Below are 72,089 nucleotides of genomic sequence, written 5' to 3'. Positions count from 1 at the left end.
CTCACAGTAACCCACTGCGAGGCCGGAGGAGCTGCACTGCACTCCACAACAAAAAAGAGAGGAGGAAGTGGCTTTGCTTGCTTCTTAATGCAGCCGAGGCAAAGCAGTCAGCCAAAAAGACGGTGAATAATAAATTCCAAAAGACGCATTAACAATGTGGAAGCGCTGCAGCGGAGAAAGAGAAGCAGGCTCAGAGTCAGTCACTCTCAAAAGAAAGTGGTTTGACGCAATTATAAATACATTTATATCTGATTATTTCCACTTCATTTATCTGATCTTTTTATATTTTTAGATTCCTTTCTCTGATGTCTTGCCCTTTCTCTCCCTCCTTACTGTACCCTAGCTCTCCTATGTCCCCCATTTTTCCTGTCACCCCAACGCAGATGGTGTTGCAGTGAGTCCTCTTTCAAATTGAAGGTTGTGGGTTCGATTCCCACATGCCGATGGGCAATACTAAACACTTTACCCCACGTTACTCCTGATGGCTGTGCGTGAATGGGTTTGAAAGATGAGTGACAGGAAAGGCGCCGCACATCGATGCGCTGTATGGAAGTGTGAATGAACGGGTGAATGACTGAAAACTGTAGTGTAAAGCAACTTTGAGTAGACTAAGAAAGTACTATATAAATACTGGGGTTGGGTACCGTTCATAATTGAACCGATACGGTATCGGTAGCGGTAGCAGGACCAGGTCAACAACAACTACAAGACCTCGCTCTTCCACAACAAAGAAAAAAACGCACAATGCACAACTTTTTAAAAATAAAATAAAAAACAAGTTATGAAACAAACAACTCTAGACTGAAAAAGAACTAGCAGTTCTTTAAGAATACCAACATGTCCACTTTCTAGGGTAAGAGCTGGGCCCGCTCAACACTCGCTGCCGTGCTAGTAGTAGCAGTGCTTGTAGTAGCACTGCTAACGTTGGTAACAGATGCAGCAGTCATCACTTTCCAAGTAAAGTTCCATCCATCCATCCATTATCTACCGCTTTATCCTCCACCAGTGCAGCTTACAAAAAAAAAAAATCCTGTGTTTGACCAGGTGCTTCATCAGGTTTGGGTTGTCTCAGGTTTTATTAAAAGTGAACCAATACTCAGTAGTACTGATGCGAATCGGTACCAAGTACAAGAAGAACTGGCTTTCTGTACCCAACCCTAATAAATATAGAGTATTTAACCGATCGAGGCAGATGCTGCACATGTTTGAGTCTGGTTCTGTCAAAAGGGAGTTCTTTTTTTTTTTTATGCCTACAGTATTTGCTCATTGTGTGAACTGTTAGGTTTGCTGCCTTAGTAAAGCATGTTGTGATTTACTTGTTTTACATGTACAGTCTCTACCCCTTTTTTGTAACGCCTGTTTGTTCATTTTCAGCAATTTTGGCAACAAAGAAGAAACCAGATAGAAAACATCTGCTGGTGGTAACGCACACAGAGAAAAAAGAAGGAGAAGAAAAAAGAAAAGCCAGTGGTACAACACGATTAACTGGCTCCATATTTTTCAATCAAGCTTTTCTAGAGCTTCTCTTGTCTGGGTTTAACACACTGCTCAATTCCTTTAACCACATATCAAAGGTAGAGGTTTTCTTATTGCACTGTCCATGCTTGTATGTGGAGGTGGGGAAAATATGATGAGTGCTCACATGCAGCAGTAACCTAGGAACCATGCATTTATCACTGAATGAGTCCAGTACAAAAAAAAAGAAGTGTGGTTTCTGGGTTTTATTTCCATGTTCGGTGTTAAGTCATTTCAGTCCATTAAATTTATGCTCGTATGGAAATGTCAGCCAGTTTGACACTGGATCATCTGTTGAGGAACTGCTGCACTCTTATTAAAGTCGAGCTTATTGGCAGTAACTCCATAAATCCTTTCAATTAATCTCTCAGCTGGAAACAAATGAAATGGAAAATGAAAAGCGCTGCACTTAAACGCCGACAGAACTTAAGCTAAGAGCACTAAAGGGGAAATGACAGAACTTAGGACCTCTCTCTCTTTGTGTGTTTGTGTGGCCTTCTAAAGTTGGCATATCCAGACTTTACTGTGCCACAGCTGAAATTACGCCTCAGAAACTTCTCTCCGTTGAAGTCGAATGCGAGAGACCGCCGTGTCTCGAAATACTGCCACCACAAAGCCGCGGGGCAGGAGGGGACTCACTGCCTCAGATTTACAGCGCAGACACACACACACACACACACACACATAGGGTGTGTGTTTTTTTTGCCTCAAAATGGCGAGAGTGAAATTAAAAGGCAGGAGTTTTTCGTGTAATTGCACATGGATGTGCCCACTGCCCACGGTTCTGACCCCAGCTCTTTGCACTTTAATGACGGGGTTGAGAGCTCGAACAAGGCAAACTCCAGCAAAGTAATGGCTACGCTGATGCTGGCCAAATAGATTTTTGTAATGTGCTTATAGTACTAAAGCACCGTGCAGGCTCTTATCTTTATCCTATCCGGCCATTCTCATTTAACCATTAGTTCTGTGCTTTGAATGAGAGGCTATTAAGTTATCAGTAAAATAAACTGCATTATAATGAATTATGTATGTCCTTTATACATGGAGCCATTCTGCTTCCACATTGCATTATGGTTAATAATTCATATTTTGATATGTTTATGCCCAGAGTGGAGTTAAACGCTCCTAGATCTTCAGCGCAAGCATTTTTGGAAGCAAAAAATGCTCTTTGACAGCTGTAAATAATGGTCGTCATGGTCACCGTAACAAAACAGGAAGACTGTTAAACTATAGATTGTGATATCCACAAGTGTAAAGCCCTGCTTCAGCCGTGTGGTGTTTTCACTAAAACAAAGGATATGAATTCTTCTTCCAACCGCCCAGCAGTGTCACTCACACACACACACACATATATAAACTGTATACTGTAAAAGCTCCAGGGCTGCAGTCGAGCTGTGGAAACTTTCCCTGTGGGATGGTTTTAGCAGCTGTGGGTCCAGTCACTGTGAAGGGGAAGGAAGGTTTGTATTGTACTCTATACTTTCAAATGACGGGGTTTGAAGGGAGCTCAGATCGCAGCGTTGTGATGGCGAGGGTTCACGCGCACGTGTACGGTGATGTCAGGGAGATGAAAAAAACAACAACGCATGTATGAAATTTAATCTCAGAGATGGCAAAGGGAAAATTCAGCCTTTGACTTAAACCAAAGAGGGGTGGTCCTGCGTAAAAGTGAAAAACCCTCCAGCCATGCTCGTCTTCAGTCGTCTATGAATACACACAGACTCGCTCTGACCACATATTATAGGTTTGGACTTGCTGATGGTTTCATTTTTTGGCCCAAAGTTTATGTAAATGCAGATGCGAAGCCCCCACATCGCTGAAGCTCGGAGGGAAAAAAAACCCAAGGTTTTTTCCGACCATGTTTTGGGTCTGTTAATCCCCGCTCCATTATTGCTCCCAGATTTGCTGCATGGTCCACAGTCTGACATTCTTCCCATTGCTGCTGGCACAGTGTGACCTGCAGGAAATGACTTTGAGAATTGTGACTTTTAACAATGCTAATGGAACACAGCCAGATCCCAGCTGTTTATTTAACCACACAGCAACATTCATCTGGGTTAATAACCACAGAGACACTGGAGGAGATGTGCCGTTTAATGATTCGGTCAATAATGCAGTACGCTATGTGCTCCGTTTGAGGGAGGGAAAAAAATGATCGCAAGCCACTGCAGTGAATGTGTGCGGCAGTAGAAAGCAAAGCAATGAGATTCTTCACGTTTGAGTCATATTCCAGTGGAATATGATGCGCTACATTTGCTCCTGACTCAGTCGTGCTTTGGTGTAGAAGTTCTGGATTGTGTTTGGAGATGAGGTTTATTGTTTTAGTCCCATGGTGCACTTTTTTACCTCCAATCCCCACAGTTTAGACTGAACTTTGTCACATCTATTTTAAACAAAAGTCATCATCAGTCTCTCAGACGCCGCCAGTCCTTCTTCTTCTTCTCCTTCTTCTTGCTGCCAGCCCTGCCCATCCTTCCTGGATATGAGGTCATGTCATGACAGAAAGACCTGAACAAAGGATGGACTACGGTCATTTCAGCATAAAACTCATACAGTTGTAATGTATGAGCTCGCTCTTCCTCTCTCTGTCCCACCCAGTGAGCTTTAGAACTTGTGTTCACATTTGCTAAAAAGGTGTCAGAGGTTTTATGAAATTCTTCTTTTGCCCCTTTTTCTTTATTGGATTTTATTGTTTCTTTTCTTAGTTGTAGTTTAGACTGCTTTAAAGGTCCAGTGTGCAAAAATCTGATGAAATTATTATCATTAAAAACAGGGTATCCGCGGGGTCTTAAAAAGTCTTAAATCCAATCATTTGAATATAAGGACTTAAAATGTCTAAAATTCTCCTAAAATCTCGGAAAAAGTCTTAAATACAATTTTGAAAGGTCTTAAAAATCTATTATCGTTAAAAAGAAAGTCTTAAAAAGTCTTAAATTTGACTGAAATAATTAACTCAATGATCTGTCAGGAGCTGGGTCAGCTCTGCCTCCACCTACCTTTTAAATAAAATATAATTAAAGAGAGTCTCTGCTGTTAAGTTTTTTCACAAATATATCATTCAAATGCATGTATAACCTCTCAGGTCTTCACAACTGCAACATCATCTTGGTTGATTTATGTATTTTTGTAACATAACTGAGACAAAATCCAGTGAAGACGAATTGTTGCCACATATCTTTGAAAGTTTCCACTCAATTCCTGGATTTCCTCTGCCTTCACTAATTGAGCTGCAGCTTCACTCTCTGTTCTCTCTCCCTGTGTCCGGGTTAAATCAGGGAGGGAGAAGAAAGAGAGGAGGGAGAGAGAGGGATAGGGAGGGAGGGTGTGACTGACTTCCAGCCAAGTCCAGTCCACTGAAGTCTCCAGTTTAGATTCAGCACAAAAAAAAAGAAGAAAGAAAGATGAGGAGCTGCAGATCTGTTCCAGTGAACTGCGAGGAGCGAGGAGGAATAAAAGCTTTTAACCACAGTGGTTTTCAAACCCGGAAAATGGACGAGTCAGCAGTGAAACGCAGCGTCAGTGTGAGCTGAAGTTCAAAAAGTCTGTGAGCATCTGAAGGTAAGACGTGTGTGGAGCGTCTGTTTTCTTCTTTAGACTTTAGACACTGGGTGAAATCCACTGTTTATTTGCATGGTTAGGATTTTCTTTAAAAAAAAAGAGAGAGAAAAAAAAGAAGAAGATTGAGTTGCATGTTTTGTACTTTTCATGTTTGGAAAACAGTCCAAGGATACAGTGTAAACAAACAAAAAATATGATGCATGCATCACAGCTTCCTGCACTTTATGGACATAGAAAAAAAAGTATCTATTTGAATTCATACAAGTTGGGGTTTTACTGGATAATGATGTTGCTGATCAGAAGTTAGTTATGCAGAGCTTATCTGTGGTGCAGCTGAATGAAGACTCATGGTTGCTTACTGTGATGAAATAGAAAGCTTCAGCCTCATGTTCCCTGGGAGTGCCAGTCAACTTTATCATGTTTCCACATGTGCAGCAACTCTGTATACATGTATATGTATGCTTTTATGTCTCCTGGATCTCTGAGAGTTGTATTAAAAAAAAACATGTTGTTGTCGAGTTCCAAGAACAGCTCCATGCTCCACTCCACCACACTTACTGCACATAGCTGACCGTTTATTTATTTACATGCACTCACAAGCATAACTCGTGCAACAAGGAACTTTAGCTTTTTTAGCCCATAACTCTGAATCCAAACTGTTCCTCCTTTTGCTTTTCTTCCCCTTTTCCATTTTTTAGTGTACATTGAGGGAAAGAAATGCTCACCTCAGCACACTTCTGGTGGAAAAAACATGATGTGATATTCTGGAACTGAGCTAGCTATCAATATGTTATGCCAAATGGTTTGGACATACAAATCTAACAAGAACGGTCTTCATCTGTTTTAATAAGTCTGAGTCCTCATCTCCTCCAACTTCCTTGTCCAAATCTGAGTCAGTGCTTCAATCCCAGTCGAGTCAGGACAAATCCTGGACTGGAGCTCTACTACGATGCTCTAACCAGCACAAGGAAGAGCTCATGCATCTTAGACAACGCTGCAGCTGTTAGCTGATGTTAAATTATTCATGTGCTCAATCTCTTATCCCATCTTTACATTTGTATTTTACCTGCTGTGAACCAACGTGTGAGTCTTAAGTAATGTTTGAATTGCACCGTTTCAAATAATGACAATAATCCTCGCCCTCCTCAGATCTTCCTCTGCGGCTGAACACACCCGATGACCCGTTCACCTCTGACCTTCAGTGTCAGCAGCCCCCGGTGCCTCCAAGATGATCAACCCTCGGATTTACCTCCACTACAACTACACAGGGAAGCTGGAGCACCGGCCCAGCGTGGGCACGAACCCCGGCATTGTGGACACCAAGACCGTTGTGTTCCTGATTGTGTGCAGCTTCATCGTCCTGGAGAACCTCACCGTGTTGGTTGCTATATGGAGGAACCACCGCTTCCACAACCGCATGTACTACTTCATCGGCAACCTGGCGCTGTGCGACATGCTGGCTGGAGTGGCTTACCTGGTCAACCTGCTGCTGTCGGGGGAAAAGACGCTGCAGCTGTCGCCTGCTCTGTGGTTTGTCAGAGAGGGCAGCATGTTCGTGGCACTCGGTGCGTCCATTTTTAGTCTCTTGGCGATTGCTATCGAGAGACACCTGACGATGATCAAAATGAGGCCCTATGATGCCAACAAGAACTACAGAGTGTTTCTGCTCATAGGGACCTGCTGGCTGATTGCCATAGGTCTTGGAGCGTTGCCTATTCTTGGCTGGAACTGCCTGGACAACCTCCCAGACTGCTCCACTGTGCTCCCTCTCTACACCAAGAAATATGTGGCCTTCTGCATCACGGTTTTCATGCTCTTGCTCTTAGCCATGTCGGTGCTTTACGCCCGCATCTACATCCTGGTGAAGTCCAGCAGCCGAAAGGTGAGCAAGCACAGCAACTCGGAGCACGCCATGTCCCTGCTGCGCACGGTCATCATCGTAGTCGGCGTCTTCATCGCCTGCTGGACGCCCATCTTCGTCCTGCTCCTGGTGGACGTGGCGTGCAAGCTGCGCTGCCCCATCCTCTACAAAGCCGACTGGTTCATTGGAGTGGCCGTGCTCAACTCCGCCATGAACCCCATAATCTACACGCTGGCGAGTCGGGAAATGAGACGGGCCTTCCTGGGTCTCGTGTGCGGCGTCTGCTACAGGAGGAAGGCTGTGAACGGCAGTGGGCACAAGCAGTCGCTGGAGCCCAGCCGCAGCAGGAGCAAGTCCTGGAGCAGCCAGAACAACCAGAACCAGAACCAGCAGAGCATCAGGCAGACGGGACTGCAGAGGGAGCAGGAGATGGACACGGCCCACGGCGAGGTGTCCGTGGTGGCAGGAGGGGCCACGCAGGGTTTTCATGAGGGTGAAAGAATGAAAGAGGGGAGCAAGTGATGTACGGAGAGAAGGTGAGCGTGGTGCTAATATGTCCTCAAGAGCCTGTGTGGAGGTCACATGATGACTGAATTAAGGGATTTTCCTGAATGAAATGTGGACTTCAGGCCGACAGCTGCAGGACAGCAGTTTCTCCTTTGTGCTTCATATTCTTATATCTGCGTCAACCATAATCGGAAAGCTCATTACATCTCATTTGCACGTGACATTAGATGGATGTATGAGGCTAGTGTGTTCAGTTTGGCCTCTTTGACCTGTAGTTCCTCCTGTACCTTTGGCACATCGGGCCACAAGTTTCCATCTCCTTTTTCACTTTTGGCACTCAGAATCCGGCACATCGGGGCCCTAAGTTCCTTGCGGCTTTCACTAGGGTCCGGCACTGTAGGATCTTGTCCACTGCCATCTTCCTTACACCGATATGCGTCACTAAAGTGTGATGAACTTGGTGTTTTGAGTTGTGGTGTCTGAGGTCACGAAAAGTAAACATTTTGGAGATGTTTTGCAGGACAATGATGGTAAAACATTGACCTCTGCAACTCATAAAAAGTGTAATGAAAAATGATTGTATATATGTTATAGTGGTAAATCAACTGAAGTTATTTATTATTCTGTCATTTTGTATTAACCCAGTAATGCTATAGAATGGTGCGCAGTTACAGCAAAGTGCTTTGTAAATACTGTATTTGAGATGCAGGACTGTCAGTGACATCAGCAGCATCACAATGCTCTTCATACAGCGGTCGCAGCTTTTTCGCTAAGGCAGGGCTCCATCTGCTGGTTAATGATGGTGGTCAGCAGATATTTTAACACTATGCTGCATGTTCAATATGAAAACCACACAGTACTTAATACGCTTTGAGTTTGTATATCTGATGATTCCACATGTGGGGAAAGTGTCAACTTTGAAAGCATGACGCATGTGAATGCTGCATGTGAACTGAAGTGTAGACCTGATTCACCAAGAGTCAGAAAGTAGAAATGTTATATAAGGATGATTAATTTTTTTATTTTTTTTTGCCTAGTTTTGTTTGTTGAATCTTCCCCATGTCGTGAAAATAAGATGATTACACAAATTACAAATACACCGATAGTTCTCTGATTTCCAGTGGTGTCTATGCAGAGATATAATTTTTGTATTTTCAGTTTAAAAAGACATTGATTTCATTTATTTTAGACACCTGAATATCTATGTAGTGACTATAAAGCCTGAGCGTGTAAAAACAAGTCATCTTGAAGTCCATTTAACCATTAGAAGTCGGTGCATTTAGGCTGTTTTTTTGCATAATAAAATGTACATACAGAGGCTTTAAGAATATGCAACATAAAGTGTATTATATGCTTTTTTTTCCCCAGCACAACATATAGCTAATCTGATGAAATTTTTTTTCCCATATCCACCAACTATATAATAACACCCGACCAAAAAAAGCACGCAATTGTTTTAAAATCGGACTGAATTTGTTAAATTTAGAAATACGCCATAGTTCAAAGTTCACTTGGCTCGTTTTTATGAACCAAAAGAAAACAAAGAACTGTCTGTTTTGTGACTTCTGCACAATTATCGCTTATTACTCCCATTTAAAAAAAATAAGTGATAATATATATATCACTTATAAGTGAAAAATAAGTGATATATAATTAATCATGAACTGTCCAGGGTGTACCCCGCCTATCGCCCAATGTCTGCTGAGATAGGCACAGCACCCCCCGTGACCCTCTGGTGGAGGATAAAGCGGTAGATAATGGATGGATGGATGGATAATTAATCATAACTTTGACTCAACATCACATAAGACCATAAAACCTATACACACACCCACAGGATGTCCTTATAAGGAGTTGTGTATTATTCCTGCAGCAATTTACCAAGGGTGTGATGTAAAATGATAAACTGACAAACTCTTAACAGATGAAAATTACTATTATGAGAAAACTAAGATTATATAACAAATAATAGAGTAAAGTGCATGGCCAACTTAAAATGACGAACTCACCATCATTATCTAAAAACTACCATGTGGACATGAACAGTTTAATTTATCAATGAAAATCACATCTTCAAAAATCAGAAATATGAGTTAAACTATGTTTTAAGCTCCTACAAGCTAACTGTAATTCCTTTTGATGGGGATTGCGATATGACCTGCGATATCAGTGGTATCAGCTCGTTATTCTCATTTTCTTTCAAAAGACACATTTAAAAGTAGAATAAGACGTGTATCAGTCAAGACAGCAGTGATATTTTGACCCGTTTTTGGTATTAATTAATGAGTTTTTCAGCCCTAACCTGAGGTGAATATTGTGCTTGTGATGGAAAAATCAACTGTAACATCAGGATAATTCGAATTCCTCATAGTGAACCACTGATTCATGAGAATCTCTTGTACAAAAACATTTTGAATTATCAGTGGATTATCCAGAATAAGATAAGATTAAAATACTGTTTGTGAACTTTCATTCGCCCACATGTTGCTGAGCAGAAACTTAAAAACTAAAAAACAATGGAATTAAGTGATAAAACGTAATAAAAGTGTCGTTACTGAATATACCAGAACCCTTCTACACATTCACGGTTCTATTGCCAACAGTCATACAGAATAATGATAAACCCATACAACCAAAAGATTAAATCTGTAAACATCATTTGGACTTTGTTTCTCTTTGTTTTTATTTCACTTCTGTACCTGTCCCAAAATAGTGAATTTCTGTGTGATTCCCTCTGACAAAGATTTCTACTTAGAATCTGGAAAAATGATACATTTATAATATAGAATAGAGAGGGAGGGAGATAAAGAGACACACACACACAGAGAGAGAGAGAAAACAGTAGTCTCAAGCAGCAACACTCAGCAGGGCAAAAAACACAACCTCTAGTGAACAGGCATGCCCCATTGAAGATCAGCTATTGCACTTTGAAGAGAGAGAGTGAGAAAGAGAAATAAAATCACCATTTTGTACAAATAAAAGGCACATTTTCATCAACACAAATCCCGGTGTGTTTGGTTGTACAGTTTCTTCCAGTGTCGCACAGCAAAAATCATCAGGTGTGGAGTTGTTCCTGCTGCTGCTGCTTTGTTCAAACCGCTCTACGGATTCAAGTCGCTCACATTAGCTTGTGTTTTTGAAGGATTCAGCGCAATAGTTTCTTCTTCCGAGAGATTTGAGATTAGATTTGATGAAATTGTGTCTCAAAACGATCAAAGAAATGAAAAAAATCGATGGTGTGTAACTATCACAAAGAGAGAGAGAGATCTCCTCCGTGATTCTTTGCACCTGTCGGACTCTCTCTCTGCTCTCCCCTCAAAAGAACCCTAGGTAACAGTTGACATTACATTACAGCAACAATATGGTAATACTTTTTGCATTATTATGTTGATACCATTTTATTTTTATAGTAATGGCCAAATAATAACTCATGGAACTTGAGGAAAGTGTGTGGGGGATAAGATTGAAGATGAATTTCACTTTATAATGTCATTAGCACTTTTATTTCTAAGAGTGTATGGTATTTCTCATGTAACTGGGATTTTATTGTGGAAATAACATGGTATTACTGCAATATAATCTCCTTATTCCCATACAAACATTGTGTTACTAAGCTGGAAACTGCATTAGAAATAAGACCATAATATTTAACTCTACTCTACTAACATGTTGTCACTGTAGTGTAATGTAAAGGTTTACCAACAACCTGAGAAGCAAACAGGGTCATGGGGTCACTTAGAATCACGCAAAGTCCCAATTGTCTTTATCCAGAATTGGTGGATATTTGTTTGTATACGTGTTTGTTGTGAGATGCATGTAACCGCACACTCCACTCACCTCTTGCAGCAAAAATACACAGGCACGTTTATATTACATTGCATCTGTCTCTGTCAAAAACCCATTGAACACATGTTGATTTTGGTTCAGTGCATATCAAATACAATGCCCCCCAGTCTTTTGGTATCCATCAGAGTAACTGACATATAACTGTAACTGTGGAGTATTTCTAGGCCTTGGGCCAAACCATTTTGATCGACCACTCTACAAAAACAGTCAATAAAGACCGAGAACTGTCGTGAGGAATGATTGTGTACAGTGGAAAGCAAAAAAAAAAAGAGAAATTAACTGTGACGTTTCGTCATGACGTGCTTCTGTGGCGACATCTAGTGGCGGTGGTGCAGTCATGTCATAGGACGCAGACCCATAGAGAATAATAGTAGAACATTCTGCATTAGTGTGCACTCAACATTTGTCTAATTCAGCCTCATTAGGTAAAAAGTGTAAATTACATTTAAACACATTCTTTTTTCTCTTTTTTGGTACAACTGACACATGTGATTTAACTCATCTAACCTTCTGATTGTGCTATTCACTTGTGATCGTTAAAACAATAAATTATATTCATAGCCTTTTAAAGGTACTATATGTACATTTGTTTTTAGGTTTGTTTGTTTTAGTTTTTTTTGGTTGCCTATAACAGACTGTGAAAGGACTCTTTTTGTGGAAAAATCCAAAATTTGACACTAGGTCTACAGTATTTTTTACTATGCTGAAACATAGACTACATATAAGAAATGGACAGTCTTTTAAATGCAGAATTAACTCCTCTTTTGAAGCCTTGAAATTTGCGATTTGACTGATGCTGTATCAGTTTTTTAAAAACGGTTCACAGACGACATCCTCGCAGCTGTCAGTCACACTCATAATATTATGTGTCATACTTTACTGTCCAGTTTCCTCTAAATGGGAACAACAATTTACAAAATGTGGTGCGTTCTACTGAAGAAGACCTGAAACTACTGATTTATTCATCAGGAAAATTATAAATCAAATGAGAAGTCTGCTCATTTTTCCCCATAGAGAGTTGGCAGTTGGCACTGCTAATTTTCTAATAACTCTTCAAACCTGAACACTACTTCCATTTTTGTATGCAGCCTATGTGTTGAAATATTACAGGAGCAATTCATCGTCCAGTTAGCGCCTCTAACATTGAAAGCAACTGTGATGAGTGAAGCGGGTTAACTCGCTTGCTAGTCGAATATAGCCTTTACTATAGTGACAGTGTTACATTCATGACCTCATTTATCAACCTGATCAATCACCTTGTGTCTGTCGTGTCAAAAAGCCGGCCTTCACAGTCACCGGTAACAAAGGTCATTACGTATAGTACCTTTAAAAGTTCACAAAAAGCAGAAAAATGTCAATTCAGATTGTGAGAATATCCATTGCATGACTCATGCCCCAAAACAAATCAATGGCTATACACCTACAAAAAAAAGTCCAGAGAAAAACCAATTAAGAAATAATCCAAAGTTGAAAAGCATAAATATTTTTTGTTTTTTTTACAGTGTCAGCATACACACGAGCACCTCTTTCAAATAAAGGGGCATCAAGGTCTACGAACAATGTCCACAAGAACAGTTAATTTTAAGTCATGCGACTGTGACACAAGAAAATACTTTATCAAAAAAGAAAGAAAAAAAAAGGTTTATCTTTAAAGCCATTGACAGCACGATGTGACAGATGTCTGTTTGTGACCGACTACTGCGAAACAAAACAAACCTTCTTTTTAAATCCCTCGATAAAAAGCAGTTTTCATATAGTGACTAATTCAGTGAGACGTCACACACTTAGATAAGATTAAAGGACATTTTTCCCTAAAGTTATTCATAATAAACTGCATTTATTGTCCAAACTTCATCTTTTGTTTCCCCTCCCGACATCTTAGCCAACGGTCCCGGTAAAAATGTGTTTGTGCTTGACAGACAAAACTAAAATTTCGGGTTTTTTATTCTAAAATACTCTTGTTATGACCTCTTTGAGGTTTGATTTGCACTTGGTCTAAACTACAAGAACGACTGTCTTTTTTTTTCTCCTTTTTTTCTTTTTTAAACATCAAATCAAGATAGTATGTCCAAATGCACCTATGTCTTCTCAAAAATATAGCATTTCAGTCATCACAACAAAATAACAGTTCTATAAATAATTTCTTTTATCTTAAACAGATCTTGCGTTTTTCCAGCCCCCCCCACCACAAACTCTATCGGCGGATAGATCCTTTAAGCAACTTCTGTTCATGATTCATCTTCAAGTTTCAGGATGTAAGGAGAGACTGTTCGGAGCTTCCTGTTCACCGTCGGCCTTTCACATCGAGCATCACTGTTTTCTTCCAACTGGCTGCAGGAGACACAGTTCACTCCCGGCTGACACAATCGGCAGATTGTTGTCTCGGTGATGTCCGATAAGGTGGCTAATGCTGTCAAATACGTGATCTTTTGTCCGTACCTTTGAGGAGAGAAAGAGATGTTACACTTGCTGTATTCCCACACCTTCTCCCAAACACACTCACACACATCCTTGGATACCGTCTTACCGTGCCCTCAGGGTCCACCAGTAGCAGGTGTTTGGCAAGTCCATTGTGCATGCCTGTCAGTACATAGGACCCTGGGTTGGTCGTGCTCTTGCGCACCAGGAAGTCCCCGTCTTCTTTCAGCAACTTTTCGGCCTCGCGGCGGCTCATTTTGCCATGGTACCACATATGTCCCTCCAGCTCCTCCTGCGCCCGGAAGGCCAGCGAACGCACGAGAAGAGGGCTGGAGTTGTCCACGGATGCTGTTTTGTGAAGACCAGACATTTGGACCAGGACTGGACCCTGGCCTGGCGGATGGGACTGAGACTGAATTGCATCCTCAAAGGGCTCTGGTAATGGCAGGCGCAGTGACAAACACCAAATAATCAAACAAGGAGGAATATTCTCCAGCACAGTGTATAGGATTTGTATAAGTATGGTAATCTATTAATTCAATGTGGGTATAAATACAGAAGTACAGCATTTTTATCAATTTAGCTTGTGAATAGTGATGTAATTTCTTCAAAACTGTATTAAGATGATTTTCTGTAGATTTTTTAATATCTATTTGTGCTATAGAGCAATCACCCATTGGTACTTGACCCCACGGAGTGGAACTGAAGTATTGTTTTCATTGGCTCTGTCTGTTTGTGCTTCCGCACTTGCACTTGCCAATATGACCAACAGAGGCCGACGGAGGCTTGTTGCGTGAATGGGGTGAAGTCTGCCATCTCTGATTGCCTTGTTTCTTGTCTTGCTTGCCAAGGATGTCACATTATTCCATTGTTCAACAAGTGCCAGTAACTTAGCGAGAAACGCGGCAAAGCACCAGGAACAGTGGACAAGAAGTAAAATGGTTTGCGTAAATAATGCTGTTTAGAAAGTTCTCCAGTTTTGGCTGAACAGATCCAACTACACCTGACATGTCATATTTCTAGACAAATATATCAGTAAGAAGTAATAAAATCACTAGATTATACTATTACGATTTACATTACTAAATTCAGAGTTTTGCCTTTATTTACTTAAATTAAATACTAACAGGGATGTTAGTATCATGAATTTGAATTGAATTTCAGTGTTTTGCGTCATGGCTTCTTCATACATACAGTCGTTATCGCATATATTTTAATAGCAGCAAGCGCTAACGTTGGAAAGAAGGGAACGAACAAAGTGGTGCACTGACATTAACACGAGCCTCCTTTTGTCTGCGCTGTGGCATAATGTTATTATAATGTCATGCTGAACTCACTAAGGAAACCTCTATAATTAAGATCCATGAAAGCAAACATGAAATATGATTCTGAAGTCAAGACACATACTGTTCTGGAATGGATTGCTTAAATTTTTACTTTGCCATAAGTCCACAGTTGGTACAGTCTATACTATGTTGTGTATTTCTTCTTATTTTTTGGCATTTTATGGCAGTTTAATCCTTCTTTATAAATGTACAGTATGTGAAAACTGATATATCAGGGCAATAGTTACTTACTCATGTCAAACAGGTCCTTCTGTGGGCTCTCTTTGGCTGCAGCTGCCATACCCTTTGTCACATGTTCTGCTTCTGCCTGAAGGGCTGCGAGTACCTGGGCATCGATCTGCTGAGTGTTCACGTACATGGGCATCTCTGCTGTTTTTGGCACTGAGCCTTTACTCTCAGGTAGACTGTTTATATCAAACGAGCCTGGACATTCAGAGAAACAAACACACTCACAGTGATGCAATGATAAAACACTGTGTTCTACAGTATATATTTAAATGGTAGAAAGGATGTTTTTACTTACCCTGTTGTAAGAATATGGGCTTTCTTTCATCTCCCCAGTTTTCTCCACAGTGCCGCCCTTGGTAATATGTCTGATCTACAGACCCTGGACCCATCTTTTCACACAGAGACACACAGAAATAAACACCAAGAAATGAGTTGCTATACCAATAATGACATGTGAAGCAGAAAGTGAGACACTTTGGACTAAACAAGCTGACTGTAGAGTGTAGAGGAGGCTTGATGTGGTTTGTTTGTGGTCTGAGAGAACATAAACCCACCAACCAATCAACCGCAGCTCAATGGGATGGCAAATATGTGGTTATAAAATAAGTATTTGGGTGTAAATATGTTGTTAAATCAATCAGCTAACAGCTGAAAGGTCCATAAGATGCATTATAATAGTGACAGTGAAGGAATATACAGATTTTAATACTTTATGTATACCATAAAGGTGATATAACTTTGCAAATAGTATATGTTATATATTGTATGATTTCTTTGTTATATGAAGCAAAGAAACCAGAAAATACTTTAATTAGTGAAAAAAACACACATTTTCATCAGATTATGCCAATTATGCCTATGCTCAGTTTATTTTTTTGGAGTTCTTTGTGACACCAGGCACAAAAGACTGTCTGCTTGAAAAATCAGTTGTACCTGGCATCCATCAGTTGCTGCGTTGTGATTGGTCAGCCTGGTGTCAATGAAGCCTCCAGGTGGTGGCATCTTGCCGGGGATGTTGTTATAGTAAGGATGTTCTGCTGACTCCTCCTCTTCTTCTGTCCACGGCAGCTCCTCCATATTTAATACCCTTGAGACATAAACACGGTTTGATCGTGAAATTCCACCGTGAAGTCAAAGTGTTTCGCTTTTTTTACGAACGCGTCGCGAATGCCTCACCTGTCGTGTGTGGAGGACGGCTTGCTCGAGGGACACTGCAGGTACTGCTGAAAGCGGAGGTCAAAGGCCTGACCGATGGTACTGATGACGTCCTGGGCCAGACCGTCAGAGCACTCCAGAATGTGACATGCTGACGAAAGAGTCACAGCAACAGATTTGAATCATGCATGTGAGATATGAAATACGCCATAGAAGAAGAAAAAGCATTAAAGGACTCGTACCTCTTCTGTTAACAGGGTCCTTTGCTACATAGGCAACATAATCTGTCGTGTCCTAAGTGGAAAAAGTGAAAGCTTTTTTAACTGGTGCAATAAATACCAGTACTTTTAAGTATTAGCAAATAGTCCCCCCCCCCCCACAAAACACAGTTACTTACGGGGTCTCCTCCTGATGCAAAGGAGATGGACTGCATGTGATGGTTGGCAATGATCTGTGCAAAGTAAAATTGCAGAGAATGTGTAAATGAACCGAACTGTCTATATTCTACACATATTTCAGCAAAGAGCTGGAATGAAGTAGTTGAGACACGGTAGCAGTTAATCTGACCCTTTAACACCGAGTGTATCGCAGATGTTACGTTTGCGCAAGTGCAATTTGCATGACCGGAATTACGGGAAGGTTTGTGTTATCGAAAAAATTCCAACAGTTTCTGAAAGCTGAGAAGTTGCACATCAAAGCCAATGTGTGGTTATTATTGTAATTTCACCCACACTGTTGCATTGAGCCGGAGAATCAGCGTCTTTGTCACCAGAGAGGAAAGAATTGGAAAAATGCCTGTACATTTTGGCCTCAAAAACTCAAACAAATGTTATTTTAAATTTGTTTTATACTGTTCAAATTTAACACACAAAATCTGGTGTTCATGTACAACAGTGCTTTTTGTTTTTCTTCATTTTAAATTGTTAACCTGCATGTTAAAATATTGTATTAAGTTGTAAATAACTGCCAAGTTATTGTGTAAAAATGGGGAAAAGCACTCACAGGACATTTTGTGGCCTTTTTATGGTTAAAAATAAGAAAAAAAAGGTCCAGACAGACATACTGAGGCTTAGGTCTTACAGGCCTAAAGTGTAGAATGTGGTGGCTGTGATGTTTGTGACAGACCTCTTACACATTTAGAGCCATTTTCATTCACTTCTAGTTGTTTAAATAAACAAACATTCAAACCACTGTCACCTCGAATCTCTGTTTCTCAGTGCAACAATGTTTAGATCTCATGTTCCCCCGGCTACACTGCCAGGCTGCACACAGGAAGTGATTTGTTTTATGTCTAAACAGACGGAGGGAACAGTGACATTGAGCTAGTAAAGAGAGACGGCAGCAAAACAGGATGTTTCAGAATTTAATTCTCCTGCTCATATTTTCAGCGGAAGGAAGACGGCATACGTATAATATTACATCAATTCTGCTAACAAAGACCAAACAGAGCTGCATTCAAAGCACTTTAAAACACTTTAAATATAGCATCATACATGTTCTACATCTGTTGATTGTACGGTAAAGTGTTGCACACTCACCTGTTTGCAGTCAGGCGTCATCAGGTTGAGGCTACTGGTGGAAATGTTGAGGTTGATGGACATGCCAGCGAACTGCAGGTTGCTCTTGCCCAGGATACTGGACAGGGCTTTGGATGGTGGCTGAGAAGATCAGAGGACACACCATTGACATTTAAACGTAAACCCAATCCTAACCCTAAAACCAGGTCTTAACCCTGATAAGGCCTTTTAAAGATGTTGACAAAATGCCCTCTCAAGGTCAAAATGGCCCTACAAATATATGGTTATTTTTCTAAATTTTTCTGACCTTTTAAAAAAAAAAAAAAAAAAAAAAAGTAGAAGAAATCACAGATACAACATAATTAAACTGTTCAAACTTTATGAACAAAACTATACAAGGCTTAAGTAATACAGCATACAGATGAAATGCTACAGCTCTAGATGAGGCTCAAGATATAATACATTCCTGCTTCCTTCATTCTGTTATTTATTGAATTATAGTTTCATCACTAATGAATGACAAAAGAGGTACATATCGAGTTGTACTGATCAGATATGTTATGTTTTGGACAGGTTGTGAATAGTGATTTTAAATGAAGAGATGAGGCAAAAAAAAAGGGCCATATATAAAAATAGAAATAAACAATCAAATCCATTCAGAGTTGTCAGTACAAAGCTGAAGTTGCCAGAGTGTTTGCCAAATCAGCATTATCTTCCATCTCTCATCTATTCTGAAAACTAGTCGGCACTGATTTAGTCTAATATGTTCTTTCCTGACATTTGAACAAGCTCTAGAGAGCAGAGTAATGCTTCATTTCACACCCCACATTAAGACAATCTCCTCACACGCTGTGGACACACACCACGTACGCGCACACTCATGCATGCGCACGCACACACACACACAGTAGCTCAGTATCCTGATCACAGATATTGTGCACTACATGAGTCACTAAGCACTGTGCGCGGTCTGCAATACATCGTAGGCTTGAGCTACGCCCACGCACATACAGTCCTCTACCTCTCCATCTCTCTCCATTCTGTTCAGCTTCTCCAACTACAATCTCTCTCTCTCGCTCATCATTTCCTCCTCTCTCTGTCAGTTTTTCCCTCCTTTAACATGAAGGAAGGATGAGAGGAGGGGGGGAGAGAAAGAGAAAAAAGAGCTCACTGAGGCGATGCTATATATAGAACACGTAAGAAGGATAAATTAATATCTAATGTTGTTTCTCCTTTACATTTCACTGACATTCATTTTCTCAACTCTCTCAAAGTGGCAATCACTTGCATCTTCATATCCCTCCCACTCTTCCCACCCATGTACCTTTCTCTTCCGCAGAGCTCCTTTGGTCCCTGGAACAGCCTCACACACCAGGCTGATGGCTTCCCTAGAGGAAGACGACGAGAGGATGATGAAGCCAAGATGGTGATCACAGACGGCCAAAGAATCACTGCTATTTTGGCAACAAGTGAGACTCTTTGATATGAAATGTATTCTGTTGTCTTGGCAGAAAAAACAGAGTGTCCAGTTATAACTGTGAGGCACTGAGAGGATATAAATGTTTATTTCTGCAACATGCTCACATCGTAAAAACACTGATATTCAACAGGTGAGACGTCGATCATGTTATCTGTTGTAATTAAATGTTGTAATTTCTGCTGCTAGAACTCTCCTCTCTCTCAGTTAAGACAACAACAAAAAAAAACAAAATAGTTTGATGGCATCAGGGAGCAGCATGAGCTACGACTCACTTCCTGATTAAGTGACTGATCCTCTCTGCCATTTCCCATTAGTCTCTCTGTTTTGTTGAGATTCTGCATCTGGTTACTACAGATGCTGAATCTCAACTCCATAGAACTTGCATCCCTCTTTAACTTTCTCTGCCCTGTCCCCCATTTTTCCTTTCACCCCAACCAGTCGAGGCAGATGGATAGCAGATTTCTTCCTGTTAAAAAGGATTTTTTTCTCTCCACTGGTGCCTATAGTGTTTGCTCATTGTGTGAACCGTTTGGTTTCTCTTCTCTCTATAATATCGTAAAGGTTCCTGCCTTCCTATGTACAGTGCCTTGAGATAACGTATTATTGTTATTTGGCGCTATACAAATACAATTGAATTGAATTGAGCAGCAGGTCAATAGCTTTTTCTGTTGCATGTGTTCCAAACACTTAGGTCCTGTAATCGTTGGAAAGAAAAAACACACTTAAATGTTTTTGTTCCCTGATTCAATTCCCTTTTTCCCCCCACTATATTGTAGTATTTGCCGGAGAAGCGGATATGCGGCTCTGCAGTGAAGAGTCCAGAGTACAGAGGAGGATTTAGAGCACTTAGAAGTTTATTTATGGCACTTTTCAAAGACAAACCCTATATCAAACATAGCAGCTGCTCCTCAAAGCGTACGACGTCATTAAAAAACCGCTGGTTTTAAAGAGTGTTGGAAACAATGTGGCTAATCTAAGTACACTAAATAGATAACATTAGTCTCCTCCTTTTTTGATATATTAATGCACAAATTAACTCGCTGTTTTACATGTCATTAGTTTTGCAGGTATTTGCTTTAAAAATATTGACCCGATGAGGTAAAAGTTTGATGCTCATAAAAAATAATGACAATTCATCCTGTGAATTACATTAAGTGTCATTAACTGTTGTAAATCAAATGGTGGGAAAAAAAATAGTTCTTTTTACAGTGGAGTGACATCCAAATCTGTCTTTCGGATAAGTGATTTAATCTGCCGCAGCTTAAAGATAGATTTGATGTGACAACAAAGATATCAGTTTCTTTAATGACGGATACAGAAACGTTAATGTTGCACCCTTTGGTTAAATAACGGACAGCAGGAGGTCGTTTTAGAGAAGCAGAAATCTAATAAAAGCAACGGAATGGGACAGATTCTCTCCGTGTCTCTTCCTCTCCGTCCCCAACAAAATGAGGCAGGAGGACAGACAGAGAGAGAGACAGAGACACTGTGTCAGACATGAAACAAACCGATTCACTATTTGCCTTTGCATCACTGCACATTGGTCAATGATTTTAAAGGCACATGCAGACACACTGGTAATTTAAAGCAAACTACATGGTGTCCACCATGTGTCTCCTGCAGTAAAGAAGTTACTAACAGCATGTCGCTGATTAGACAATTATACAATTTTTATTTAATTGCAATAGTCAACGTTTAATACTTGTATTATTATACATTTTATTCTTTTCTTACAGTATTTATGACTGCTGATTTCTTGCTGCCAGATACATTCTTGACCTGTTTATGTGCGAAAGAGTAACAAAGACTGTTTAATTCAATAATTTGTAATAACAGATTTGTGTTATATAAAATAGCATTTTGTGTAGTAATAGGTAAATGATTTATATGTTTGATGCAGATAAATGAACCAAAAGCTCATTTCCCAATAGTCATATTTATGTATTTGACTGTCAATGTAACATTACTGACACAAAGAAATGTAAGAGTATACAGTTGGCATTAGTGGCTCAAGCCATTCTTTGTTTTCCTAGTTTTCTTTTGTAAATGATTTAGAAACTGTAAATTGTTGTGGGTTTGTTTTACAGCAAAGGTGTTTAATTGCACAGTTAGTAAAATAAACAAGTGTGTACATACCTTGTTATTTGTGATCTTGTGGTGAAATCCAGTGATCTCATTGACCGAAGAACCTCTATACAGCCCATGTACTAGAATAGAACAGAACAGAACACCTTTATTGTCATTGTACAAAACAATACAATTAGTGGTGGATACTTCCTATAACTGGTGCACTAAAAAGGTTCCAACACAGGAAACACACAATATTAAATAAACCTATAATAAATGAGAGAACAAAAAAACACCTGATGAATTTGACGTTTGAACTAAATAAACAAATAATAACTGCAGCTACTGCACATACTTTAATGGTGACCAGGTTCCTTCGACTGAGTAGTACAATTTTTACTCCTGCCTTGGAAACTGGTCACTTTTTCCCCAGATTATGTTGCTTTTGAGTGGGTCATCCTTTCACCAAGGTCAAACAGCGTGGTGCAGTAGTTAGCATTGCCTAACAGCAAGAAGGTCAACAGTTCACATCCTGGTTGAACCAGTTTTCATGTTCTCCCTGTGTGTGCATGTGGGTTTTCTCCGGGTATTCCGGTTTAAATACATACAGATTAGGTTAATCACACACTCTAAATTGACTGAAGGTGCGAGTGTGAGAGTTTGCTGCTCATACACATTTAAATAAAGGCGTAAAAACCTGTATATTCATAAAGTTGCTCCATTATTTTGTTACACTAGTGCAGTGCCCTTAGGAAGTATGTATTCCTATAGTGGGAGCTGAAGAAGATTTTTCAGTTATGGTAATGCTGCGTGGCTGACAGTCACGAAACAGCTAGCTATGCTAATGCTAATCGAAAATTTAAAATTTTTTAGTTGCACCTAATGAGGTTGCACAATGTTTGGATTATGTTAGCCCTACGCTAATGCTAATCGTAGCTAGCATGCTTCCTGGTGTAGCATGATAAATCAGCGGAAATTAAAATTTGAAAATCACAGATGCACACCATCAGGCCATGCTCAACCCATATCCAAAAAAATTAGGGCGATCAGCAAGATATGCCCTTCACAGACACAACTTGCATTATAGATAGATAATCTTAAAAATAGAGAAGCATCAAGCGGGAGATCATGAAGTCAAGGTTTGACAAAAATTAAAAAAATTTAAAAAAAGTAAATACTTTTTCATCAAATAATGATTTGTAAACATTGTGTGTGACTGTGTGACATGAGATGACTGTAGTCCTCCAATCCCCATAAACCATCTTCAGTACAGGCCACCTACTCACATTACAACACCTCCTCTAATTAATATTGCACAGACTGGGAACATTTTGTGCTGATGAGTTCTTATCATTATGAGAATCACATGCATAATCCCGTTGTAAACAAAACAGACATCCAGACACACAGCCACGCTCCCTTTCCACTCCTTTACAGAAATGCGAATGGAAGTTATTAAAATCATAACTCCGGCGTAATGTGGCTCCTGCTCACCAGTGAGTGTTTCTGCAAGCACCCAGCAAACACATACCACTTTGTCAAAATGCCAAAAAAAAAAAAAAAAAACACATTTAACGTCCTCTATTTTTAGAAGAGGGAGTATAAAGTGCACGATTCAGCGGGGTCAAAACAATTCTAAACTGAGCAGAGTACATGAATTACACAGTAAAACTGAAATATGAGGACTTTCAGAAGAGAAAATACATATTTAGATGCACCCCCAAATAAACCGCACAACAAAATGTGTTATTGGATGACAGGGGAAGCATTGTGCACAGTTTATAAACTAGATATCGCGATCAACAGGGTACAGCAATTTATTTATCTTTATGTATAAAGATTTATGGTAACACTTTACTAACATGCATATAGGTAGCAGACTAGCCCTTTATGAGGAAATATTAAGCACGTATTAACACTTTCTGTTGGAAAAATCTTAATTCATCTCATAATAGAGGTAGAATAAGGTTATGTAGAATAAGGTGTTAATACGTGCTTAATGATTACTAATAAAGGGCTAGTATGCTACTTATATCTGTTAGTAAGCACCTAGTTAATGGTGAATATGTGTTCCCTAATCTAAAGTGTTACCAGCGTTATTTATTTAAAAATGTTTATAGAATATTATGTGGGTAATATGAGAAAATCTACACCACTACAAAAAATTGTAATTAAGGATCACAAGTGTAATGCATGGATGGATTGTGTTGTTCATATTGTGTAGTTTCCAACTCAACAATCTACTGCACTGGATCCTTTACCCGAACAGTGAGGTCTTTTCTTGGTGGAGACCAGCGAGGAGCTAAAATGAGAGCTAATGCTTGCACTTTACATTCAGCAGCTTTCCAGAAATACAACTACAAATAAATGCAACTGTTGCACTGCTGGTGTCTGCCGGATATAAATAGCAGGAGAGGTTCATATAATATAAAATGATATTATGTCAGCTAGTGCGTGTTTAAACAAGGGCTGAAAAAACAATTGATGACAGTCAGCGTCGCTTCTATTATTGAAGTTATTCCTAGTTTAGCAGTGAATACATTATAAAATTCCATAAACTCTAACATCCATACCTCTTCAAATATAGAGGTTTTCCTAAAAGACAACAATGCCAAATTCCAGTTCTACAGTTATGCCACAGTGCTGTTTTGGTCGTTCAAAATCTTGTGTGAATTAGTCATTTCTGGCATAATCAAATGGCTGCCATGAGCTCAAAGTGCGAGTATAAACAGTGTCACTGTCGATCAATGTCCCGTTACAGTGATGGCGCATGATGTGCGAGGAGTGACCACATGACGCTAATTGAAAGTGCTGTGAGCAGAACACCATTTTGAACTCAATACACACAGGACACAAACCACAGGAAAAGCTGTGTGTGTGTTTGTGTGTGTGTGGATGTGGGGGGGACAGACTGCACCCATTTCCCCTCTCACAGCTTTCAGCGGCATTGACTGGACAAATAAGCGCTCGTGGACTTAATTCAGTTAAAGCAATGTCACATTGGTCACAGATAGTGTGGCCTCTGTTCGGGCGAGTTGAAGTTAGTGTCATATGATGGCAATCAAACAAAAAAAAACAAAAAAACCTGGAATCACTGTTGAGCGCACACCAAAACTCAGTGTTGCTTCTTTTATCAAAGTGCAGAACATTAAAAGAGGAGAAGATTACATCAGTAAATGCTCAGTTTACTGCTACTTTGTGGTTTAAGTGAAAATGGTTTGCTCCGTTTTTCTTCATTCAATTCACACCAGGTCTTCAGCATCATCGCTCCTCATGCTAGTGACTCATTGCCGGCATGATGACATTCACAGCTCTTGTAGTTCTACGCCAACTTGTGCTCCTTCAAATGATGTATGATGGCTCAACGGCACTGATGTGAGACACGGATGTGATGAGGACAAGCACGCGCCGTATGTCTTCCATAATTTCACTATTGCCGAGCCAAAACTACCCATAGAGCTCGTTCGGATGTACAGAAATAACACGTCACCATGGTTACAAAAGCATAACGCTGTGGCTACACTCACACAAAACCGACCCCATAAATGGGAATGTTTACAGCATGTTTAAAATGACACTGATGATTACTGGCTTTGTTTTGATAGCTTGCGTTTTTATTCTCCTTTTTTCCCCCACAATGCTGACCTTCTCTGTTTTCTAAATTATTCAATGTCTGTTTTCTGGTCGCTCCTCCTTCACCCAGCCTTCTGCTGTAGCCAGCCTACATACACCCACTCAAGGGCATGTTGTGATGAGCAAATAAAAGCTAAATTATCTCTTCCTTATACACCACTTGCAGGTAGCTGAGCTTGAGTCATTTAAACAAAACGAGATACAAGGTAAAGGACAAGATGGGGGGGAATAAAAGGAGAGGACAAATACATAAATGAGGCAGGGAAGTAGAGACCACCAACCTTGACAATGTAAGTCACTCCTGGACCAGAGATCTTGTCACTCGAGTGTAGCCATCCTCTGGAGGGTTTGCTGACCAGTCCTCCACCTCCACCAGGATTCCAGTCCTCTCCAGCAGGCTGAAACTCATCCAGCCTGCTCTTTTTACTCATGCTGATGGCTGACTCCAGCTGCGAGCAGGGGGTTGAATGAGAGGCTGAGCTGCACAGTGAGCCGCCCACACCAGAGGCTGCTGCCGCCACTGCTGCTGTTGTTGTTGCTGCACTGGGGCTCGAGCCGCTGGAGCCGCCTGGGCCAGATCCCCCACCCCCCTGCAGCTTAGACACAGTCAGGTCCTTGACAGCCGAGGGCAAACACTTGATGCCCAGCAGGCTGCCTGAGTTGCTGAATTTCAGGCTGGACACCTTGTTGATGAGGGTACAGAGGGTGGTGCCTCCATCTTCCAGGTGGTCAGACCCATGGCTGGCAGGGGTGCTGGAAGCAGTGGTGGTGGAGGCAGGCTGGACCTCAGTCGGTGGCGTGTAAGATGTCTCGGCTGCAGGCTGGGGGGTAGCCGAGACCTTGGGATTCATGGACAGGCCGTGGAGAAGCTCATCTACAGATGTTACTGACTCATTCCTGAAGCGGTTGTATTTGGTACGGTGAAGCATACCCTTCTCTCTCTTGCTCTCTCCCCTCTCTCCACCAACCGACGCGCACAGCCTGCCTCTTTCACAAGTGTGCTGGCAGACGTGGCTGAGCCGCGCTGATTACCCTCTCCTGTAACATAGCAGCAGCGGCTGAGGCAGCAAACGCCTTTTAGCAATCACAGGCCACCTGACTGTAATTTTCTCAACAGAGGTTACAGTGGCAGTTGTGTTGGACTGCTGCTGCTGCTGCTGCTGCTGCTGCTGATGATGATGATGATGATGATGCTGCTGCTGCTGCTGTCACCAAAGTCCAATCTGCTCTCAGTAAAATCCAGAGCTGCAATCCAATCCGCAAATGACAGATATACAGACACAATCCATGAGAACACAACACTTAAGCAGAGGAAGAAAGAATGGAGAGATTAAAAAAAAGAAAAGAAAAAGAAAGATTGGCAGTGTTATGATGCAGCTTGTGTTTCCAGTGGTGATGCTGATACAGCTACTGATTTGTAGCCTCAAAAATTCAAAAACAAAAGTAAGAGAAGAGAGAGAAAGATCTATCTTGTCGCTGATTGCAAATACTGTGAAGGAAAAGAAAATACTCTCTACTGACTGCTGCCTGCCTGCTTGCCGGCTCAGAGCTAAAGCATGACTCACTGATCTGAGAAAACCTTCTCAACAAAAGGCTTGCTGAACACTGCAAATCACTTCCTGTTGGAGGGAGAGGGAAAAAAAAAACTCCCACTTACAGCACACTAGAACCAATCAATTTTTAAATTCCCCCGTCAGATATTAATTTGCTGTAACTATTTCGCGCTTAGTTGTTTTTCTGAGAAAGTGAAATGAAATAGGAATAGTAGCACGAGTATTAGACGCTGACAAAATAATGACTTGTAATGATTTCCATGAATTCGTGCAAAAAAATACAATTTTTTCTCCTAAAATGGACGGACGAAACGATAAAAGTTGTGGCAAAAAGGACAAAATAAGGATAAATTAAAGCTAACAATTATCAGCCACAATCACAAAAATCCTCTCTTTAAAAAAAGCAGACTATATTAATTCAAGAATATAATCTATGTTTCTGTGTATCACAAAGAAACTGAGAGAAGCAACACGGTGAACATCACTAATATACAATCTATGTTCATTTATAATAACTGCAGAGAACAGGCACCACTACAGGTTCTTTATGTTTATATTACTTCATCGCCACAAAATATATCTTATCCTATCTCCTTTTTCTAAATAAACCTTACACATTAGATTCCTCTAGCTCTAAATTCTCTATCAAACATAATTCAGTTCCACTAAAAAAAAAGACACAGATGCAGATTCACAGCTCTTCTTAAACATCCAATAATTCACCCCCCCCCGTTAAACTGCGTTAATGAAATCAGCTAAAAGACGACACCGTATGTTTCTCTGGGCAGATGAGTCAATGAATCGAGCGAGAGGATGAGAGAACGAGCCCAGTCGCAGCAGCAGCAGCCGCAGCAGCAATGAAGCATCTTTGTCTCCCTGGTAGCAGAAAGCAGACAGCCAGACACCATTCATGTAAAATGTCCTCAGCATATAAGCACAGCTGAAAGACTCAGACTCATTCATAAGCAGCTTCCACTCTCTCTCTGCTGCAGATTTCGCACTGCAGTCCCTCCCAACATCTCTCTCTATCCTGCCTGGTAAATATAGAAGGAACAAAAAAAAAAAGAAAAGACAGCACGTCTTCCTTCTCCCCCTCAGAAACAGAAGGAAAACACAAAAGCAAAGGAAGAAGAAAAGGCAGCAGGCCCTCGTAGAGATGAAAAAAGGGGGCAAAAAGATGAAGGAGAAGAAGAGCAGGATTTAAAAAAATAAATCATGCAATATTTAGTCTTTTATGTGAATGAAATAGCAGGCTGGCATACCAATGTTTCTGTGAATGGAAGAAAGGCCTTTCTGCCTCTGCAAGGCAATCCCTAGGGATGGCATGGTCTTGTCCAATGAGGAGCCAGCTGGATGACTCATTCAGGGGAGGCTTGCAGAATAGTGGAAGAGACCATTTGAAACGCAGGTGTACATTTGTTTTCTCTTAAATGCCCGACCATAATACGACCTACATGAAGAGATTTGACATGTTTATGCGATGACAGACAGACCGTGTTCAGATGACTGGATGAAAAACTGAAAAATGATCCACAGCAAAAGAAACACAAGAGAACAGACCACCCCCGTGATTTTGACTGTCACCATTAACAGCTTCTTCTCTTTCTTTTTTCTTTCTTTTTTTACCGTCACATTCATGTAACCAGTTACCACCTACACATTTAATTAAAATACATATGAATAACAAATATATGTCACTATAATTTATATGGATATAATTCAACAACAAAAAATGTAGCATACTACATTTCTCATCATTTATTTACTTATATTTACTAATATCAATCCTACAAGGAACAAATTTGCTTTGTCACTTTGTGAATTCCTGCTCTGCGATCTTCATCTCCTGAACTAAAACAAAGGTTTATTTTACACAGGTTCTCACAATCTCTAGTTAATTTTTGCTGTGTTTTTTGTATTTGTATCAGTTTGTGTCTTTATACTGATTTGCAGTAGGACAATACAACATTAAAACTAAACAATACAACTCGCGGACTCGCAGACTCCTCTGTTAAATATTGAGATTTCCCTGGTAATTGTTGGAGATTAACCCACGTTTTAAGATTGTTAAGTTGTTGTTTTTTAACTGATCTACAGTTCGGCTTGATTCTTGTGTCGGGCGTCTCTTCCTGTGACGGTATTGCCACAGCGTGCTTGGAACCTAAAGAAAGTATCAGGTACTATGCTAGTGGAAACGCAAAATAACAGTGCCATGCTGAGGAAACACTCCATAAGTGACTATACAGAAAAACAAGCCCAAAGTCGCTTATAATAACCAGACTTGGCAACTATGCCCAAGATCGAGTATACTTTACACAAAACTTGCCAGTCATAAATAGCTGCCGTGTGCCAATTATTATGACTGGCTACTTTAAAGTAAAAGTAAGCAAAAGTAAAACGAAGTAAAACGAAACTCAAGGGACAGGAAATGACATCAGCCACAGAGGCTACTGGGAGCTAACAGCAGTTAGCATTTGGAAAAGTGATAATTTACAGGCTCTAGCAGGCACATTGCCGTCGTATATAACATGTATCCACTGGACAGATAAATCCTCTGAGGCTGGAAGTTTGTGTAGGACTCTGTGCTGCACTGTGGAGCCAAGAATAGAATTTTTCTCAGACTTCCGGTTTTTGGATACCGTTGCCCTCGCCAGCACTCTTGTGTGTTTTACGGACAAAGCGGAGCTCCACGAGACAACCATTCCAGGAATTTAGCGCATTGTGACGTCCCAGTGAGCATGGAAGTTAGCATCGCGTGATTTATCTCCTGTACTTAGACTGAGGAGGACCACAAAAACATGAGTGAGTCATCTTTTTCACACTTTGTCTACTGATAGGGCCTCCAGAGTCCCAAATATAAGGATTTAAATGATTAAAAAGTTGATTTTGCATAATAAGGGACCTTTAACAATGTTGGACGGACTATTTTTGTTCTGCATCGTGAGGTTCTCACACCAAACCATGATACAGAACGTTTTAAATGAACCTGATAAACGAACCATCAGCCTTTTAAACATATTCTGTCCGTGCAGAAAGTAAAGCCTTTGCAGGGCCTTTTTTGCTGACAATCACTGTTTCCAGGTATTTATAGCTGTCTGAACATAATATGAATATTTTCCTGTCTTCATAATTGGAGAGAAACCATTCTCTTCCTCATTTGACATAATATTGAACACTGTTTTTGAGAGTGCCATCTATCTAAACTCCAAAAAATCATCTCTTTGCACTGTTGTGAAACTGTGAAAGTGAGGGGAGTCTGCAGATAGGTAAAAACCAGAGGGGAAGATGAATTGGGCTGTGTAACCTTTCTTCACAGAAGTACGTTGTGTGTGTGTGTAGTCATGGGGACAGAGGCACACAAAGCCCTCTATACTCACACATTGTGGTGCTCTCTGTAAGCAGGTGTCCAGTAAAGGCGGAGCTCCTGAGGCACCACTGAGGGCCCACCCACCGTTTCCTCACCACTGTGGAAAGAAACACGCGGAGGCTGAGCTGGAAATAAACAGTGGGAATGTGTGGAATATCTACCTCCACTAAAAATGGAGGATAGTCGTTGTATGCTGTGACGAGGCCACACTGGTGTCGGCTCACACAGCCTCCAGTGAAATAATAAATAAGCGACACACACCTGCCTGCTCGTGATAAAGATTTAAAGGCACAATTGGACAATTATTCTGGAATCATCGTCTCCAAAGCTTCTTGTGAAAACGCCGCCAAAAACTTTGTTTCATTACAACCGAGTGTGATTTAATATCAGTTTTCTTTGCCACTTTTAGACATACATTAAATGCAAATGAGAGCTAGAGAGAGAGACAGAGGAAAGAGCATCCATTGGCAAGGAAGGCAGCAGACACTTCTCCACTTGACTACCGTTGCCAGGTTACCAAAAACATTTTTATAAAGCAAGCTATTTTAAGACTAGCTACAAGCAACATATCTAATGCTACAGAAAGGGCAGAATGGGGAAACTGGTAAAAATTTTACCATTTTTAGCGGAAGCTCCAGAGATTTGACGAATTATTTAAGTTTGCAACGTCTGAGGAATTGGCTTTGATGTTTCAAAATAAAACATGTACATTACAAATGAGAATACGCGTTATGTAACTTTGTTAAATGACATAATTGCGAATCCAAACCAAATGTATTATTAAAGCTGTTTTAATAATGCATTTCCATTTTCTCGGCGTAGGGCTTGAGTGAAATTGCGATTTAATTATTCTCATTTTCATTTGAATAACATGTTTAAAAAGATTACTGTGTGACATTTGTGCAGATCTGTAAAAAGGTGTTTCCTTCAGTCTGTAGAATATGATGTGTATAGTTCAGGACAAATCTGAATCTGAAATGGTAATTTGACACAAATATTGCGCCTCCTGCGATTTGAAAACTTTGACCAGATTCTGGTGAATTGTTCAGCCTTAATCTGGAGTTTATTGATGGGACAATATTATTATCACAGGATCATCAGGATTAAAAACATTTACATTAAATTAAAAACTACTTTAACTGGACTTAAAAAATGTCTGTATGTTTTTTTATGATTGGATGTGCAGTATGTATTTGTATCAGGATGCTAGAATTTCCCCAAGTGGATGAATAAGGTTTAGGTATCTGATCTAATCTAATCTACAGGAAGGAGAACACTGCAGCAGTGATGCAACACAGGTGATGCCAGCTGCCATCAAACAAAGACGAAGAAGAAGAGAAAGAAGCACCTACATCTTCAGAAAAGCAAGTTATTTTGACCCTCTCTTTCTCACTTTACAACACACAGCTACACTGACCAGGACATGCAGAAATTAAAATAATTAATTCATATTTTCATTATTTAGCACTAGTAAATAGCATTAGCACTAGTAAATAATCCCAAAGCAAAGCAATTGATACAATTTAAATCTGCCTCATTGGTTTATGCTCACTAAACCATAACAGAACTTTTTACTTTTTTAAAAGAAGACAATAATCTGTTTTATTAGACAATAATATGTGTCGTCAACAAATAAAATACTAAACTGAGGTACAATGACGAACATATAGGTGAGCAACAATTCACTAATATCTCACTTGATGTCATGCCCGAAATAAACGATTCATTCATTCATTCATTCATTCATTCATGTAAAACTACTGGAAACTGTCGTCATATTTAATCTATGTACGTTAAACTCGACGTATATATGTCCCATGGAAGTGTTTTCGTCTCCATTCTTTGAGTTTTTACTTTCGTGAAGGTGAAAATATGTCTGAAAGTTACACAAATAAACCGTAAAACTCACCTCGCTCTGTTTTCATCCTGGAGTGTGGTGTGAATTGACTCATTGTTGCCCCTTGTGGCTATCGGAGGAAAAACACCACTGAGTGTTTTCTGAATCCGGCCTCGGGGGGGCAGTAATGAGCACAAAACAGTGAGGTGAAGAAAACAATTTTTTCCCTCCACACTATTTTCAAACTGCATTTTGGCTTCACGAAAGAAAAGAAAGAAAGGATGACGTTTAAAATATGTGATAAGTATGTTTTAATGCTAAGCATCAGCATTCAAATTTAAAAATAAACAATACAATACAAATACAGCGGCAAAACTAGCTTTAAATAAATTCTCAATCTCACTAAGACACATAACTTACTATGGTTATTGTGTTCAAACTGAAAATTGTTTTTCCATTTTATTGTGAGTCATCTGTCTAGTCTTCTAAAGATCCAGTGTGTCACACTTAGGTTTATTGGACAACACTGACTATTCACTTTGAAATTCTAATAATTTGTTGTCCTGACAAATTTTTTAATTTTGTTTAACGCAAGAGCCTTAAATTAAATGAATTTATTAACACCGTGGCCCTTTAAAAGTCCTTTGGTAACATTGCAGTAGCTGATTTGTTTGTCATTGTCCTTTCAGAGCCACACATCCTCTTCAGAAGACCTTTGTGATCCACGACTATCACTAACAACCGTAAGATTCCTCCTGTGATTTTTTGTTTGTTTTGTTTTTCTAGTACAGTTTCTTGCTTTTCTATTATTTTCTTCTCTGTCTTTGGTGTATTTGCATCCAAAAGAATCAAAGTTGCTATTTCAATCTCGAGAAAACACAAGAGTGCAAACTTTCACCAAGGCCGTTTAGTTTCCCACACTGTCAATACACGCAACATCATTTACACCAGAAAGGGCAGTTACAAAATAAAGGCATTTCTGCTATAGTAAAGGAAAACAACAAACTCTCACAAAATATATCACACATTTACTGGTTCTGTGTACAGACCCCCTCAAAAACCCAGTCATTTCTTCCTTTGGCCAAAAACGAGATCATTTCACCCCATTTTATGCAGCAATCTTGTAAAAATGTGCAAAAGTGATTTTCATGTTACTCATGTCAAGAAAAACAAATGAGATTTTGCAATGGATGGATAAATGGAATATATACTGTCGATGCTTTTCTTTCTCTTAAAATAATTATATATATATATATATATATATATATATAGATATGTATACGGCCCTTTGGAAAAGTATGAATTTACATAATATTTAGATAACTTTGCTGCTGTAACACTGAACTCATGACTTCACTTGTAATGCTGTCTTTGGGCACCAGAGGGTGCTATGGATCCAGTTGTGGTAGATGGCTCCTTGACAAACATGAAAAACAATTCCTGCAGAGAAAGGTTTTTTTATATGATTACAGTACATTTATGATACGATTCCTCTGTTGTTTGACCCATATCTGACCTATATTCTCAAGTATGTGTTTATTACATTTTTTTTCCATACTCTGAGAGAAGGTTAATAATTCAAGTTTTTGTGCCATTTCAGTTTGATCCTGAGTTAACATATGAACATTATATTGTAGTGTTTATATATATATATATATATATATATGTATATACATATACATATATATATACATATACATATAATCAATATAGGCAGCAGTAAGACTGTTCATTTAAATTCTGTTTCAAGGTTTTAATGTGAAAGAATAACTGCAGACAAACTGAAGTCCTTTTGGATGTTGCGGGTCAAAGTTCAAACATAAGAGCTATAATGCTAAAAAAAAGACTTTCCACAGTGGCCCAACTCCATCCCTGGAATTGAGTCCTTCAAATTCAAGATTAAAGACACTTGTATAATTTCAAGTGAAAAAAAAACTGCAACTGAGCTGCGAACAACAAACTAAACGGAGGCTTTGGAAGGCAGAGATTGTGCAAACATCTTGAATAACTCGCATCTGAACACCTTATTTACTGCAGGTCCATTCCTCACGTTTTGTCCTTCCATAGCAGCACTGCTTTCAGGACCTTAATTTACATCCAAAATAAATAGAAATAAATAAATCTTTGGTAGAAAGGCGGCCTACGTGACCTCAGATTTGAGGCAACCAGTGAGCTTCATCTCCTTCAAGTGTCAGCGCCGTCTTATCATCACGACCAAGTGACGTCTCTGCTTCATGGTCCATCAAACTCCTTTATCAAAGTGACACCAGGACATCGTTTTTATATTCTATAGCTCTTTATGGTCATAGCAGTGTCAGAAATGTGCTCCACTTTGGGTTTCAGGACCACGTCCATGCTGAGATCCAGCAACAAGTGAGACTCATGACATCTTCAGAGAGCTCAGTGGCCATCACAGCTTTCCTGTTGAGGGGGAGAGCAGAATTGTCCCAGAGTATTCCTTCAGTCTGTTTATCAGGCTAAAGCCTAGTTTAACATATCAATCTATTTTAATTAAAGCTAAACTTTAACATGCAAGAAGTACAACTCGCTGCCCACAAGCAATTTAATGCTTGGAGGTAAATATCACAAGACTCTTAACAGTAATTCTTATAGAACACACGTATGTTGTTATGGTTAGAGGAATTAGGTCAAAAGATCATGTGCTACAGACATGTTATAGTTAAATGCAATGAAGTTAAGAAAAAAGCTGCAGGACCTATTGAATTAGCTCTGGGTCCATTATTTGCAAACTGTGGAAAAACATTAGGAAAAGGAAAAGACGACTGAGCACTAAAACTGTTCATTTCATGGAAATGTCTCAACCGACCTGCAGTAGATTTGTGTTTCCACTTATTTGCCAGTTAAATCTGGACTTTGCATTTTTCTAGTGAGAGTTTAAGTTCTAACTGCTTAACTAAAGCCAAACATGCAAAGCAGGTGAACACTGGTGCGTGTGAGCCGAGTCAATCCAGGATAACTGCGTAACATGGTTTCAGCGGCGCTCTCATGCAAGAGCACAGACCTACCCAGGCTTTTTCCCATCTTTTGAGCAGTTGCTCGTGCTCTGTGAGTGCACCTCTCCACTGGTTCAGATCCCTGGACGGAACGCTCTCCTCATCTGTCAAATAATGACATCTTTGTGGATACAAGCCAGTCAAATATCCCCATCTTGGCAATCTACTATTCTGCGATCCCTGCATGCATGCATCACTGTAGTGAACACCAGGGTTATTATGACGAAAGTCTAAAATTAAAACTAGCAGTGAAAAAAATCATTTAATTGAAAAAATAATTTAATCAACTATAGAATAATAATAGAAATAAAAACAACTTCATTCTGGAATACAGACCATTTGATGTTTTACTCTTGATTTACTTGCAGGTGTTAAAGGTTGAAGAATGAAATAAAAGGACTTGATAATAAGTCAAGGCTTTCTCTTAATACCTGAAGAACTAAGACTAAAACTAAACTGAAACTGGTCACTTCCTCCAATTAAAAACTAAACTAAAACTAATAAATAGTAATGAAAATGTCAAAACAATAACAACCTTGGTGTACACTGTACATTGTGACATCACCAGTTACCTCCAATAGGGAGGTGGAGGTCAACCGCAGACATGTCATTTCCTGCGCTGGCCTCAGCGACACAGTGGTAACGGGCGTCCTTTATCAACGGCCCTCCTTTGACCCAGCTGCTCACTAGTACCTCATTCTGACCCACGGGCCGACGGTACTCCATGATAGGAGTGTCCAGAGTGTGGCCGTTTTCTAGCCAGTGAATATGGACATCACTGGGACCTGAGGGACAGAATCGGACTGCATGTTCACATAGTCACTAATAATCACATAGATCAGGGCTCTCGAGTACCACGGAGTATCTAGTGTGGCCAGTAGGGGGCGATGGTCAAGTGAAAAATAGCAACAATTCAGTAGCAGGGTGGGAATATGAGCTTGAAATTATTATTATATATATATATATATATATATATATATGTATATATATATATATATATATATATATACATATATATATATATATTTATATATATATATATATATATATATATATATATATATATATATATATATATATATACATAGATATATAACAGAGGGATTATAGATTTTTTTCACAGATCTGCACAAATATCAGACAATAATCCCTCTGTTATATATATATATATATAATTCCTTGTGCAGATCTGTGAAAAAAATCTCTTCAGCCTGTAGAATAAGATGTGTATAAATGATAATTAATCTAAAATGATATTTTGACACATTTTCACACCTCCTGTGATTTGAAAACTGCAGTGGGCTTCATCAATGTACTTATGATGCAAAAGTAAGCTATTACTAAAAATGACATTAAGAAATAACTATTATAGTGGCAGCCCATGGTCAAGCTGAAAGGGAACTTAGCTTGTAACCAAAGGGTTGCCAGTTTGAGTCCCCACCAGGTCAAAAAATGGCACCCCTCAGTGGCTTCCAACTACTCCTAATTCTAGGAAGGTTACTAGTTGAGGATGATGTGCAGACAAGGAATTTCCCCTGTGGGATTAATAAAGGATTAATTCACTTATTTTAACTCAATATTAAGTAGTGGGCCACATTAAATGAGCTTGTTCTTGGGGCATTTTCCCGTCAGTTTGGTCTTCAGCAAGTGCATTCTTTTCAAATTAAAGCTGAAAGTGTGCAGTTAAAGCACATCTTGTTTGTTTCATTTCAAATCCATTATAGTGGTCTATAGAGCCAAAAAGATGAGAATTGTGTCGATGTCCCAATATTAATGGACCTGACTGTAGATGGACTATGAATTATACATTTTGCGCCATAGTTTTTACATTTCATATTATTAATGTAAATCTGAAAAATGTAAACATTTTCAGGTTCATTCTCAAGTACGGTCAACAATGATATTTTCAGGACATGCACAAGGATCACACTCTTAAAGCCGCATGCAGCACAGTCGTCCACACCGTTTAAAAATACCGCTCAGGAAATGACTGAAGTAAAAAAAAAAAAACAAAGTTGAAAACATTTGACAAGATTTATTTAGCCTGCCTACCAAAAGCCACAGCCCCAAAAACGTCCCCAGGATTTATGTTCATCTTCAAAGGTGGTCTTTTTTTCCATATTTACAAATATACTGTATTTACACTTGTTTACAAGGACACAATTTCAACGTGGGAGATGAAAGGCGGCCGCGCCTTCATAATTTGTTTTGTGGAGAGTCCAATTAGTCTAGATTTACGCTATGTTTCACGTCAGACTGATTGTGTATAAAAGCTCACCTTTCATTTCTTTCAACAGTGAGATAATCATATCACATGGCTTTAAAATAAAAAATAAAAAAATGAGAAGAAATCCATTCCTGATACAGGGTATCTTTGTAGACACCTGAAATGGAGATTAAATCATCCCTGTGAGTCAGATGCCTTTAAGCAAAGGGCAGGCTTGTTTGGTGCAAATCCGGAAAGGCACACGAAAAACAAACAAATGTTTGGAGAAGTGGTTGCATGCAAATGAGACGGAATGAGTGAAAAATAAGGCAGAGAGAGAGAGAGAAAGGGGAGTGTTAAAACAAAAAATGGAAAGAGAGAAAAGATCCAAACTACAGACAGTTTGGTTTTGCGGTGTGAGTCATTGTCACCACTCACCCAAAGCGAGGCAGAAGAGCATGAAGGCCTCCTGGGCATGAACCCCCCAGGCCTGGTCCTTCAGCAGGGGAGGCAAAAGCCTGACCTCTGCCTCCAGAGCCTCCATACTGTGGAGCTTGGCAGAGGAGGAGGAGGAGGAGGAGTAGGAGGAGGAAGAAGAGGAGGAGGAAGAAGGGAGTGCATAGGGAGGGCTACGTCCAGATGTTGACAGGGAAGATGAAGTGTCGACAGAGGAGGAGGAGGAGGCTGTGAGGGAGGGAGGAGTGGAAAACAAGAGTATTGAGGAAAGTAGGAAATGTAAATCTAAAAAGGAGGAGGACATGCAGAAAAGACAAGAGGGAGACGCAACAATGAGGGGCTGGGATTAAAAAAAGAAATCTGCTGCAATAAATAAACTAAACACAATAGGAGAGAACATGCATGATGATAAAAAGATTTGACTTCTTAAATAATTCTAAAAGTGAGCAGTAGGTTGAATTACAAATAATAATAGTAATTCATTAATAAAAAAATTCAGATTGTTTCCAGGGTTTTTTTGTTTGTTTTTTAGAAACAGAACTGGTATCAACAAGCATCCTGTGCATCTTTACGTCATCACAATCCACATGAGGGAACATGAACAGTAGAGGTTAAAACACAGGACCATCAGAGTTGTATCCATGTAGGAATGTCAAAAAAAATAAATACTAAAGAGACTCAACATTGTCACACACAGGATGAGACTAGAAAAACGACAGTGGTTTCATTTATTCCATTATTTTTCTCTCTCTTTTTTTCTTCATCTTCTGATGTTTAAAGCCCACATACCCGGCGCTGCACACAGCAGCACAGTTGGACACAGGCACGGCTACGACGTACCGAGAAAATCTTCCCTGAGAAAACACTGCAACTGTGAAGCATTTGCCCATTAAGTCCATTAGCCTACACGTTTGCTTTGAAAAATAGACGCAAAAAGCTGTAAAGTTGCTGTACAAAAAAAAAAAAAAAACGTGATTCCAATTTGGAAAACATCGCAGTGACTTACCAATTTGGTAAAAAAGAATGTTTCCAATTTGGAATTTAAAAAAAATATTAGCTTCACTTGCTGGATTAAGCTGCAGCTTCTATGAATACAGTTTTACCTCATTATCAAAAGCCCTATTTCTGCCAGCTGGGAAAAATCTCCACAGTCAAGTGGGACACCTGACGTAATCCTTATGATCCACGCTGTGCACTGAACACACGTCTGTGCAGAGGTCACCACTTAAAGCTCGGGAACAGTTGGGAAGATGCAGCGAGAGCGTGTTTTCGATCAGTAAGGTTCATCTGCATCTGCAAACTTGATGGACTGAGAGTCGCAGTCCACGTCGAACGGTTTCACGCCGGATGTGCAGTTGTCTCCGCAATTGTGAGAGTGGACCCGACCGTTGCCGCACTCCGGCTCGGTCTCGTACCCGGTGTCGCGGAGCGCCCGCAGGTTCTGAGCCGTCTGGCTGCCGTTCTGCGTCGGATGCTCCGTCAGGTTAATTTTGTCCATCACGGGCGCCTCCATCAGACCCGCTTCACAGGCCCGGTACTCGGGCTGACTGGCGCTCTTGTGACTGCCCAGCAGAGCGGCTCGCATGCGCAGGCATGGAGCCGGAAGATACTGCATGTAGCAGTTGTAGGCCAACGCGGCCAGGAAGAGCAGGAAAAACAGGAGGAAGAGGAAGAGGAGAGCGATGCTGTTGTTGTGCTGCAGATATTCTGCTGCTGGGGTCTGGGTGTCTGATTGGGGCACGTTGGGGCTTGGCGGATGACGCTGCTTTGGAATGAACCTGATTGTGTGGCTAGGGGGCGGGGTTAGTGATGGGTCAGTTTGGGGTGCGGAGGTGAGGAGGATCGAGACTGAAACTGGGGCTGTGAAGCTGGGAGGAGCAAGGGCTGACATTAATGGGACTCTGCCTGTATTATCATTACCTTCAGCAGCACGTGTGCTGGCTGTGTCCTGTCTGGCGAGGGTGGTGGTGGTGGTGGTGGTGGTGGTGGTCACTTGGCCAACCTGATCAGGGGCTCTGGTTGGAAGATCCAGAGAAACGGCGTAGCCAGCCAGGAGATGGCTAAAGTTCTTCTTAGCAGCTGGGGCCCATTCCACAGACCAGCACTCGTAGTTACCTTGATCCTCAGAGGCCACACTGTATATAAGGAGGCTGCTGTCGCCTATAAGGTGGAAGCCAGAGGCCTCGGTGAGAATCGAGCCGTTGGATTTCCACATCACTTGGGCCAGATTGGATTGAACCAGGCATGGGAGCTCAACAGAGCTTCCTGGTTTCACGGTCACCCGCTGGTAATCCTTCACAGGCAGAGCTGGCACTGCAAAGCAAAAAGGAGAGAGAGTGATTGAAGACTTGTCTAAGTGACAGTTAACCTGTTTAAAAGAGATGTTCATGAGAAGGATTTCATCAAAATGGATTCATATCTTTACCAGTAGACATATTAAACCCTACTTCAAGTTAAGCTAGTTCCCTGATGTCCTAATGAACATGTCTGTGAGATGCTTTGGTCAAAATACCATAAGGATGAAGCACCACAGCAGTTCAATCACCCTGCTAAAACAGTCCTGTTCAGAACGCTCTGTTTTTGAGTGCCTGTCTCTTTCAATGCAAATGGACACAGGAAACTATGCCAGCATCACTGAGGCTCCGGCAGCTAACAGCAGTTAGCATTTGGAAAAGCAATCATTTGCCGACTCTAGCCGGCACATTGCCGTCATATATGAAATGTATGCACTGGACACGTAAATCCACTGAGGTTGGAAGTTTGTGTAGAACTCTGTGCTGCACTGTGCAGCCAATATTGGAACACTTCGTGGACACTATTGCCCTCGTTGCCCAGCTCAGCGAGACAACAATTCCAGGAATGTCTCATTGTGACGTAACAATGAGTGCGGAAGTCCACATCGCGTGTTTTATCTCCTGTACTGAACATGAGTGAGTCGTCTTTTTTCACACGTTGCCTACTCATAGGGCCTCCAGACTCCCAAAGATGAATATTAAAATGATTAGAAAGTTGATTTTGCGTAATATGTCCCCTTTAAATTGTATGACATTTGTGTGGCTAAGTTATTTCGACCTGAGGTAACCTTTAGAAACCATTCTGTAATAAAATTACCAACAAAAAAAAAATCCCAGTTTTAGCTCATATTTGGTATACTTAAGAACAAAAAGTCACTTTATTTCATTCAGGTTACGCAGTGATAAAAACTAGACCTTGTTAGAGGACTTGACAGGCTGGGCCAGATTCAGAAAAATATTTTGAAATGATACTCCGGTTAAGTATTTCAGGCATTTATGCTGTGCACGCATGTAATCGAGGAGAACAAGCAGTAACCGTGATAATATCAGCGTGTCAGGGGAAAGGGTAACACAAAGGGAGTGGAAGTTGGGTTAAATGCGTCAGGTTCAGGTCTGGGTTCAGACAGAAAAATGTGCACTAATCTGCATGTCACGCAGCTCTGTGATTCACATACAGGGGTCATTTGAAAACAACAATTCATGACTCTAATACAGAATAAGCACAGATACTGTCCATGTACATGTAATGAAGCTTTTTTTATCAGTTAGTGTGAGAGTGTGTTACCTTTAGGACACTTGACTGCATCACCGTTCATGCTCTGGATAAGTGCCCTGAAAATAAAACCAAAAAAACAAACAAACATTAGTGTCACAAGCACTCACACGGAAATGGAGACACATCTACTGCGAGACTGTCAAAGCAGGTCAAACTGGATCCATAAAAATGTCACTGGATGGTTGTTTTTGGTTTGGTCTAAGCTGTATGATAATGCATGAGTGGAGCACTGGTATGTGTGGTGTGAGAGATTGATGTGATAGAGCACATCTACTGTAGCTCTGTGGCGACTTACCCGTGCTGCGGCCTGGGAACGTCACGGATATTGACACAGGTGGCGTTGCGACGGTGCCAGGCGCAGTACGGGTCCCGCGCCAGGACACAGTCGTAGCAGGACAGATAGCGGCCGCAGAAGGCTGTGGGAGACTGGACCACGCCGGAGTCTGAACCGGCATACAGGGAGCGTGTCTGTGGGAGCGGGAGGTTGTTTTATTGAAGAAACTGTGCACAGAAATTTGCATAAAACATCTAAAATACTATAAAAAATCTTTCCTCCCCAAATAGTCTATTTAAAGGAAAATTTGTTAAAAATGTATTAACACTATGTAGTCAGAGGTTTAAATACAACACAAAACCACTGTCAAGAAAATACTTCTATTAATATTTTAGTGTATTCTTATGGAAGCGCATTGCATTCACTTGAAAAAAAAATTAACTATTATTTTGTTTTTATTATTTCTGTGCAATTTATTTTTTGATTTGTTTTCCTGAATAATTTAGGTTCTTGTGAGAGTTCTCGATAATTCAGAAAAAAATGACTCCGAAAAACTGAGGGGATTAGCACGAAAAACAGAAGAAAAAAATACTCAGAAAAACAGAAAAAAATGCTTCAAAAAACAGGAAACAATTGGTCATGAAAACCTAAAAAAAAAAATTACTAAGAAAAAACATGTTTTTTTGTTTTGTTTTTTTCTCAAATGACTGCAGTGCACTTCTAATGTTTCCTTACGCTCTAACCCTCAAACTTAACACTACAATTCACCAAGCACAACAACTCCAGACACTGATTGAGGTACTTTTGTTTTTCAACAGCTATGCCATCTTCTTGGTAACATCCTACACCTTCACAGCAGATTAACCACATCCTACACCCAATGTTTCCTTACGCTCTAACCCTCAAACTTAACGCTACAATTCACCAAGCACAACAACTCCAGACACTAAAAAGTCTGCATTGTATTGTATATACACCAGCACATAGACATGACACACATGGCTGAGTGTTTCCTTGTGTGTCGTAGTTTTGCAGTTGAAGTCATTTACCTCTGAGGACAGCAGTAAGTTCTTGATGGGCTCAGAGTTCTTCAGGAGTTGGACCTCCTCCACGATGTGAACGCCGCTTTCAAACACCACCGACTTATGCAGGATTCCTTTGTCTGAAAAAAAAAAAAAAAGATAAAAAATCATGGAGGGGTCAGACTTTGAAACCGGGAATATGCAGGAATCCTTTGCGGGACTTTTTCAAGAACATCTCAAAATATTTTAAGACCTTATCGCCTTATCAAGCTGTAATCAGCAACACATATTTTACTTGCACAGTTTTAGTTTGCAATGAAATCTATAGAAAACCTACATTTTCCCCATGTCTGGCGATTTTGGAGTTAATTTCGCGCAAGGAGAGTGTTCAATGTCGCAAGACGCGCAACGTCACGTGTGCGTGCGTGGCCCTGAGCCGATCTCGCAGGGCGAGCATCCCTGCACATTGTGGTTTTTAACAAAATAAATACAGTCATGCATACTTTTTGCAGTCAAACATCTATGGACAAAATTGAATACCTCATGAAATCGAGATTAAAACTTAGGACCTTAATTTTCCCAAAATGGATTTATCAACTTTAATACTTTTTAAGACCACGCAGACACTGCGAAAACTACACAGCAGCAATTCAGCGTTAAGCTCACAAAACTCTAATTTTATCATATTATTCTTCTACTACTTCTACTGTTCCTAACGGTTTTAGCGTTGAAAAGGGCTTAAAAACAACCTATGGTTATAAAAAACAAATCATTTAAAATAAAAACTGAACTATATATGTTCAAATTATTGTTCCTTTTTTTGCTGTTAATTTTTAAAGATAGGATAAAAACCTTTCTTTTAATTATCAAGCATAAACTGACCAGTATAATACACGTAATTGAATGCTTGATAAAATAAATATAAAACTGAGCACATACAGACTGAAAACAAGCGTAATTCAGGGCCGTTTCAAACCTGTTGCGGTGAAGATCACGTCATAAACGTTGCCGTCGAGCGCTCGGACCCTCTCCACCGCGATCTGAGTGTAGTTGACGTCTTTGGTGATGAGGCGAGGCCCGTTGCCGACGGGCATGACAGGATCCTCCAGCAGGGGGTGGTCCTTCACAAACTGAAGAGTCTTGTCCGGCAGACTGAGAGAGCTGTCTATGTTATCACGGCGCATGGCGTTGTTAATGCACTGGTGGAGGAAGAGAGGGAGGGAAAAAAAAACAACAACACTCAGTACATTTACTGTAAATGCTTCATAATGCAGTGTGAGAGTGATCCTGGATTTAACTAATCTCTGGTTAAATAAGGGTTTGGATTTCTAGTTGACAATTTGTCAGTTCACTTTTCTAAAACATTAAATGTAGCAGCCCTGGGCTACACTTATTGCAAAACTGCAATCTTCTTAATTGCTGTCAAAAGCACTTACTGCTCCGGGCCGTGGATTAGGAGTGATGCCATTGTACCGCACCCACTTGGTGTGAGACTGCTCCACTGTGGCCTTCTGCATGTACTTGCCGTTGGAGAAGGCATCTTCCACATCAGTCATTTTATAGGCGCACACGGCTGACAAGCCCACATTACCCCTGAGGGACAGCGCATGATGAAAAGGTAGAGGAGAAAGAGGGAGGAAGGTCGTGAATTTTGAATACCAAAATAGCGTTGTAAATTCGCCCTTTTTTCGTGGGGTTTCGACTGTAAATCTTCAAAAATCACTGACCACTGAGAGGTGAAGACGCCGTAGATGACCGTGTCCCTCCAGTCGGACTCCTTCAGGATGAAGATGTCGTGCACGACGTTGAAGACGAAGTTGAGCTCGGGCATGGAGCAAACCAGTTTAGCTTTGAGGAACGACGTCCACTTCTTCTGCAGAGTGCGCTGGCCCCCGAGGTCACCCTGTGACGGCACGATTTAAAGACAAATATTGAGTTTACACCAATTTAATGCATTAATCATAATCAGCTGGACTAATTGTGAGAGGATTAGACTTTGGAAAACAAATCTTTGTATAATCATTAGTTTTTCCCATAGAGGTTACAGTAAATGGCTTCTAGTGTATGAGAAAAACAGTCTGTATCATAGAACCTGATGTGTACCATAGTCAACATTGTCATTAACTGCTGTATTTCATGATTTGTGGGCTGAACCTTCATCTCTGATTGTAACCTGAGTTCTATATTAGAAAGGGGGACTAAGATACTGTACTAAGATATGAGCTCAGGCTGGAGGTAACACACAGTTAGCAGGGAGATAACGGCCAAAGGCAGGTGCTGCTGCTATGTACAGATGGCACATGTAGAGTGTACTGACCTTACAGACGCGCGCCACCCTGGGGATGAGCAGCTTGCCAAAGAATTCATACTCCACCGACACCTCGGTGAAGAAGAAGTAGATTTTGTCGTCCTCGCCGTGTGCTGCTGCGTCGCGTCCTTCTTTGATCACGTCGGCGTGAACAAAACTGGGCTCTGCGAGGAGAACAGAGAGAGAGACAGGTGTTCGTTTAAAAAAAAAAAAAAAAGGGGTCTTTGAGGAAGAAAAGACGAGGACAATCGACACGGTGTTGTGAAAGCCTCATTGTGTAACGCCCGGTCCTCGGGGTGCAATCACACACAATTTAGTAGATACCTTTACAGAGTGCTTTTCAACCCGAAGGACTACAAAGCAAGGAATCGCCCTCCTGAGGTTTTGTTAAACCCTGAACCTGATCCAAATCCTTTAATAAGACACTCTTTAGTCACTCAAATGGTGATTACACATGTATCTGGCGAACTAAAATTTAGGATGCCCATAAAAAGACTTAAGACTTAAGGCCAGGGTCTTGCATTCTGGAGGCCACCATCTTGTACTTGAACAGACAAACCAGTATTTTGTGTATTTAACTGAAAGCTGACGACTCGGAAGAAGAAAAACGACATCTTTTCTGGCATGTGAAGAGCAGCTGCAGACAACAGATGCATTTCAGAGAGATTTAACACTAGTTATATGGGACATTTGTCATTATTCGCAGTGAAAACAACGGTCGGCACACGGAATCCAGACCCTGATAAATGACTGCAACAGATTTGTTACCATCTCAGTATTTTACTAAAAATCACTTTCAGACCTCCGTCCAAATAACTTCACACTTTTACTTCCACTTCCATACGTTGTGGTCTTGTGTGGCGCTGCAATACTACAACCGAGTAGACACAAAACTAGATTCTGACTGGCTTTATTTCGGCCGATTAAAATACACATCTATTCAAATATGTACGACTGGCGTTCAGCTCGAGCAGACAGACATTCCTCTCCTCAGACACGATTGAAATTAAAACAAGATGTTCAACTTGTCACACAGCTCACCATTGAGCCATGACGTGGAGTACTCCGTCCTCAGCAGGGACTGGCTCGGAGAGTATCGGGAAATAATGGGTTCACTGCCTAAGAAGTTATAAGCTGTCCCAGAGTAGAGCTCTCCATCTGAAAGGAAATTAAACAATGAAGCAACATTTTTTTTTAAAAAAGGGCAAATGATTAGTTACAGATTTTTGAAGATAATTACTGCAGGCTGATAATCAAATAAACAAAAAAAGAAACTGGCCCTTAACTCACCAACCATGACAGTGGTAAAGCTTTGTGAGGGGTCAAAGGAGCATTTCCCCCTGCCCTCTTCAGGTCGACCAGTCAGTGAGAAGTCGGCGAGGTTCTACAGGAGGAAATGTCAGTTAAGTGCTGAATGTGGAGCTGTGGAGCGAGAGGTTCCCAGTGATGGAGCGTTATTAACCTACCAAGTAATCACACTGTGGCTGAAAGGCGTGCGTCCCGCAGACGTACAACCGCTCATCGTTGACCACTTGCAGCACTCGAATGTAGTTTCGGCAGTCCTTCTGGAAACCAGTGGTCACAGATTACATAGAATAATAAAAATACACTGATGAAGCGTATTTAATTATAACACAAGTCAAGTCAATTTTATTTCTACAGCACAATTAAAAACAGGGTTTGAGGGTTGACCAAAGTGCTGAAACTGACCTCTTTCGACTTTCCTTTCAGCATGCACATAGACACGGGGGTTTCTGCAACTGTCCACTGAACCTTGGTGGTTAAAAAGAAATACATTTTTGTAAAAAACAAACACGTATACACTACTGTTCAAAAGTTTGGGGTCACCTATAAATATTTTTTGGTGTTTTCCATTAAAACTCACACTTATTCATCAAAAGTGTTGCAAAATGAATAGAAAATATCGTCAAGACATTGACAAGATTAGACATAATGATTTTTATTCAAAATAATCATTTTGCCCTTTCGTCAAAGAACCAGCAAATCTGTTTTCAGTTATGCTAACATCATTGCACAAGGGTTTTCTAATCATCCAATAGCCTTCTAACGCGATTAGCAAACACAAAGCACCATTAGAACACAGGAAATGGGCCTCTATACACCTATGTACATATTCCATTAAAAAACAGACATTTACAGCTAGAATAGCCGTTTACCACATTAACAATGTATAGAGTGTTTCTGATTCATTTAATGTTATATTCATTGAAAGTAAAGTAAGGACATTTCTAAGCGACCCCAAACTTTTGAACGGTAGTGTACATATAGTTTAAATCTGTTTGTTACAAATCTGATTTGTAGTTTGATACCTTCTTGTTTCTGACCGTCACATTCTTCTTGCTGAGCTGAAAGATGGCTTCCCTGGCTCCCACATACAGTGCATCGCTTTTCTCGCTCAGCAACAGTGTGGAGTAGTTGAAGACCCCGGGCTCTGAAAACTCCATCAGATCTAAATCTAAGCACAAAAAAAACACACCCAAAAACAATTGGCTCACAATACTTCAGCATCCAAAACAGCCACAAATCATAAATGTCTATACTGAATGTTTCATTTCAAGCCCAAATGATCAATATCACTTTCACACACACACTTCCTCATCATGGCTGTGTTTTTTAGTTGCTACAGGGTTGAGTTGCACCTAAAGTTCATTGGGGAACTGCAAGTAAACACCAACTATGTCAACAAAAGGCCTTCAAAGCAAAACTGTAATTAGTGTGGCCGCCAAACTCACTTTCCGGACACATTTCTGCCACTTTCTATGTCAGTGTAATACAGTGGAGAGAGTTTGTGTTTGGATGACTTTGGCTGTGCCAGGTGCAAGAGGGTTCAGGTTGCAGGTGCCTGGACATAAACACCACAATGATGAAAGCAAATACTCTCACTGACTGACTGTGACTGTGCAGCGGGGGTGCAGAGAAACTTTGTTAAAGGGGTGAGCTGTGCCGGTTCGAACAGAGAGACTGAATTAGCGGAGCTATTTATGTAAACAGCAGCATGCAAACACAACGGCATCTTGACAGTGAACGCCACAACTCAAATCAAGAGCCTGTGGTGAGACTGAAGCGAGTCTGCAGAGATAAATTAAGCGAGCAGGTGAAGATACACGAGTCAAAAGAGCACGTTCATAGCTTAAGATATCATTCATTGTGGGTTTAAACTTCATTTTATGGCAAAGGACCAGAAACAGAAATATAAAATGTGGTAAAACACTCAAAGCAAGCAAGTGTGCATTATGTCTAAAAGTATGTTTGCACAATGCATAAACATTTTATCTTGAACCTTTGTTATAAAACTGGTGAAGAAAATGATATTGCAATATATTGGCCGCACAGTATCTCTACAATAAGAGCAAGAGAACTTTACTTTAGTGTCTTTCCTGTTTTGATGTCACCAGACTAACACGCATGGCTTCAGAGTGTTTAGACTTTAGGCTGTCGGTTTAAATTTGCATCTAAGCTTCAGAGGGACATTTACTCTAAATTACCAACTTACTGTAAAGATGATCTAGGAATTACAAAAACAAACCCTATACAAGAGCATTTGATTCAGTTGGGTTAAATCTCATTGTCCACAATGCAGATAATTGTATTTGGCTCCACATAAAAACACAAAATGTCATGTATAAGTATAAAAAAAAACATTCCAGAAACCTGAAGATTATGTCTTTAAAATTGCTTATTTATGTGGTTTCATTCTATATCTATCTATCTATCTATCTATCTATCTATCTATCTATCTATCTATCTATCTATCTATCTATCTATCTATCTATCAGCTGTTCATTTTTATGCAAACCTTTATTTTATCAGGATAATCCCATAGAGACAAATCTCTTTTCTCAGGGCGTCCTGGCCAAGAGGCAACATCAGCACACACACTCACACATCAACAAAGAGAACTCATCCAAATAAAACAAGATGATAACAGAAACCTAAAAGCAGAGACGGGACCAATCATTTAGATTCTAAATGCTTCAGAATTCATTGAAAAATGACCCAAAGTACCCAGTGTTTGAGGGTGTCTAAAAGGAGCACAATACTGCAATGCCTTTTTTCCACATTCTGTTTATACACTAGGGACAGAGAGTGTGTAAAAGGTCCAGAGAGCAAGCATCACAGACAAGTCACTACAGTCTCAATATCTCTCTTTTTTCATTTCCAGAACATCGTGTACATGGTTGCACCAGCTCACCTTGGTGTCTCCAGGAGGTCCGAGGCACAGCATGAGGTCCGTGGGTGGAGACCTCGAGGAGCAGACCCAGGAACACTCCGAGCACGCCGAACCCCATGTTCGACTCTGTTGTCTTTGGAACCGTGAAGTTTCCTCTGCAAACACACACACACACACACACACACAGAGACATGAAGCTACACATGTGGTGCACTCATCAAGCAGTTTCCAGAGATGAAGAAATGACTCGAGATCCTCACAGGCTGATAATGTGCAGCACAGATGCTAAAAGCGGCCGGGCAATAGATCCACTTCCCTCACACTGAGAGCTGACAGACCTGACTCATCCTCTTTTGTATCGCTCAGGGTCAGTGGAGCACGTCACGCACATCATCAGAGATGATCTTTTAGACCAAAACCACTTCCTCTGACAATCAGGTAACCTGTTTAATTTTGTTTTTTCACACGTGAAATAGAGAAGAAAAAACACTGTTACTGAAACTGAGCGGGGCGATAATTAGATTAGCAATCAAAAGGCCTTTTTAAAAAAAGTGTTTAAAGGTCCCATATTATACCCTATTTCTCCAAGTTAACATAGTTCCCTGGTGTCCTAATGAACATGGCTGTGACATGTTTTGTTCAAAATACCACAAGGATAAAGCACCACAAAACAGTCCTGTTCAGAACGCTCGGTTTAGCAGTATCTCTTTAGGTCCACCTTAAAAAAAAAGTAGGGACAGGAAATGACATCAGCCACAGAGGCTAGCAGTTAGCATTTGGAAAAGTCATCATTTGCAGGCTCTAGCAGCCACATTGTCGTCATATATAACATGTATCCACTGGACAGATAAATCCTCTGAGGCTGGAAGTTTGTGTAGGACTCTGTGCTGCACTGTGGAGCCAAGAATAGAAGTTTTCGCGGACTTCCGGTTTTCGGATACCGTTGCCCTCGCCAGTGTTTTACGGACAGAGCTGAGCTCAGCGAGACAACAATTCGAGGAATTTAGCGCATTGTAAGTCAACATTGTGGTTTTTATTTCCTGTACTGAGGACTGAGGATGACCACAAAAACATGACCGAGTCATCTTTTTTCACACTTTGGCAACTGATAAGGCCTCCAGAGTCCCAAATATAAGGATTTAAATGATTTAAAAAAAGTTGATTTTGCATAATATGGGACCTTTAAAGCAGGAAAAGCACATGTACGGTTGATAACCTTAACGACGGTAAACCAGGAAACAGCATGCAAATCAGCCGTTGTTAATCTGATTATCTACACCCGTGTCTGTTGTGACCCGGTCAACATATCTGATATGAATGAAGCAGTCAGTCATTTTATGGTTCAAGCGTCATCATATCTGGATCTAATGCATGACGGCATTTTATGAAACGAGTCAACACACGTACAGTTTCATTCGCTGTGGTGACATTTCTCTGTTCGTTTTTTTGTGTGTCATTTTCAAGGAAACTGAGCCGCGCTGAGTGAAAGCCCATCTCTGCGAGGAACCCACGCTTCTCACATCCGTTCTCCTTTGTGTTCATGAATCAACTTGATACGCCACAAAAAAGGGAAGTATGATCTCAATAAGACATTGGCAGTTTGCATACTTTAAATGGTATTTTATACATGTACACAGAACATGAAATGTGGGGGGGGGGGGCGTGCCTCCATTTAATCTTTGTGAACAGAAATGACTATAATTTTTTTTGTACGCTGCAAAATGCAATTCTGGGAGATTCAAAACAGGGGTTCACAATCTTATGGTTGACGTTATGATTGATGCGGAATTCCAGCTGAGAAGCCAGAAAAACTAGAAAAGCACTCGGGGAGCGCAGACCCCCGCCAAAGCAACTCAGCCCCCCCCCCCACAAAATGGCGATAAAAATAGTGATCTACACGTCTACAGATCACTCCCTAAATTGTATCACTTGTTCCTATTCCCATTGCGGACATTTCCTGAATATTTCATCCAAATCCGTGACTTTTCAAGTTACGTTGCTAACACAGACAAACAAAACATATACCTCCTTGGCGTGAGGTCAACAAAGGAACAAAAAATCTCACACATTCGTCTCTATCGAAACACACGCGTGCAGCTGGCATCAGTGTCTGACGTGCACATTGACTCTGTTTGCAGTTAACACTGAACTTTAAACACCTCAGGCCAGGGATCACCAACCTTTTTGAGACAGAGAGCTACCTTAAGGGTAAAAAATAATATGGAGGGCTACCATATAATATTTTTTTGTTTGTTTACCATTTAAATGATTAATATTATGCATTCAACTGCATACACATTCATTCCAGTGCTTACTCCTAACGATTACCAGTTTTTATAAACAATATCAAAGATATTTTACTGAGCGATCATACGGATACATGCAAGTGAGGTGAAGTGAAGTGAGCCCGCGGGCACCGTATTGGGTGCCCGCGGGCACCACGTTGGTGACCCCTGCCTCAGGCTTAAGAAGAAAATCCCCCTTTTATTATATAAAACACATTCTATCTGCTATTGTAGGGGGCTATTGTTAAGAAACAGGTGTATCCGTTTGCCTCTGCCGGTGATGACGGCCATGACGCTGACAATGATGACGATGTTGACGACAGCATTCCGGGTAGGGCCAGTATCTGCTCATATCAGGTGTGTGTTGTTTTCCATTTGCCAATTTGCAGAGAGCATCATGGTTTCTCTTTGCTTTTAACAGCTCTCTCTCTCTCCCTCTTCCTTGTGCATTCACCTCAGAGTCAGGATGTGCCTGATAAGGACTCCATTAAGGTTCCCTGAGCTCTGTGTTTACGCGAGTGTTGACATTATCCAGACCGACCGCAGGACACCGCGTCACGTTCAATAAAACCTTAATATGTCCAATCCGAAGCCTGGCACGTCACCGCAGATAATCAAGACTGGTACAATCTAATTAAATGATAGTATAATGAATAGTAAATCATTAACTGTTTAAGACACAAAGGTCTCACGTTGAAAATCTAGGGCAAGTGCTCATATATAGAGAATCTGGTTATTATCACAAATGACACTTTGGCATTTTGCTGACCCCCCCCCCCCCCTTTTTTTAAAGATAAAATAGAACAATCCACGTTTAAGTCGGCAGTTTGAGGTCAACAGAAAAGCTGGGGCGAGAGCACGAGCTTTGCAGCTTATGTTAAATATTAAAATAAATCTCTAAATCTGTCCCACTTTTAAAAAACATGCAGCGTTCGCCAAACTCCCTCTGCACTCACTGCACACGCTAAATAATAATCTTGAGGTGGGTTTTTTCTTTTTTAATGACTAACTAAAATTTTTCTGACGTGGACAAAGACCGATTACCTTCCTCGGCTAAATATTATATACACGCCGACTGAGAAAAGTAAGCTAATTTAATTACAAGGCTTCCTTTCCTCTTGATCCGCTCATGCGCCAGAGAAGTGTTTGGAGGATTCCAGCACAAGTTTGGCCTTGTATGCTGACATCGCTCTCATTTAATACCAGTGAATTTGGCTGCTTGTAACACTAAAAAACATAAATGGAGGCCAACGGAGTAGCAACAAGCAGAAGGAAGGAAGGGAGGAAGGAAGGCGTGTCTGACTGGTCAGTGGATTGGCTTCACTTTCCTGAGGAGAGTAAAACGATCCGGCACAGAACAGGTAATTCTGGTTTTTGAAGACGCTCAGGTACCCGCAGCACACCTCCACAAAATGGGTGGGCCGGGCACAAGGAGGAAGGGATTAAAGGTTATCGGATGTCTTGTAAGATGAGATTCTAGATGAGAAAGTTCACGCACACGGGAACCAGGGGCCTGTCTCACCATGTTTGACTAACATGGATTTATTTAGCATTTAAGCAACAGCAGGCACTTATAATCACACACAATGACCTAAAATACTTTGTAATAAAAGCCTAATTAAATGCTGTTGATGTTTTATTCTGTAATTTGTTATCATTTTAGACTCTTTTTTTTTTTCACTAAAATTACAGAGCGAATGATAAGGTCAGAATAAATCGATCATTTTGAGCCGGGTTGTGGTGACCTCGTACACATCAATCAGTTTCCCTGCAGAGGGAGCGATGTATCATGATGCCACAGCATGTATAGACAATTTAACAAGAACAACCGCAGCCAAAGTAAAGGGGGAAGGACAATAATTGATTATTGATTTGTTTGTAAATGAGAACAAATGGCCCCAGAGAGTTGACCCTCGAAATAAGAAGACCGCGTTGAGTTTTTAAATTTCAAGCAATTGAATCAGGCAAAGATGGAATTCCACCCCGGCTTCAGCATTAACCATGGACTCCGCTCTGCTATAGAGGGGTCAAATACACAAGGACCTATTGTTTAGTGGAAGATGAGGGCAACCACCACTCCACTGCACTCCACTCCTCCCCCATCACATCCACATCATCACTGCAGAGCAGTCAACAATGAACCGAAAAAAAAGAGGGAGAGCGGAGGAGAACTTCTTCTCCCTCTCATCCGCTTCTTTTACAGTCGCGCTAATCTAAATGCCAGGGCAGCTTAGCCGTGAGGCAGGCACGTTCAGAGCCAAACCAGTGTTTCCAAAGATCACACAAGCCCATGAGCTGTGGATGTGGAAGCTCCCTGTGAAGACAGAATTAACTGTGATTGTGAAACTAAATGCCAGGAGAAAAAAAATACAACAAGGCAAAATTTATCTTTATTTCCTAGTAGCACGCTGCATAAATAACACCCTCAAACGAGACTCGTCCCTCTGTGTGTTCACTCCTGACGCCCTCTATCAATCTCGACACTATGTTCCCCATTTAGAAAGCAGCTTAAAAAAAGCTTCAAGACCCTTTGAGAGTTGGCGTTACAGTCGCAAGAAAGAGTACGCTGGCATCTACCCTTTGCTGCCGAGAGATTTAGAGGAGTAACCGTACTGGGCCTGGGATATTTAAGACGGTTACCATGCTGGCAGGACTCTTTGAGCCTTTTGTGTTCCCCTCTCAGCTCCTTTGGCCGCGCAGGAAGGTTGACACCTGCTTGGGGCCTTGGGGTTCCCAGCACTGCGCTGTTAACTGGGCACAGATATTGGCAGATTGCCCACTGAAGACAGAGGACAGTGAGGGGGGAACTGGACCTCTGCCTATCTGTGTGCACCAACACTTTGACTGTTTTAATCAAGGAAAAATCTATTTTAGCCGCAGAGTCTGCAGAGTCTGCACAGCAGCACAAACGAATCATCGACAGAGCGTCGACATTTTACTGATAAGTTGAGCTGATGATCAGGATAAATCACTGCAACTGTATACCTGTTGATCAGTTTTAGGCCAGTGCTGTTAGCAATGATAATCCAATCCCCTTTATTTGTATAGCACATTTTCAAAACAACAAAGTTACCAAAGTGAGATACAATACAGATACAAAATGGTTAAATAAAGTTAAAAGTTAAAAGCATATTAAAGGCAAAAATTCCTTAAATTATTCCTTAAAATAGTCTCTCTGGAAGTTTTGTTTTTAGAAATAATGTAGAAAACCAATTTCTTACTCAAGGTACAACCCTAATTCCAACTGTACTAGAGCTGCAACTAACGGTTATTTTCGTAATGGATTAATCGGTCGATTGTTTTCTAGATTAATCCTTTGGTCCATAAAGTGTCCGATACTTTGATCAGTGTTTGTCAAACCTGGAAATGACGATGTTCTCGAATGTCTTGTTTTTGTCCACAAACCAAAATGATTCATTTTTAATGATTTCTTTGTTATGTGGCGCAAAGAAACAAAGAAAACATTCACAGTTAAGAAGCGATTATCAAAATAGTTGACGATTAACTTAGTAATCGATTAATCGATGAATTGTTTCAGCTCTAAACTATAAGGACACAAAAAAAGAGATAGAGAGACAATGTTCTCTTAAGATACTGGACATCACAATTTGAAACAACAGATTGAATTGTTCTTTGTTCTGTTCAAGTCCATGTTCCCAGCATATATGCTCCATCTTGTTTTAAATGTATTACGATGATCTTAAGCTCGACTTTAAAAAAAATGCAAACTGAATACAGATTTCCTAAAAGACAGAATTCAGTCACAAAGCGCCACATCCTGTGAGCAGACAGTGTGGAGGAGGACACAGAGCGTGGTGGTGGTGGGGGAGGTCGATGTGATCGGACATTCACCACGTGCCAACATTTCCAACCCCCACGTGTCTTTGCCCTCTTTCCCCTGTCGTCGCTCATCATCAAGTATCAATACACAGCGAGGCTTCTTCTTCCTCTTGTCGCAGGGGACGCTAAGAGCCAGCTTTTTGAGCCGCTTGACTGTTTGTGAAATACCAAATGGGCCACGCACAAACACAACTGTGTAATGGGGAAATATTCACTAAGTAGATCATTTTGTGGAAAGAATGTCTCTTTTGGCAGCTCGGTGCTTTATTTCCACACAGCGCTGCACACGCTCTTTAGCTCCGTGTTGTTCTTCTGGGTGAAATTAACTTCTGCTGTTGTGGAGTCACTGTTTACACACTCAGTAAAGGTTTATAATCAGAGGAGCAGTTGTTACGTCTACCAAGAATGTTATGTTTTTGATCGGGTTTGTCCGTCCATTAATTTGTGAGCAGCATTACTGGGGAGAGATGATTAGATTTAGGTGGTGATGGATCCACGCTGTGAGAAACTGAGTGGACATGGTCAAGGTTTGTGCTCTCCAATAGCTTTCTTGAGATTTCTTTATGGAAGGCTGGTGATTTAGGCTCAGGAACCTCATTAGGACAAGCACCAGTATATATCCACCTTCTGCAATACCTTTTACACCAAGCGTATCGCTGACAACACATTTGCACAAGCACAATTTGCATTACTCTAATCACGCAACACTTTGTGCTATCGGGAAAAATTCAGACGGTTACTGAAAGCTGAGAAGTTGCTCGTCAAAGCCAACGTGCAGATATTACGGTAATTTCACTCACGCCGTTTCAGGAAGCTCCTGGACACCTGTACATAGTTCCCATTTTTAATTCACCCCACGGAGTGGGGAGCAAAGTATTGTTTTTGGTGGCGTTGTGTGTCTGTCTGGTTGTGCTTCCACACTTGCACTTGCCAATATGACCAACAGAGGACGCCAGAGGCTTGTTGCATGAATGGGGTGAAGTCTGCCATCTCTATTGCCTTGTTTTTGCACATTGAGAGAATGGTTAATGGTTAAAATAGTTTTATACTGTTCGCATTTCAAATTTAACATGCAAAATCTGTTTGTTTGTGTACAACTGCAGTGTTTTTTCTTCATTTTAAATTGTTAAAACAGTATTTTAACATGCAGTAAATTTTAAATAACTGGCAGACATTGGAAGTTATTCTGGAAAAATGGGCAAAAGCACCAAGTTACAGGACATTCTGGTCCTTTTATGGTTAAAATAAGCAACAAATATTTGAGGGTTAGGTGTTAAAGGGTTAACTATACTTAGTTATATGGCTGCTGATATAAGGACCATCTATAATGTACCCATGCCAGCCAAGGAAGTGGTGATGAAGCAGAACCAGCAGCTTACTATAATTCAACCTCTGTTCCCTTTAGTTTTCTGTAATAGTTGGTTGACCTAATTCAAAAGTGCCTCCGCTAACCTGCACACAGCATTATGCACATTTAGATGTGTGAAAATCAGGTCAATGAATACGCTTGTTGTCAGCAGGTGCCCACAAAAAGATAAGCATCACATCAGCAGCGTGGTTGTTTTGCGTCGGCAGAAAAAACAGCTTCAGTGTTTGCAGGACTCCGAGTACTTCAGTGCTTGCTCTCACATTCTCCCAGGGTATTATGAGTTATTTGGAGCCGGGCCTGTATGAGAAAGTGAGAGCGAGGAGGCTTCGCTGGAAACAAAATACCGAGACCCAACGAAAACAACACACTGATGGGCGCAGATGTCTCCTCCAATGTCATTTACAGATTAATGGAGTTTGGCTATAGATGGAAAAGGACCTAAAACTGAAGGAGAACACTTTTAAAGGGCTAATGGAGTCACAAACTTTAGTTGTTTTAACTGCTTATAATGTCACTAAGCTGAAATTTGATGAGCAGTTGTACTTTTATCTATTTACCTCTTACATTTACAGTATGGTATGATGATCATGGTGTTGTAAATTGTGCTGCTGCTGCTCGTCTTGGCCAGGGCTCTCTTGTAAAAAAGCTTATTCGTCTCAGTGAGACTTGTCCTGGTTGAATAAAGGTTATAATAAAAGATGTAACTGAGACTCCGGCCTGCTCACACGTGTGTACATGATAATGTCAACTGTGGACATTAAATCCCTGTTATAGGATAAGGCAGTTGACCAGGGGCTCATCTCGAAATACTACCAGCTACATCCGACTTCTGGGTTGTGTTGTCCTGTAGGGTGATGAACCGGTTTTGACATTAAGAAATAATTTTTTTTACACTTTATTGTCACAAATATCATTATCGCAATATCCCATTGTGATAGAGCAATAAAGTTTTGAGCTCATATCACCCACCCTGACCCTGACTGATTTCTTTCCCCAAAGAAGTTGGACTTTTCGTCATACGACCGACCCCCTCCCGAGTTTGAGACCCCTGCTCTAAATTGCCAAAAGAAAAATATTAACAGATCTGGCATGGAATAAACATTCGATCGATATTTTAAAAATGTCTAACATGACTATAAAAAGATTAGATTCCAATGCATATCGTTATTTAATTATTATCCAGCCCTGACATGAGGAGTGGGATTCTAGAGCCTCTTCTTCTCTGTACCTCCACTCACCATAAATCATTTATTTAAGTTTCAAACATCATCTTTAGCCTGTATATACAGCAGACTTTCCCCACTAAGCTTCCCAAAGTGCCTGTATGTCTTCACTGTGAAAATCAGCTGCTTCCCTTTTACTTTAAAAACTGTCTCCATAAATGAATACTACAGATAAATCCACAGCGTTGGTCCAAACCATCCACAATTCACAGGAGATTCGTAAAGTGCAAAGCCACCGTGTCAAAGCCACATAGTCATCTGAAACCCGGCGAACAGCTGTATGAACCCCCACCACCTCCACCTCCACTGCACAGCTGACTACTGGTCAGGTGGTAAAAAAGAAAATCTATAAATTGCAACACATGATGCAGCAGTCGTCATCGTGGTATTCACGCGGAGCTCGCGGAATGAAAGACGAGAGGGAGAATTCAACTTTCAAAAATAGTGATCAAAGATTAACATTATGACCTAAAATGATATCCCATATTTTGGGCTGGATGACAACAAAGAGCACATGTCGCTCATTTCCGACGCATAACCGGCTGAAAACGGAATCTATAGTATTTCTGGTTGTGTTGAGAAGAAGTAGGCGGAGTTACAATGTAGGTAAAGCGTCAATAACCAGCAAAATGTCCAAGAAAAGAGCGAGTGTGAAGGCAACACTATACACAGGAGGTAAAATGGAAACTCTCCTATATAATTACTAGTTGTAGGGCTCCTGCTGAACTAGCATGTCGACCTACAGTGGCCACAGCAAAGGCAAATGAGGGGTCAGGTCTAGTAAAGGGTATATTTAGTCTGTTGATGGCAAGCTTTTTTAAAAACAACACACCCTTTCCCTGAGTCACATGGCGCTGCAAGATTTGAGAAACTTCCCTATAAACATACAGGCGAGCGAAGCACGCTAACTACAGGAACAAGGGCTTCTGCTGTGTGGTGTTCCCCATCTAAAGTACCCAATATGCCTCTGTAGTCTAACATGAAAACATAATCACCATGCACGCTTTTCTTTTAATTAAAAGGAGGGGGAAATAAAAAAAACATGTCGAGGAGAGTTTTACAATGGACATCTGCAGAGGCAAAAAAAAAAAAAGGTTGTGGAATTCAGATTTGGGGACCATGAGAAATGAAGCCGGATGTGAAAATTTCATTTAAAGCCATTCAGTTTTCAGATGACAGAGTAAGCGGTTTATGGAGCCGTTCATGGGATTTCTCAGTCACTGCGTTTACATGCATGTTAAGACGACAGTAATTCAGTTTTCTTCATGTAAACATGTTAGTCTAGTTAGTCTAGTCTAAAATCGAGCTAATCTTAGTCGGATTAACATACCTGGATAATGCAATGCATAGTCTGATTACTCGTGCATGTATACGCTTAGTCCGACTGGAGTCAGACTTGGCGTTCTGCGCATGCGAAACTACCTTATGGAGAGATATAGCGCCACGTACGGAGGCGTTTTTTTCCAATTGCCTGTCTTAGTCGGACTACAGCCTTAGCTCTATTAAACTGTGGAGTGTTGGAGTCAAGACCACAATAACAAGACCACTGCTCGCTCCGTCTCGCTCTATGAATACATAAAAAATTGGTCAAGCTCTATTTATCAATAGCAAATGACCTAAAGCTTCAAATTAAATGTAATTTTCTTAATATATATATTTTTTATTTTTTTATTTTTAAATCACCATAAATAAAATAAGGAGCCAGTACAGAGAAGGATAAGACAAAAACAACATTCATGACACTGATATTATGCTTTGTCAGCGTTAAGATTCCGATATTTTTAAGTTAACTAATGGTAGAAAGACTCATTTACTTGAATTGAGGATTTTGTCCCTGTAGGAAATACAGTTAGGCCAGAGCCTGGTGATAAGGTACATATCTCAATATTGGGGTGGCAATAAGACATCAACATCAGTCTGACTGCAGGTGGAACTCGGCTCTTTTTGTTCATTCTAAATATTGTTCATTCTAAATATTGTTCATTCTAAATATTGTTCATTCTCTCAGTTTTATCAACTGGAAAAATTAAGAAAAGTAAAGCCCTAACTGTCAAAATATAAAAAAATATTACCAGTAACGCACAAATTGTAACATACGGGTCAGTTGCCGTCAAAATAAGCACTTCAGAGTGACAACCCAGAGAAAATACAATGTTTTCATTCACGTCAGGGTGAATATGGTCAAGTTAATAGTTGAAGGTCACACGGGAGCCACCACACAGAGAAAAGTTATAAACCTTTCACTTGATATAGTTTCCTTGAGGCTATACTGTGATGCCAGCCAGGCCTTGGGGCGTATATTGTGGGACTATATTTGGGAGGCTGCAAAATCCCAGCTGAAGGCCTTGTGGTGAGTGGTTATGACATTGGTGGTAGTTGTTTGAACAGCCATAGTTAAGGGGCCGGTGACTTTAGCCCAAATCACTTAGTTGCCTTTTTTTTTTACAAGCAGCAGATAAAGCAGAAAGTAACAAACAAGAACAGTATCCTTCAAATTGCAGGTTTACCACCAGTCAGAGGACACATGAAGGCACTGTAAAAACCATTGAATCCTGCTAAGTTTTCTCCTTTAATAGGAACTTCCTTTCTCCTGCCCCTTTTATCCCAGCGCAGTCTTCACCAGGCACTGATTTCATGGTGGTAATTTTGGCCAACAGAGACAAAAACCTCCTTTGGAGTGTTGTGAGAAAACTCACCACTCCCCATCACCCACAGGCTGCCACAACATAACAGTGTGTCCTCCTGAACTTGGCATACCAGCAGATAAGACGCAGATTCCCAGTCACACGCAGCACACGGACAGAAAAATAACACAAAGCCGAGACCTGAAACTTTAAAACACAATTACTCAGGTTTTCTATGATCTGTTCAGCAGGTTTGGGGCTAATCCAATAATTTGGGGAGTAATGGGTGAAAAAAATGCAAAGGGCAGCACTATTTAAAAACACTGTCTGCCAGGTTTTCTCCTACTGAATAACTTCTTGGCCAGGTCTTTTCAAAGAGTTTTTCATTTCAATGAGAGAAATGTACCTGGTTAAAGGATAAATACATAGTTTTATTAGTAAATAAGTATCGTGTTAGCTGACTTTTATAATAAAAAGAGCATGGAAAAGTCTCAGTTTTAATGTATATATACACATATGTATGTACATGTATGTATGTATGTATGTACATATATATATATATATACATACATACATATACATACATATATATATATATATATGTATGTACATATATATATATATATATGCATGTACATATATATATACATACATACATACATATATATACATACATACATACATATATATATATATGTATGTATGTATATATATACATACATACATACATACATATATACATACATACATATACATATATATATACATACATACATATACATACATACATATATATATATATATATATACACATATACATGTACATATGTGTATGTGTGTATACACATATACATGTACATATGTATATACTATATACATATGCACACACATATGTGTGTGTATATACAGATGTATGCACATACATTATGCACATACATTTATGTATATATATATATATATATATATATGTATATATATATATATATATATATATGTATATATATATATATATATATATATATATATATACACACATACATATATACCCATATTGTACATATATATGAAGCAATTTATTCTTTTATATGTATATAATGTGTTATTTTTACAAGAGCGTTTCGGTCTATTTTCTCTAACAAGCTTAAAATGATGTGTACTTTGGCTTTGCAAATGGCCACTATAAAAGACCATTTACAGACAGCAACTTTTTTCACCTTTTCCCACTTTTGCTCTCCTTTTATGACTTTTATAAAGCTAATGAACAACATTGCTTTGACTAGAACGATACAAGTTTGACAGAGCTGCCGTGCCTAGTTACGGTTGCTAAGCTACGACCTGCGATGGCTGTTCACTGAGAGGGTTTAAAGAACGGTCAAAAGCAGAGCAAAGCTACTGGAGCAGGGTTTTCTATCAAAGAGGCCACTTAAAGCAGGCAGCTGCATGTGTGCATACACAATGTCTGTCACTAAAACATTATTATATATAATTAAGACAGCACAGGCTATCAGTTTGCTGCTTAACTTAAGCAGGAAAGGAAAACCAAAATCACATGGTGGAGGCAAATTACACAATGATTGGCAAAAAAAGGGAAAGGATCACTTCAAAAAAAAAGAAGCACCAAAGCCAAGAGGGAACCAGATCAGGTGGATTTGTCCAGGTGTGGTCATGCAAGAGGGAGCAAAAACAAAAGGGGGGAAAAAAAGGAGTGAAGCCCTGGAGTGGTTACAGGGAGAGTTGGAGCAGCATGCAGCGTTCGTGCTGAAGCATGCAGACCAGTGAGGAGCAGTGTCAGGCCACACCGTTTAAAAAAAATAAAAAATAAAAAAAAGGGAGGGAGAGGAGTAAAGTTTCTGACCTGTGGCTCCTTACAAGACGCGACGCTCTTCCACCGGAGAGAATTATAAAATCCTCAAGCTAGGGAGGGAAGACAGACAGATCAGACAAAACAGTTATGTCCCGTGTTGGTGGTACAGTATATGTGCTGCTCAACAGGATCGAGGAAGCAGTTTGTGTGCATGTGTGTGTGCTGAGTTTGCACGTGTGGTTTTTCGTCTAGACCACGGTAAAAACACAGATGATGATGATGATGAAATAACGTACATTGCACAATGAGACATCTGCAACATAAACATCGACAGTTATACACACATTACATGATTTCTGTCACAATAATGTGCCGACTGCTGACAGGAACAGTGACAGAAACCTCAGCTGGAAAATGCATGCGTTCTTCTTTTAGGTGCATGAATACAGTATTTTATAGAGCCTTTTTCACACTGTAATTAGCAGGTAAACCTGGGGGTTTTCCCCAACCCTGGTGAACCCACTAAAAAAAGAAAAAAGGGCGATTAACAGTGGGCTGGGCTGCCCTGTGGTGTTTTTTTTTACCTCGGCATGAAATACGACTTCACAAACACACGAGAAACAAAACAAGTGGGAGGAAGAACAGCGACAACACAATGTAGCTCAGCAACAATGTTACAGTCACAAGTATATTATTACACTAGTTTTGTGAAGTAAGATGGAGCTGTCCAAAGCTTTAAAAAGTAAGAGTTTGCCAAAATATGAAGTAGATGAGACGGAAAAGTGTTCACCTGGGACTCAAGCCTCTCTTGGACCTTGATTTTCCAGGTTGTGAATGATGATAGATTTAAAGATAGATTTAAAAGTAACGGTCAAAAAACCCTTCTCTCAGACACATCCACCTATCTACCATATCTACATATCCCTCTGTCCATCAACGCTGTCAGAGATATGAAAGGGTCCACGGTACCTTCATCTAATAAACTAGATGTTTTAATAACATCAAAGGTCCACAAGCACGTTCCCTTTCCTTTCAAGAATATTCAACTATTCCAACTGTTCACAAATGACACTGGAACAAGAAATTGTGCATTAATCATTAAAACAAAATTAACTCAATACTGGCTCTTAAAATGACGTTAGAGTTTCCAAACTGAGCATGGCCCCAAGCTGGAAAATAGTTAAATTTGAGAAGAAAAAAAAAAAAAACAGCTACAAATGAAGCAGATGAGCAAGGAAAGTGTTTGTCTGCAACCCCCACAGCTAAATACCTAACCCTAAAAACCAGGTCTTAATCCTCAAAAAGCCCATTAAAGTCGTGTGGACCAGCCAAAATGTCCACAGCCTATTTAACACACATTTTACTTAATGTTGTTCTAGTTGTTTTTGCTATATTGTCGTTTTTTTCCTCCATCTAAGGTAGTTTTCATCTTCTCACATCCTTTAATATCATTAAATATCAAATAAAAGTACAGGTTTAACCACAGAGCAAACCAAACCTCTGCCTAATTCACTGGACAAAACACGGCGTGTTCACCTGTGTTCACCTGGGTCTTGGGTTCCCACTAATGTGCTCTGCAGAGTCATTTGACCCAGGAGTGAGTGCCAATTAAAGACATTTCCATTCGCAGAGATAACCCATTTAAACTTGTTTTACAGCAGGGTTTCTCTGGGGGCCCAGTGAGAATGAGGTATAAGTCACGGTTAGTTTCATTTGACTGCTTCAAACCCTTCAAAACAAGGCTGAATATCTTCAGCCTCCACAAGTGCACACAATTTATTCCCACACTTTATACTTTGCCCTGACATGGACACATGATCAGTATTGTTTAAGAGAAACTCTAAATGTACCAAATGATCCCCAAACTCTAAAAATACCTTTTAATTAATCCGTTTTAAAATTAAATAAATACATAAATCCTCATGGACGCTGATGAAAATGCAACAAATAGAAGTCCCAGAACAATCGCGAGGACAAATCTTCCACACAAGTGAATTCAGGTCACCCAAATCAACCCATATATGCAGATTCATTAGTGTTTGCTTGACGGGTCAAGCTACTGTAATGCACCCCCCCCCCCCACACACACACACACTATTCTGTATAAAAGAATAATCAGATTATGTTAAGCAGAGATGATGCACAACAGACTACAAACATCACTCACAGATGATCACATTAAACTCCTTATCTGTATAAAAACCCTCTCTTTCCTCCGGTTTCACCATCACTATAGTAACCACTGCATCCTGTAACCACTTGGATGATGGGGAATATTTATCCACATTAAGATTGCTCATCACATCTCTGGCCTGAAGTGACTCATATTCTATATTTTTCCAACTCATATATGAGTTTCCAGGGCTGTGTAGACACAGAAATCCTATCATTAAATCCAATTTTTCAAGTCGGACTTTGCGTCAGTCCAGTATGTGGTCCATGAATGAATGAGAGCAGTCGCATCAGAATGAATGTATGATTTTGGTCAATGCGCTGAGGCAGAAAGTCAAAATTAAGGCTGAACGGTTTTGAATATATATCTAATCGCGATTATTTTGACAGGATTTGCGATATGATTTACTAATTTTCATTCGAAGAACATATTTAAAAGGATTAATGTCTGATGTTTGTGCAGATCTGTAAGAAACAAACATGTCCTTTTCAGTCTGAAGAGAAGTTGTGTGTAGATCAAGACAAAAACTAATCTAAAACACACATTTTGGCTTTAGCAAATATTGCGCCTGAAAATTTGAGTAGGCTGTATTGCGATTACGATCTAATTTTCGATTAATTGTTCAGCCATAGGCAAAAATGGAGGAAAATACCGTTCTCTAGAGGTTTATTTACCCACACATTTGCTGCCTGTTCTAATTTTTCCGATATAGATCAATATTCTGTTGATGATTTATGCAAAAAAAAATGACTTTGTGCACATAGTGCAGTCATGTTCAGACAGAATTGGATTCAAATCGCATTTGAACAATGTGATGATCAGTATTGTGAACATGCTGACCTTGAATAATAACCTGCTGTTTCATGATACCAGAGGCCGCAGACGAGTTTACCAGCTTATGTTTTTACTTCTTCATCCAGACTTCCCCATTCTGCAGTCACGTTTTCTGCCTGCGACACGTAAAATGCACAGAAGCGAGTCCCTGCGCCTCGTCGTTCCTCTGACAGCATCAATGGATCGTGGGAGAAGATGACAATTGCGCAAGATTGATGAGCTGGGGGTCAAAGTGTGCATCCCCCTCGACATCCTTAGGAAGCACTTTGACTCGGCTTCCCTCGGCTCCCACAAAACCCTCTGACAGCTGATACAGAATATTCACCGTGCACCCACGAATCCCAGTGACACCAGTGACACCACGCCTTCACATGTCTCAATTCATTATGTTGTGACTGGGTGTCAGGTCTGGGCGCTGCGAGCCCAAACCACACCCTTTGGTGACACAGCGGTCTGGAGAGGGGACAGAGAGGAAGTGGAAATGTCACGGGTCTAAGGATTTTTCTTTAATTGATGAGTGGACTTGAATGAGGACGAGGAAACGCCTTTTTGAAGACTCTTTAAGGCAGCACAAATTCATTAAATGGCCCTACTTCAGAAGCTCAGCCTATGGCAAACATATTGACAGGATGGACTATTGAGCTCTCACCACTGTGACATCAGATTTCCCAGTATCCCATGACCACGACGATCTGCATCTCCAAGACAACGGCGGCTCCGTTAAATTTGAATGTTCACAAGCAATTCCGTAAAGGGCCTACTTCAAAAATCTGCTGAGAAATTTACATGACAATCACAACTAGGGCACAGCAACTTAATCGATATTATGCTTATGCTTAAGGGCACAACTCAAAGTTGACCAAAACAATTTTTTCTCACAAACAATTTTTCCTCCGATTTGTGAAATGTTTCGATGTTTAACTTTGTTTTCTGTCCATTCAAAACCATAATTACAGCTTTAACTTTCACTCACAATTGATATGGACTGATCTGACACTTAACGACACAAACTTTCAGTGGATATTTCCCAAACCCTTTTGTTATTTAAGCGCATTGTAAAAGATAAGGTACTTTCTTCAGCATGAATCTTTCATAGTTTTGGTTTCGTCTTTATTTTCAGATGCAAACCATGATATGTGCTGTTCCCGGTTCAAACAAAGGCCAATTGTGTATGAAAATGGAACCTAAATATTCAAACTCTATTGTGTTTTCGTCAGTGCACAGCAGTGGCTGCTGCGGGTCTTTGAAACAGGGGGGAAGCTCATTTCAGGCCCAGTTATTTATACATAAATTCTGCCCTCCTTTATTTCATGACATTGTTAGAGGAATCAGAGCTTCCTTTGCTGTCTTAGAGTAATCGCTAACTAGAATCGCTGCATTTTGGACCTTTGTGTCCACCTCCATGTTCCAACCACGAAAGCATGTTACCTGAAATCCACAAGGGATTCTCTCGTGTGTCGCCATTGAATTCTGCTTACTAAACGTTTAAATATGTACACACTTCATAGCAGTGTAAGCACAGACATAAAGGGGACCACACACACACACGTCGGATGCCTTAGGGACCATGAGTTTAAGTGCAGTCACCAAATCATGGCAAACCATCTCGATGTTGGTGAGACATTTCCATCTGGAAATGGAACTGCAACTAAGTGACACTGGCGTCTGTGTCAAAAATCCATTCGAATCGCGACTGATACGGGAACCCAGACACGCAAAGATACACAGTAGACTGGGGAAAGGCCGTTCATTTCTATGACGGTGTGTGTCGAACACACACAAAGATTTGCACAGCAGCTATTCTTTTAGGACACTAACCTTAACCATAATCAGTCAATACCTAACCTTAACCTAACCACAGTCCAATTCTCAGGCCTCGTTATGACCAGGTTTTTCTCCACGAGGACTTACTGGTCCCGACAAGGTCAGAGTTTGTGCCAGAAAAGGCTCTCTAAAGAGGTAACAAATTACCACACACCCACAACCATATGCGCATCCATCCTGACTCTCCATGTAAACAATCCCAAGTCCCTGACAGGGCTGCCAGCGTGTGCACCACCACAGGTGGGGGAGGGAAGAAAAACGAGAGGGACGCAGGAGAACGAGTGAGAAAACAGGCTTTAGGATGAGGGAAGACATTCAAGCCTGTAAATACATACCGTGGTTGTAGGAAAGGAAACGGGAGGACAAAAGCGAAAAAACAAGCACGAGTGAGGAAGACGATTCTCCTTGTGGAAAACAAGAATGAAACCATTGCATAAAAGACATATGATAGTATGGTTGGAGGGCATAAGGGAACATCATATTTTTCCATCTTGGTTTCATTTGTGTTTTTCCATAAGAATAAAAGGCAGGGGTTTTAATGATTTGTTTTTTGGAAAATACCCTTATTCTGCATTATGAGGGGCCATTTTTGCAGGATATGGAAAATGCTCACTCTCTCGCTCTCTCTCTGGATTTGGAGCACTGTCCATCTGTCCTACTTTAACCTCTTCCCTGTTTCCACCAGAACAAAACCACTTCTGTGATGGCAAACACTTAATTCCAAAGCCACTGAAAATCTAAAGAACAATTTTTGACTTCAGCTGTTCACAAATCACACCGTAACAAGTAATCCTGCACCAACCACCCAAACCGACCACACCCCACATTGGCTCCTACAACTTCTAATGAAGAACTACACTTCCCAGCATGCTTCAGGGACTATTCCTTGTCTGATTCATCATTCCAGAGCATCATTAGATTGTTCTGAATAGAGAAGGGCGCATATATGTGTTATGTATTTGGACCATGGCCTGATTCTACTGGTTTAGAGGATTAAAATGAGCTGTCAATCACCCAAATTGACCAATATAAGCCAGAGCTATGGCTCTGCGTAACTGAACATGCTGTTACGTGTTATTACACTCCGCACAGGGAGCATCGATTAACAACGAGTTTTCTTACTTACAAAACAAGTTCTTTTTAGACCAATAGTGACATGTAAATAAAATTAAATGGGTTTTAATAATTTGGTACCTAAGAAATCTCAAAAGGCACAGATGGTGCCAAACTGTGCCAAACGAGACAACGCCTAGACATCTCTTTACTAAAACCTCTGTCATTTTACTCTAGCTCCTACTGCATATTTTAAAGGTGATATTTACTTTAAAATGCAATGTTTTTTTTAGGCGAGAGGGAAAAAATCCTTCATTTCTGCTGTGTTCCATGTGCATTTACTCTGACGCAGTGGCATCTACAGTGAAACTTAAACCTCTTTATTTTGATAACAAGATAATCCACATAGTAACTGCAGAGATGTACTCTATTTAGTTTGGGCATGTCATTTTCGAACAGGGACTCCAAAAACAGGTATATTGTGCATGTTGTTGGGCTCATGTGAAACTCATCAATGCCACTCACTCGTGTATGTGGGAATACTGTTCGGAATGCACGCAGAGGAATGTCTGCTGATATCCTGCTACGTATAATGTTTGCTCATGAGTTAGCTTCAGAGAAAACAAGCAGAGTGTGTGTCAGAGTAAAAACATAAGTAGCCTTCTTCTACTGCCTTTGTATGAATCTTAAGTAGTCCCACATCGAGGGAAGCTTTGTTCAGCATCACTGTCGGGGGGCCTAGTCCTCCAACTTTTCCCCTCACTTCCTTTTGGCGTAACATTTATCATTCTTCCCAGACAAACAATCATCCCACAACATGGACTAGCATCTAGCACACAATTAGACCCCCTTCGTACCTCCCTTTTACCCCCACTCTGGTTGCTTGGATACTTTTCACCCAATGGGACAGCTCATCAACAACATCACTTCACTCAGAAACTCCCGACCTTCACTACGCTTTCATTTGGTGCAGCATAGACTTATTAAAAAAAGAAATATTGCTGTGTCTCATTTTCAAAATAAAGTCTTTTTCATGCTCGCCTTTTATATTGCATCCAAAACACTTAAAAACTTCAGAGCCTGCATGTCTGGCACTGCAAAAAAAAACTGCAAAGCCTCTTTAAGTGGCAGAACCTTCTAATTTGCAAGAGAAATTCCCTTCAGGGCAAAAAATAGAATTATTCCGCCTCGACAAACCAACTCGAGACATCATATATTACGCTGACATTATATTGTGTTCTGGTGTTAGCCAAGGAAGATTCCCTGAACTCTGACTGACTCACTGGACCTCTACCCTCCTCCCCCGCCTCTCCCTCTCTTGCTCTGAACGGATCAACAGGTGCCTCAGTAATGCGTGGAGAGTGAATCACGGCAGCCCCACCAGAACTTTGACTGCACATACTGGAAATCTCCTGCATTCACTAAAACTGATCAGTCACATCAAAGTGTTCAGAAAACAACCTGTTTCTATGGTTTCTGTGTGGGCCAAACTTTTTTTTTTTTTTAATCTTCCTCTTTCATTTTCTGTAACTCAAGCACATAATAGGCCTTGGCCTTGTTTGGCCTTCGCCCCGTTCGCTCCTCTGCCTTTCAGCTGACCAGCCCGCACCACTTCTTCCACTCATTACGAACGCTGACAGCAGATTATTTTGCTTACTGAACCAAAATTCCCCGTCCCCTATAGATCAAATTCAACAAACACCGGACCAAGAGACAAAGACAAAGTTGACAATAGAGACAAAGTGAGAAAAGAGATAGAAAGCGTAGACAGAGAACTGAAATGGAGGGAGAAATCGCAGAAAAGAGCGAGAGAATTCAGAGAAGGAGCAAAGAAGTAAGTGATGCAAAGGCGCAAAAAAAAAACCTATAAATGAGTGTTTTGTCAGGGAAATAATGACCTAGTAACAACAGCAACATACCAGCACAGTGAACAAGAATGCAAATGAGCCCCGATGCAAATGTAATAGGTCTTCAGGGCCAAAACAGACTGTCTTTATACCAACCCCCCACCACAACACACTTTGCTCTGTACTATCAACCCCGACCCCTCCCCTCTCTGGCCTGGTTCTCCTCCAAGTCTGGATCACAACAACACTTTCGAGGGGACAATCTTGAGAGAGCAGAGTCAACATGATGTTCTTATTTGATATTGAAATAACACACACACACACACACACACACACACTTACTTGTCTGTCATGGCGTCAGCTAGCGAATATTGATACATGAAAACGTCTCGTCACTTTTCCTCACGCGGTTGAAAAATGGCTGAAGTAGAGGCACGGTGGTCTGCGAGGAGGAGAGAGAGAAAAATAACTTTATTAACAAACAAAATAAGTGGAGTATAATTATTTAATTTATAGTTAAAGGTACAGCAGAAATAAATAAAAGTTGGATTTTCAATTCATTAACCAATAAACTTACAACTCAACAAACTCCATCTCATTAACAGTTGTAGTCCGAATGTAGTCCGATGACCCATTGCTCACTTTTACAACTTCTAACTTTGCAGACACGCTTCACTTGCCCACTATTTAGTCCACTAGCGAGGGCCTTTCTGAGGGATACCGTTACCATAGTTACCGAGGCAGCCAACCGGCCAGCCAGCATAAATAGAGTCTTCTGAGAAATCCTCCGGCTCGCGGGGCAGACAATATAAATCCAATCACACGTGAAGAATGTGTCGTGTTATTAGAGGAGAAGTGACGGCAAACTTCAGTCAGTGATTCGATAAGCACTAATAAAAACCACCGTGAATAATCTCAATAATCAATTGCGGCAAACGACACACCCAAGCCACGGATGCATATTTATCAACCATTTTAATGAACAGGTGAGACAAGACGCATCATCTGTGTCCTGCTGCACCTTTAGCTTATATTACAGTAAAAGATCATCCATAGATTGTGCCCTTTTATGTGTTAGCACAGTGGAAAACAACAGTACTGTGGTCTACTTGAGTCAAAATTAGGTTTGCAAAGCAGATAAAAGGTTAGATACTAATTCGCAGACACCGTCTGATAATGTCACTAGTCCTGCAACAAAAACAAATAAAAGCTTTTAAAGTTAATAACACAAACAGATAGAGCATAATGGTTTTACCACTGTCAGCTGATAGAGCCACAGCTGGTACGCACACTGAAGGCAAGATGTCAACATCACTCAATCACATCAACCTCTCAGACCCAGACAGACAGACACCAGCCTCGGAGTCTGTTTGGGGACCGTGGATAAATGAGCGCATGTGTCTGCTTCTTCTTCTTTTCCATACCCTGAATTCTCACTTTTGTCACCGTCATGCTCCACGGCAGTTGCTTACCGGCACATCTCTCTCTCTCTCTTTCAATTTCACTGTCTAATAATAAGAGCTTATTAAACTTTTGTGCATGTCTCCGTCTTCAGACAGACGCCATTGTGTGTGTGTGTGTGTGTGTACAGAGGTCATAAAGGTGTGTTCCACAACCCAGTTCCTGGAGGCTGTTTCACCATGATCCAACACAATATGAATGCATTTAATAACAAATGAAATAAAAGAAAGGCTACATTGTGCAGCAGGAAATCTTCAGTTGGAAGGAACGACAGTGTGATTTTTTGTCCAAACACGTGCACAGCCGAGATATGAAAGTATGCAGAGCCAGAAGTACTCTTTGAAGTGATGCAATGGCTGTGATGTACCTGCACTGAGCACTCAAACTAAGCAAAACCAAACTATTTTCCTGAAGTGTTTCAGTGCCCAGTTAAGAAGAGCAACTTGTGGAAAATCTGACATGTCCAAGCTGCGAGGGTAATGCCACTCCTTCCCCTCCCAAGGGAGATTTATAAAGTCCAGACAAGAGCCTGCTTGGATGCACATAATCTTCCCTAAATCAAACCTTGCAGTAAACAAAACAGCAGACACCAGTGTAAACAAAAACATACATTTTGTCTGCCTTTTCCCCTCATCTTCTCCCAATTATATAGACAAACTGAAGCAAAGAACAGCTAATCTAAGCAAACTGAGAGGATACTTCCACAGCAGTCCACCACACTAAATTATTTATCTCCCAGATGAGATTTGGGTAAAAATAGCCCTGCACTGTGCTGAAGATCCTCTCCACTACAAATAAGTAAGCTTAAAAACACATAATATC

General features: G+C 40.5%; 3 protein-coding genes across 4 annotated transcripts; 1 reads left to right on the top strand and 2 right to left on the bottom strand.

Annotated features, from left to right (window-relative positions):
• Positions 1–6,301: 6,301 nt before the first annotated feature.
• On the top strand, positions 6,302–7,456 carry s1pr3b (sphingosine-1-phosphate receptor 3b; the record flags this gene model as incomplete). Its single annotated transcript, XM_083902290.1, has 1 exon — positions 6,302–7,456. One exon carries the CDS (start codon positions 6,302–6,304, stop codon positions 7,454–7,456), a length of 1,155 nt encoding a protein of 384 aa, XP_083758416.1.
• Positions 7,457–13,597: 6,141 nt separating this feature from the next.
• Positions 13,598–26,060, bottom strand: shc3 (SHC (Src homology 2 domain containing) transforming protein 3; the record flags this gene model as incomplete). Its single annotated transcript, XM_083899343.1, has 12 exons — positions 13,598–13,726; positions 13,815–14,140; positions 15,283–15,474; positions 15,575–15,668; positions 16,213–16,366; positions 16,456–16,585; positions 16,677–16,728; positions 16,832–16,885; positions 17,973–18,092; positions 19,276–19,339; positions 21,568–21,638; positions 25,413–26,060. The coding sequence occupies 12 exons, from the start codon at positions 26,058–26,060 to the stop codon at positions 13,598–13,600; spliced, it is 2,034 nt and encodes a 677-aa protein (XP_083755469.1).
• A 6,788-nt stretch (positions 26,061–32,848) lies between these two features.
• On the bottom strand, positions 32,849–70,237 carry sema4d (sema domain, immunoglobulin domain (Ig), transmembrane domain (TM) and short cytoplasmic domain, (semaphorin) 4D). Of its 2 annotated transcripts, XM_083909078.1 has the most exons (21): positions 70,149–70,237; positions 62,127–62,185; positions 49,191–49,357; positions 48,952–49,085; positions 47,069–47,214; positions 46,449–46,511; positions 46,205–46,303; positions 46,029–46,122; positions 45,780–45,896; positions 44,748–44,902; positions 44,158–44,333; positions 43,867–44,023; positions 43,407–43,629; positions 42,458–42,570; positions 41,430–41,602; positions 41,144–41,190; positions 39,485–39,877; positions 37,547–37,792; positions 35,475–35,687; positions 34,915–35,006; positions 32,849–34,309 (listed from the first exon to the last, which is right to left on the bottom strand). In XM_083909078.1, exons 4-21 carry the CDS (start codon positions 49,046–49,048, stop codon positions 34,289–34,291), a joined length of 2,625 nt encoding a protein of 874 aa, XP_083765204.1. In that variant the 5' UTR covers positions 49,049–49,085; positions 49,191–49,357; positions 62,127–62,185; positions 70,149–70,237; the 3' UTR covers positions 32,849–34,288. The 2 variants fall into 2 exon arrangements, with proteins under 2 accessions (XP_083765204.1, XP_083765203.1); XM_083909077.1 differs by lacking the exon at positions 49,191–49,357.
• Between the last annotated feature and the right edge of the window lie 1,852 nt (positions 70,238–72,089).

The sequence above is a fragment of the Microchirus variegatus genome (assembly GCF_963457635.1).
Source record: "Microchirus variegatus genome assembly, chromosome: 1".
Taxonomy (NCBI): domain Eukaryota; kingdom Metazoa; phylum Chordata; class Actinopteri; order Pleuronectiformes; family Soleidae; genus Microchirus; species Microchirus variegatus.
The sequence above is the reverse complement of the archived record's forward strand: the minus strand, read 5'-3'. Positions and strand labels throughout refer to the sequence as shown.

What these genes read in the sequence shown, in the direction of transcription:
- sema4d (XM_083909078.1), bottom strand. Translation starts at nt 49,048, where the DNA reads ATGGGGTTCGGCGTGCTCGGAGTGTTCCTGGGTCTGCTCCTCGAGGTC. An exon ending in TGACGGTCAGAAACAAGAAG is followed by an intron (nt 46,512 to 47,068) that starts GTATCAAACTAC and finishes TTAACCACCAAG; the next exon opens with GTTCAGTGGACAGTTGCAGA. An exon ending in TGCAGTCAAGTGTCCTAAAG is followed by an intron (nt 39,878 to 41,143) that starts GTAACACACTCT and finishes TTTGCTTTGCAG; the next exon opens with TGCCAGCTCTGCCTGTGAAG.